The sequence below is a fragment of the Squalius cephalus genome, assembly GCF_949319135.1.
Source record: "Squalius cephalus genome assembly, chromosome: 1".
Lineage (NCBI taxonomy): Eukaryota > Metazoa > Chordata > Actinopteri > Cypriniformes > Leuciscidae > Squalius > Squalius cephalus.
In genome coordinates, this window is record NC_137122.1 from 8,698,305 (window position 1) to 8,770,393 (window position 72,089).

General features: G+C 39.2%; 2 protein-coding genes and 1 long non-coding RNA gene across 3 annotated transcripts in view; 2 read left to right on the top strand and 1 right to left on the bottom strand.

Moving 5' to 3' along the window:
* Positions 1 to 1,816, top strand: part of LOC307165889 (uncharacterized protein) — a gene marked incomplete at its 3' end in the record, with an annotated part of 14,613 nt that extends 12,797 nt beyond the window's left edge. The window contains exons 4-5 of the mRNA XM_079883952.1: positions 616 to 1,272; positions 1,787 to 1,816. Coding sequence (XP_079740078.1) covers positions 616 to 1,272; positions 1,787 to 1,816 — 687 coding nt within the window. The remainder of the gene's footprint in view (positions 1 to 615; positions 1,273 to 1,786) is intronic.
* Positions 1,817 to 18,017: 16,201 nt separating this feature from the next.
* LOC307155505 lies at positions 18,018 to 19,155 on the top strand. Its single transcript, XR_013820519.1, has 3 exons — positions 18,018 to 18,046; positions 18,878 to 19,040; positions 19,117 to 19,155. It is a non-coding gene; the product is annotated as an uncharacterized lncRNA (long non-coding RNA).
* A 21,999-nt stretch (positions 19,156 to 41,154) lies between these two features.
* LOC307165899 (uncharacterized protein) lies at positions 41,155 to 43,240 on the bottom strand (the record flags this gene model as incomplete). The annotated part of the gene is made up of 6 exons (XM_079883962.1): positions 41,155 to 41,398; positions 41,507 to 41,739; positions 41,836 to 42,124; positions 42,303 to 42,491; positions 42,800 to 42,908; positions 43,099 to 43,240. 6 exons carry the CDS (start codon positions 43,238 to 43,240, stop codon positions 41,233 to 41,235), a joined length of 1,128 nt encoding a protein of 375 aa, XP_079740088.1. The 3' UTR covers positions 41,155 to 41,232.
* Between the last annotated feature and the right edge of the window lie 28,849 nt (positions 43,241 to 72,089).

Below are 72,089 nucleotides of genomic sequence, written 5' to 3' on the forward strand. Positions count from 1 at the left end.
GTCTGTAAAAAGTCCCCATAAAATATAAAAACACAACATTGCTTGGTCTTGTTGAAATGAGAGGAATGTTTGATGAAGTTGAAACTCTTGTCATCCCAGTCTCATCAGCTGAAGCTGAAAGAAGTTTCAGTGCTCTTAGGACACTGAAAACATGACTCAGAACAATGGCACAAGTATTGCTGTGTGTCATGTCCAACAGGACAAACTGGACATTTGATGTGAAACAAATATGCCAACAGTTAATTTCTGTAAGTTCACCTTTAAATGAAAATTCTGTCATCATTTACTCTCCCCCAAGTTGTTTCAAACCTGTATGCATTTCTTTCTTCTGCTGAACACAAAAGAAGATATTTTGAAGAATGTTGGTAACCAGTATTGAGTTTTTTTTTTTCTACTATGGAAGTCAATGGGGTCCATCAACTGTCTGGTCACCGACATTCTTCAAAATATCTTCTTTTGTGTTCAGAAGAATAAAGAAATTTATACAGGTTTAAAACAACTTGAGGGAGAATAAATGATGACAGAATGTTCATTTTTGGGTGAAATGTCCCTTTAATGACAGATTCAGGGGATGTCCCTGTCCCCACCAATTTCAAAATCAAACCTACGCCCTTGTACACAACCAAACGTAATCATGAGATTCACATAAGAATCCACACTGGTGTGAAGCCATATACATGTGATCAATGCAGCAAAACATTTATTTGCGCATCAAACCTGAAGAGACACCTGAAAGTTCATACGAAGGAGAAGCCGCATTCATGTTCTGTGTGTGGAAAGAGTTTTTCACTGCAGCAAACTTTACAAACACATCAGAAAACACACACTGGTGTGAGAGAGTACATGTGCTTTGAGTGTGAGAAGACTTTTATTACAGCAAGCAATTTAAAACAGCACCAGAGAATTCACACTGGAGAAAAACCTTACAAGTGTTCACACTGTGACAAGAGATTCAGTCGATCAACACATCTGAAAACACATGAGAGGATCCACACTGGAGAAAATCCTCATACGTGTGATCAATGTGGAAAGAGTTTCACATACAAGCGCAGTCTGGAGATTCACGTGAGAGTTCACACGGGAGAAAAGCCATTTACATGTGATCAATGTGGAAAGGGTTTCACAACCAAACAAAATCATGAGCTTCACATGAGGATCCACACTGGAGAGAAGCCGTTCGCATGTGATCAGTGCAGCAAAACATTTATTTGCGCATCAAACCTGAAGAGACACCTGACAGTTCATACAAAGGAGAAGCTGCATTCATGTTCTGTGTGTGGAAAGAGTTTTTCACTGCTGCAATATTTACATAAACATCAGAAAACTCACACTGGTGTGAGAGAGTACATGTGCTTTGAGTGTGAGAAGACTTTTACTACAGCACCATGTTTAAAACTGCACGAGAGAATTCACACTGGAGAAAAACCTTACAAGTGTTCACACTGTGACAAGAGATTTAGTCAGACAGAACATCTGAAAACACATAAGAGGATCCACACTGGAGAAAAACCTTTCAAGTGTTCACACTGTGACAAGAGATTCGGTCGTTCATCATCTCTGAAAAAACATGAGAGGATCCACACTGGAGAGAAGCCGCAAACGTGTGATCAGTGCGGGAAGAGTTTCGCTATTAAAAGTCACCTCAAGATACACATGAAGATCCATGCAGTGGAGAAACCACATCACTACAGTCTGAGATCACAGTAAGAAGGTCATCTTTATGTGCTGAGCAATAAAATCTCTCCGGTTTAAGTTAGTCAGTCAAATCTCTCCTCTCCACCTATAGCTGGCGCTGTTTCACTGTGGCTGCTTTTGAGTCATCCAGGTTGTGAATGAGGCCGACACCTGATGTTATTGTAAAGCGATTGGTACAGTACTAGTAAATAGTAGTGCTATATAAATGGCTCATTCATTCATTAGTTTCTTAACAGCCACGATGAGCAACGGACATTTTGTTGTTTGATTGGTTTCTATTAACTCGTGTTCAACCCAACATGAATGTGTGATATAAAAAATCTGATTTTGACATGTGATTTGTCTGTTCAAAGCAATGCAAAATCACTCTCTGACAGTAGGTGGCGCTCATGTTAAAACAAGCAGAAATAAAGCAATATACATAGCAGCGCTCTGCAGCTTTCTCTTTCTGGTATTACTTATTATGGTGAAGATAAAACGTCAAACAGTATTTTCATGTTTTCTAACAGCAGTTCATGTTTTTATATTTGCTCTGGTACTTTTCAAGAATACAGAGATGAGAAGCTTCCAGATTCTTCCTCTGCTAATGTTAGAAAGGCGTTGGAAATTATGGGATTGCTTACAGATTACATGTCAAGCATGCGCCATCTAGAGTTTTATGACCAAACTAGTTATTTATAACACAAATCATCTTCATGATATTAAAATAGATCATAATCGTGCACAGCAGTGTTGACCAGATATGATGGAATATGAGGATTGAAATGACTATTGAACTCATCAGTGATCTTGACTTTGGGTTTCACTTTACATTTAAATCTCATTTGAAATCTCACTTGATTTAATGTTTCTTTTAGACCTGATGAATATGAACAAGAAAGGAAAAACAGAAGCCAAAAAAACTGTCTCCTGCCCTCAGTGTTAAAAACGCTTCACGTGTAAATCAAGTCTGAAGATTCATGTGAGAGTTCACACTGAGAAGAAGAAGAGGCTCAGGCTTTCATTCTGAAATCACATCTGCTTTTCAGTCTGAAGAAAGATTATTTAACTGTGATCAGTGCGGTAAACAGTTGCAATGGGCTTCAGTCCTGAAGAAACACCTGAAGATTCACACAAAGGAGAAAATTAATTTGTTATGCAGACACAATGACTGAAACAGAACTCAAACTGAATGAGTTAAAGAACATTTCTAAATCCCAGCATGATAATTGGATAATAATTGTAAAATTAAGTGATGATTGAGTATTAGTGATAAACACCTGCTGTTAACCAGTGTTGGGCAGTAACGCGTTACTGTAACTCAGTTACTTTTGACAGTAACTAATACTGTAACGCATTACTTTTTAAATAAATTAACTCCGTTACCGTTACCATATGGTGCGTTGTCCGTTACTTTTTAAAATGAATTATGTGCGGTAGACCGGCAGTCATGGCGAGTCAAGGCGAGAGCAAGGCGAACAAAAGCGAGGCGAACGCCGCGAGCGCCCTTGAAAGTGCGCGAGAGAGACCGTTGGAGAGCGCGCTCGGAAGTGCGCGAGAGAGACCGATGTGTTGGAGAGCGCGCTCGAAAGTGCGCGAGAGAGACCGATGTGTCCGAGAGAGACCGGTGTGTATGTTGGAGAGCGCGCTCGGAAGTGCGCGAGAGAGACCGAATGTGTTCGAGCATAATATAGTTTGTTTATAAATAAATTACACACTTCAGCATTTGAATAATATCTGTAGCATATTGGTATCATCTGCAATGTTTTAATTAGTTTACATATGAAACAAAACTCCAAAATAACCTGCAGAGAACGTTCCCAGAACACATCTGACCGGTTGTGAACACGTGCGGCAAACACGACTAGAATATGGCTTAAATAACCTCTGATGGTGAAGTTCTCTGTAGGTTATAGAAATACCCCCCCCCCCCCCCCCCCCAAAAAAAAATTATATTTTATTATTATTGTTTATTTTGGTACATTGTTCAGTATTATATTGAGAGCACATTTTGTTAAACTGCTTACTTTCGTGAGGAAGAAAATACTTCAAGTAGGCTAGTTGTAAAGGTGTGTGAGTTTTATCATTTTAATTTGCACTACAAAGAGTGTATGTGTATGTATATTTTTTATTACTGTTTATTTATTTTTGGTACATTTCTTAAGAAGCATCATTTATTTTTAGACTTATTTCTTGGCCAGTTGTTGACTGTGCAATAAATATTAAAAGTTCTAAACCTTCTATTGTTTTGTTGTTCCATAGTAAAGATTTAATATTTAAGGTAATAGGGGTGTCTCACAATGTCCCACACCAAATTAACATTAAAATAGTGTGAATTAGTGTACAATATTTTATAATAATAATAATTTATTCTATTTAGTGTCCATTTAATTCATTTAACTTTTTTTTTAAGTAACGCAATAGTTACTTTCCCTGGTAATTAGTTACTTTTGTAATGATGTAACTCAGTTACTAACTCAGTTACATTTTGTGAGAAGTAACTAGTAACTATAACTAATTACATTAGTAACTTGCCCAACACTGCTGTTAACAAGCAGAATACAACACAAGAACTACAACTGACTTCCAGCCACAGCCTTAGATAAAATCAACTGAAGATAAAAGACATTAAATATATGAAGATCTCAGCAGAGGATGATTAAACAACTCCACAAACAGCATTACCAGCTTCACTTATTACTAACCAGTTTGACTTAACTATTTCTCTCAGACATCTATTAAGTTCTTTAGAGAATCAACAGAGGTTTAGAAGTTGATGATTTATTGAGTTTCGTTTAAGATCGCCATGCTGGAGATCAGTGTTTGCTTTAGTTGGGCTCTTGACCCTTATCTCTGGCTGCGGTTACCTGTGTTCTTACAACGCACATTTGTTATGGCACAAAAATCAACAGAAAATGTGATCAGATGTTGATGGTTAAGTGTTTATGATGACAATCATCATTTCGTGACCCGACTCACTGAACTCATTCATAGTCTATTCTCTGAATAAACAGGCGACATGCTATTAGTTTTCTTCAAAACTGATTCTATAGCATAAGTCCCAGCAGTATTGTGACAATCAGATAAAATGAAGGATTTTACAACCAGTGTGTGCACAAACCGTTTTCATCTATGGCATTACTAAGACTAACACAGATATCAATAATCAGCATATGAATCTCAACAACGGTGACCATTAAAAAATGCATGCTGGTTACTAGTATAATACAAAATGTATCCATGGCTCCCAGCATGCAGTGCGACATGAATTACTTTTTAATGGTCACCATTGTTGAGATTCATATGCTGATTATTGATATCTGTGTAAGTCTTAGTAATGCTATAGATGCCACTCAAAGTGTATGTGTCGGCCATAGCGGCTTTCGTTACGCCAGCTTCTGGTCAGTCACTGGGGCAAAACGACTTAATAGTCCGCTTCCTACGAGGAGCACGGAGGCTAAATCCTCCTCGACCCCCCTCGGTTCCCATATGGGACCTTTCTACGGTCATATTGTGTCGAGGCTTCGAATCAATCCGACACCCGTCTCAACGGTGACACCTAGTGGTCACTTGCAGGTGCTGATCTGAAACAACCTTGAGAGCCATTAAACAAATGTTTTTTTTATTTTTATTATTGTATTTTTCTAATATGTGAAGCTTGTAGCCTATAGGCTCCTCACTGTGCATAATGTTGTTGTTTTTTACAGATAATTTCTCCAGCCTTTGAAAAAATCCTCTCACAAGGGACACTTGTTGCTGGCATGCAAAGCTATTTTCTAGCTAGGATGATGTATTGTTGCAGTAGGCTAGCTGCCGATCACAATACACACATCTCACTTTATTTGGGGTTTCTAAACGGAAATGCTCCCACACCACAGATGTACAGCATCTCTTCTGGGGAGCCTCCATTTTATCTATCTATCCAAATCTATATCTATGTATCTATCTATATGAATCTATGTATCTAGATATGTATCTATAATCTATCTATGTATTTATATCTATCTATTCATCTAGCTGTCTATATATATCTATGTATCTATTAATGTGTCACTGTATACTCTGTCTGTAGCCTATCAGTCAATGTGTTGTGTAAATTTAAATGTAAGCCTAAATTGCCTATAACTAATCAAATCGCACTGTCAATATATCACCAAAAATCCGCTATCTCAAAATCAAACTCCTCTCACAAAAACCCACGAGGTCAATATGCGTTGATTTCACTGTTATACAGATGTGCGATTGTGTGGTCTGTTCCCGACCGTGTCAATCAAACGCTGATTCGGCGGACCACACCTGATGAAACACTAGTGAAACACTTCGAGGCTTCGTTTGGCCATAGTCACGTGACATGGGTGTTTTGAATCACGCTTCGGATCAGTGTTTCGACACATCTGCGCTTCGGGATCTCGCAAAGCTTCGGAACGACTGTTTCGCGTCAGCCATCCCTAGCTGTGGTCCCGCCTCCTCCTTTGAGGAGTCACAGGAAATGGTGAGTAGACAGCATGGTGTAACTGTTTGCAATGGTGGGAATAAATACAAGTTTGAAATAATAAATGACAAAAATCCATAACTAAAACTTGTCTCTGTGTGGTCAATGAGAAAAAACAAAGGGAAACTATAATAGACATAATGTTGTGATGACCGCTGATATGTGCACCTATCTGCAATCAACTGAAACAGCATATCTTAAACTTATTATAAATGAATGTTATAGAATAATGAACCTAAGGGACTGCACAGTCAAAAGAAACACAAAATCATAAATGACAAATATAAAGAAACATAAGTCCATCATCATGACTTTGCGTAAACATACACGCCACTTTCAAGTCAAGTGGCGTGTTATCTATACGCATTTTGAGCTATCCGCGTGTACCCTGTGGTGGTAATCATCGCATGGTCCGGTAAATAACATTAGGCCTATGACAAATTTTATAGGACGTAATGGGTTACAGTGATGTGTGATTAACATTTCAGCACTTCAGCGCGCCTTTACTTGCGTGTCTATGTTAAGTGCATTTTTGAGAAACGCGGGGCTGAAGGCTGTGCATAATGCCGTTTACGTTCGGGTCCAGTCGGATTCTAAAGGAAATGGCGTCAGGTCGGACTCGGGTCTAATTTTATCGGGTCTGTGTCGGGTCGGGTTTTTCTTTAAAAAAAAATAATTATGCACGTCGGGTTCGGGTAAGTAGTTATTCGGGTCGATTCGGGTCGAGTACAGTTTTTAGGACCCGAGAAGACCTCTACTGTACAGTAAAGCATTCAAGAATAGCAGCATGTTATGTGTCTGTGGTTACAAAGTGTCATTTGGAGTCTCCAAGTGGCCTTTTTTTGGGAAGCGCTAGACATAAACTTAGATAAACGTGTAAATCAGTGGTTCTCAACTCCAGTCCTCGGGACCCGCTGCTCTGCACATTTTGTATGTCTCCCTTATTTAACACACCTGAATCAGATCATCAGCTCATTAGGAGAGACTCCATGAACTGAACTGAGTGTGTCAGATAAGAGAGACATACAAAATGTGCAGAGCAGCGGGTCCCGAGGACTGGAGTTGAGAACCGCTGGTGTAAAACACTCACTATCTAGTGAGCTTGATAAGGCTTCATGCTGTGATCCCACTGTCTCCCAGCTATAGATATCTGCAGGTAAAAGGTTAAGCTCTTGTTTAGCTAAAAAAAAGAAAAAAAAGGATATCTCTACTAATGATGCTTAAAGTTAGCATTAAATGAAAATTCGTGTTTCTAAATGAATGCTATTTATCTTATTGTGAATATTTCATACATCCGTAAAGAATAGAATATAATAGAATAGAATAGAGCAGAATAAAGTAGGATATAAAATAATAGAATAGAATAGAGTAGAATAAAGTAGGATAGAATAGAATAGAGCAGAATAAATTAGGATATAAAAGAATAGAATAGAATAGAGTAGAATAAAGTAGGATAGAATAGAATAGTCTTTATTGTCATTATACACAGGTGCAATAAAACTCTAATTTACCAGTGTTAAATGAACACTGCTCAGTGTTTCTATGAGTCCAGAAATAAAGTAAATCTGGTTAGTAATAAGTGTGTCACGGAGTCACCAGATCCGCTCGCTCCGCTCACTCGTTCCCTCTCCCCGGAAGTCTGATTCACCGCTCCTGCACGTCATCACCGACTCACACTATAAAGAGACACTTCCCTAGTGATGGCAAAATGAGGCTTCCTGAACCACTGAGACCTCGCAGCCCATTGCTTCACTCAAAGGGTCATTACTCGAAGCTTCATTCAGCATTGCTCACTAGTGACACCTAGCGACTGTGCAAAGAAACAGCAGACAAATAAATCAATACTGAACCAATGACCTGAACAGACATTTGTCCATTGCCTGGGGATAAAATAAAATATGTTTAAGTAAATAAAATTTACTTGTGCAGAGACAACTGTCACACACAGTTCATTAATTATTCATAAATTGTTTGGATAGTGACAGTAAGTGCATTGAACTGTTACTAGTTTTAGTGCAGTGTTGTGCTTATGTGACTGGGGATATAGAGGAGCAAACTGCAACACTGCAGGTTAGGGTGGGTGAAGGAAGGATTACAAATTATTTTTATTGAGGAACAGAATTGTTTCAAGTGTGTTGGGGTTTAGACGATTCCTCTTCTCAGACAAAACCTCTCCAGCCTTGGAAAAGATCCTTTCTCATGGAACAGAGGATGCAGGGGAACATAAAAACGCCAGTGCCAGCTGATATAAATGAGGAGACTGATGCTTATGTTGAGCCCAATATACTAGTGGATCCTCAGATCTTGTGAGATTCACTTCTGATAAATATCGGTCCACTTCTACAGTAGCATCTGCTGTTGCACTTGAGCTCCTTCTACTGTGATCAACCGTGCTGTCCAGCAGAGGCCAAAGGTCACCTAATAATAAAGGTACAAAGTTAAAAAATGTTAAATTTTTGATAATCAAATGATAAATGTTAAATCTGCATATTTGTTAAATATTTAGTTTCACCCGAAACATTTAGATTCAACATTTAGATTTAGATTTAACATTTAGATTTAGATTTAACATTTAGATTTAACATTTAGATTTAATATTTAGATTTAACATTAAGATTTAGATTTAGATTTAACATTTAGATTAAGATTTAATATTTAGATTCAACATTTAGATTTAGATTTAACATTTAGATTTAGATTTAACATTTAGATTTAACATTTAGATTTAATATTTAGATTTAACATTAAGATTTAGATTTAACATTTAGATTAAGATTTAATATTTAGATTCAACATTTAGATTTAATATTTAGATTTAACATTAAGATTTAGATTTAACATTTAGATTAAGATTTAATATTTAGATTCAACATTTAGATTTAACATTTAGATTTAGATTTAATATTTAGATTTAACATTAAGATTTAGATTTAACATAAAGATTTAGATTTAACATAAAGATTTAGATTTAATATTTAGATTCAACATTTAGATTTAGATTCAACATTTAGATTTAGATTTAATATTTAGATTCAACATTTAGATTTAGATTTAATATTTAGATTCAACATTTAGATTTAGATTTAACATTTAGATTTAACATTTAGATTTAATATTTAGATTTAACATTTAGATTAAGATTTAACATTTAGATTAAGATTTAATATTTAGATTAAACATTTAGATTTAGATTTAACATTTAGATTTAACATTTAGATTTTATATTTAGATTTAACATTAAGATTTAGATTTAACATTTAGATTAAGATTTAATATTTAGATTCAACATTTAGATTTAGATTTAACATTTAGATTTAATATTTAATATTTAGATTTAACATTTAGATTTAATATTTAGATTTAACATTTAGATTTAGATTTAATATTTAGATTTAACATTAAGATTTAGATTTAACATAAAGATTTAGATTTAATATTTAGATTCAACATTTAGATTTAGATTCAACATTTAGATTTAGATTTAATATTTAGATTCAACATTTACATTTAGATTTAACATTTAGATTTAATATTTAATATTTAGATTCAACATTTAGATTTAGATTCAACATTTAGATTTAGATTTAATATTTAGATTCAACATTTACATTTAGATTTAACATTTAGATTTAACATTTAGATTTAACATTTAGATTTAACATTTAGATTTAGCATTTAGATTTAACATTTAGATTTAGATTTAGCATTTAACATTTAGGTGTAACATTTAATATTTAGATTTAACTATTTAAAATATCTCTAAATTGACAAATATTGTTGTAAATGTTGCTAAAAAGTGACCGTCAAAAATTCATACCAGTTTTTTAAACATTGTTTGAAGCTAAATGTGACAAAATGTTGCTGTTATTTTCAGCGTGAGCCGCTTTACAAACGGCGCCCCATATCTAGCTGGCTCGTTACAGCATGATCAAGCATCTTCACTTTGGAGGCAGACACCCTTTTCTCTCCCGAAAGCTCTACTGTATCCTGGCGGAAAGGGGCAAGAACATCTAGAGCAGGTGTCACCAACCCTGCTCCTGGAGGGCTACAGTCCTGCAGATTTCAGCTCCAACCCCAATCAAACACACCTGGACCAGCTAATCAAGCTGTTCAGGGTTGCTTGATAATTACAGGCAGGTGTGTTGGAACAGGGTTGGACCTAAAGTCTGCAGGACAGTAGCCCTCCAGGAGCAGGGTTGGTGACACCTGATCTAGAGCGTCCTGGACTGCCTCCTACTCCAGGGCTGTAGGAGGGGTGACGTCAGTCTTTAGAGAGGTCAGGGCTGCCCCCACTGGCTCTCTCAGCTGACAGAGACGTTTCCACCTTTTGACCACAAGATGTTGTTAGTGGGCAATGTGTTGAAAGCTTCGAGTAATGAACTATTTTACTATACATTCAAGGGGGAAAGCCCCAGTGCTTCACAAAGCTTCATTTCACCATCACTACTTAGGGGCAACAATACAGAATGTGGAGTGAAAGTAGCAACAACGATTACCTTCTTTGAAGTCTCAAACGGAAAACAAAGCCAGTAGCCCACGCAAACAACTGCTCTTCCGGTCTTAAACAGCGCACGGAAATCCGCGTGCACAACTCCGCCCACAAAGAAACGCTCTTAAAGGGGCCATGTCACTTTTACCTTGCTACAGATAGATAGATAGATAGATAGATAGATAGATAGATAGATAGATAGATAGTGCAAATACTTTCTGTTTCACCAAACTGGAGCTGACGTTAATCATTTCAAAATACCTTAAACACTTTTTTAGAATTAATTTTCTACAAGTTAGTCAAGGATAGTGGAAACCCTTTCAGTAGCAAAACAATGTTTTCACTAATAATCGTATTTCTAGATTTTAACGTCATGCTGGAAACTGCTAAAATAAAGAAGTGAGACTAACAGTAATTCTCTCGTGTGCAAAAGTAGCCGATAAACTGTTCAGAGCAGATGTGTGTTGAGGTGAGTTCACAGTGTGGTTCACACATTTGATGAGATCATAGGAAGTTACCAACCACAGGAGGAGCTGATGATGTTTAAAGGAAGAGCTGTAACTAATTTTATTACTAATAATGTAATAATTGTATTTCTAGATTTTAACGTCATGTGGGAAACTGCTAAAATAAAGAAGAGAGACTAACAGTAATTCTCTCCTGTGCAAAAGTAGCCAATAAACTGTTCAGAGCAGATGTGTGTTGAGACAGTGTGGTTCACAGTATATGCACCTCTCACACGTTTCACACACACTTAAAGCAACACTTTAGTGTCACTAAAGCAACTCTAGCAGGATTTAAACACTCAGTATGTAAGATGAGAGGAAGTGAATAACCAGAGGAGGAGCTGATGATGTTTAAAGGAAGAGCTGTAACTATATATAATGAAGAGAAAGACTGACAGAAACACAAAATGGCTGATAAGTGTGATCTGTGTCTGCTGGGACTGATCATTCTCTCTTCACTTCTCACAGGTAAAGAAATCTGTATTTTCTCTAAAGACGTTTAGTGGAATTAGTCTGGAAAGAGTTCATTTGAACATGCTCAGATTATTCTTGCACACATTCACCTTGTGATCTCAGAGTTGTGTATTGATACACACAGATCATACTGTATTATTCCTGATACTGGACATAGTGTCACTCAAACATCTGATGATGAAGAATTATCTTCATATTAAGAGTGTGTCAGTGATCTGAACAGCTCTCTGATAAAGAATAATAGTTTATTCTGGAGAGTGTGTTGTTTGCTTCAAGTGAGGGTAATGCTGTTTGTGGAGTTGTTTAATCCTCCTCTCCTGAGATCCTCAGAGATGTAATGTCTTTTATCTTCAGTTGATTTAATCTAATGCTGAGTTCACAATTTTAGCCCCGATTTTATTACTGTCAAAATGTGGCAGTTTTTTTTACAGCAATGTTTTACAGTGTGCTCAGTAACAAATGGCCACATTTTGACAGTAACATGCTGTTTTCCATTAAAACAGCAATATAACGCAGAAACAAATGCATTCTGGGAGATATTTGTCTTTTTTAAAACACACCCTATACCCTCATTCACTATTCCCTACACTGTAAATGATTTCTGTTGTTTTTACAGTATTATTGCTGTATTTTCAGTGAAAGTTTACTGTAGAAACAGTTTACAGTAAGTTGCTGTCAATTTTATAGCTTTTACATTATTTTTGCTGTATTTCTAGCTTTGTCACCGTATAACTATTTACAGGAAAGTTGCTGTCAATTTATGCGTTTCTATGATGGGGGGAAGAAAATAATTACAGTAATTCTTATACTCCTGTTAAATTGATGACAGTATATTCCAACAGACAAGCCCGACAGAGGACATTTTTTGGTTTATTGAGGTTATTTCAGCTTAGGAATTTTATAATGCATCGTTTCATAAGGTAACCCATATATTAAGGCATTTATAATATAGTTAAAAAAAAGTTTAAATTTGCTTGGGTGTTTTTTTTTTTTCGGTTTTTTTTTTCTTTATGGTTGCCAGAGTTTGTCACAACCCAACTAATCTCAAAGGTTATAGCCTAAAATGTTTGGATGGGAGATGTAGTCCCATCCAATGATCAATAATAGGCCTATAGGCAATATAAAATAGATAAAAATCGATTTCCATGATGTATTATTATTATTGTTATTTTGCTTTAGATTTACACACTTAATTACATAAAGAGCGAATCGCACGGAATATACACCTGGCAACCAATCATCTAACCGTCAGCGTCACTCTCGAATTTTCCATTTCATCCTGACTGACTTCGAGGACGGAGCACGCAGAACCAGCAAGAACTATCCAGGTAAGATGTAAAATTGTATTCAAAATCTTAAAAAATTGTATTTCTAAATGTTCCACCACCACTACAAATGTGAAGATATTCGTTTTACCATTAACTGTTAACGTTAAGTATCCTAATTGTGGTGAGTTTGAAAGGTAAAGTTATAAGGTAATGTTAGCTTTTTAACGCGAACATTGAAGCCAGTTAGCCAAATACTAGTTATCACAAGGTTTGATGTTAATGTCAGTTATTATTTTCAAGTTAAGAACAAAGTAATCAAAATGTTCTTGTTTCTGAACACTTGTGTGTAACTTAACGTTAACGTTAACATTAAACCGTGTGTGTGTTGCCTGTCGCGATCGAGGCCTCATACAACAATATGTTAACAGCAGTTAGCGTTATAACTTATAACATAACTCTACCGGAAAGTTATGTTCTACACGAATTATTAGTCATATTATACATTTTATAACGTTAGCACGATGCACACTTAAAAAGTGAATACACAGCAGTGAAAGTCCCGCCGAATGAATTCCCGCGTCTCGGCATTTCAGTTATTGAATAAGGCACTACAATTCATAAAAGTAACTTAATCTCTCTGTGTACGTCTATGCAGTGTTGAATATGTTTTTCATTTCTTTCAGCGTGTATAGTTGTTCGAGATTGCAGTGTGCTGAGAATGAGTTTTGCTCCTTCATTAAAAACAGAGGTAAGTCATTTTCAGTTATTGAATAATGCACTAAAATTCATAAAAGTAATCTCTCTGTGTACGTCTATGCAGTGTTGAATATGTTCGAGATAGTGTATAGTTGTTCGAGATTGCAGTGTGCTGAGGATGAGTTTTGCTCTTTGCTTGGCCCTGCCAAGTCTGGAGTGTTTCTAGTTTAATGAATTAAATTTTAATAAAGAATTTTAAACTTACTTCTGTGTGTTGTCATAATTGACGTAACATCTAAAAATCAGTAATATAACTGTGAAATATTTTTTGCATACACAACTTTAGCTTTCATTCTTTTTTTAAGTGTGTAACAGATTGTAGTTGGTTATATGTTGTGTATATAAAAATACCATAATCAATTATACTGCATAGTAACTTTACAGTATTTTAAAATACAGTGCAAAAACAAACACTGTAATTAATTTTACAGTATAAAAATGCTGTAAGTTAATATACGGTATGCTGTGAAGTACTGTTGTCAGATTTACAGTAATTTTACCGTGGAATAAAATACTGAAGCTTGCTGGATATTTGTTGCCAGTAAGTTACTGTTGATTTTACGTTAAATTTTTTACAGTGTACATTAGTTCACTAATATAGTCCACTTGACAGAGTGAATAAAACCAAGTGAGTTAATTCAGACACTGATGAACACCTGCTATTAACAAGCAGAATCACTGAAGGAAAGAGGAACAAGAAGAACAGAAAAAATATGAAATCAACTGAAGATAAAGACATTAAATCTGTGAAGATCTCAGCAGAGGAGGATTAAACAACTCCACAAACAGCATTACCAGCTTCACTTATTACTAACCAGACTGACTTTATTTCTGTCAGACGTCTACAGGCGTTATTATTAAAAGGTGACAGAGGTTTAGATCATTTGATGTCACCATGATGGTGATCAGTGTTTGCTTTAGTTGGGCTCTGGACCCTTGACTTTTGAACATTAGTTTTTCTTTGGCTGCGATAGCTTTGTCTTTAAATACATTTCCTATTGCAAAAAAGCTGAAAGAAAACAGGATCAGATGACAATGGCTGTTTGTTAATGGTCACATTCATCATCTAGTGGCACTGATCTAATTTATTGTCTAATGTATTTTATCAGTGCAGTTTTTTTACAGTGTGTGTAGTATAATGTGTATATTTTATTTATTCTGTGCCTTTACAGTGTTTTACAGTTTTTCTTGATTGTTTACACACATTTTCTGAAAGCATGCCTCATATTCTCTAGCCTGACTTCGTCATACTCATATTCTAGTCAGAATGTGAGTCTGATACCGCTCCATAGAGATTTGATTATGGGGCGTGTCTCAACCGAACCAGGAAAAAAAAAAAACTCTGCACTCAATTGGATAGACCTACAACCAATCAGAGCAACGGAGTAAATGACGCATGTTCTTCATTCATATTTTCAACCAACAAAATGTCGCGGCTCTCTGTTCCTCTTTTAAAATGAATGCGCTGTGGATATCTTCTATAACAGACGCGATGGCAGAATCTACACATGATGTTTCATAAACAAAGTTCGGGAGGAGCACGTACAAATAATCAATCCAATATCAACTTGTCATCAAACAATACCATGTCTAACGTTACCCTATATCAGCATGAGGAAGCATATTCACTCTGTCAACTTACCTAACACTCCTTGACAGTTTTTCAGCATCCCTCCACCACCCCGAATCCTCACTCTTGTCTTGTTCTCTCACAACCAGGAACACGGGGGAGTATGGCTACCGAGCCCACAGCCCTCGGACAGCACGTCATATACGCATTTCATCTATCTGACTTATTTGTGTGAACTCGTGAAATCTTATATGCATTTATTCTATCTGACTTATTTGTAAATGTGAACTCGTGAAATCTCAATTCTCCAGCTGCACTCGTCTTTGTTGTAAACTAATTCAAATCAAGCACTCTTTTGTGACGTGGGTGATTACGTTACCGTTGCTCATCTGTCCATCATCGTATAAAGCCCGCCCTGACAATTTGATTGGTCCGAACAATTTTTGTTCGGGCATAATAGCTCCTCAACGGAGCGAGTCCAGACCGAACTTCCCGACCAAAAAATATTGTGGGCGGGGTTCGGGCTGGCACCCAGGCTACATATTCTCAGAACCCTACACACAAATCCAAAAACACACACACAATGGGCAAAACCCCTCAATTCTCCTGCAAAATGAAACTTTACATTCAAAACAATGTTATTTCTTCTCAAAATGGTATTTTGTTTTCAAATGACACACACAAACCATCATATGAATAGACATTTATAAGAACCAGTTGAACACTGATGTGCTCACTGCTCAATGTAAAACACTATGATGAATGCAACACACTTCTTCTCCATTCATCATAATGACTTAGGCCTTTTTTTTTTTTTTTGGCTTAGTGTTACACTTACAGTTTTTCTTGATTGCTTAAACACATTTCTTGAAACTATGCCTCGTATTCTCAAAACTATAAACACAAATCCATAACGTCTCACCTATTTCTCCAAACATCCTATTTTCAGGTCAAAATGAAGCTCTACACTCAAAACCATTCACTCTTGCTGAAAAACCAAACTTTGCCCTCAGACAGGACACACAAGCCCTCAAAATCACACACACTACAACACAGTCTAAGACACTGGTGCAATAAATTCAAAACAACATTTCCAAAACTGGTAAGTTATGTTGCTTGTGGTTCCCCCATCACAAACCTTTTCACATGATGAACACAAAAGACACAACCAGTGGATACATTGGCACATTGTTATTCATACACAGAAAACACATACACACAAATTATTATTATTTTTGTTTCCTGTTTTACTCTTTTTTTTTTTTACTCTTTTTTTTTTTTTTTTTTTTTTTACTCTCTCTAATTTTTTTTTATATATATTTACTTACAGTAAGATGTGTGTGACCATCATATGACAGTAAAAGAGCACACACAAACCATATTCTAATACGGAATTCGAATTGTATTGGAATGGTAAAGAGTGTTGGGATGTAACAGGAGGGTCTCCACTCAAGGATACAATATGATGGACACGTCTAAGAATGTTCCACATATGGTTGAAATACCATCATTGGCATAGAAAGATAACATTCTGGGAGTCAAGACAATAAAGGGGAAAGGATACCCCCCCTTCACTATCACACTCTGCAGCCACTCTGTGTGACTGTACGACTGTTGGCCTTTTCTTGCAAGAAAATAAACCTCATCAAAGACTATTGGAAATGTTTGTCTCTTATTCAGTGATAGAATTTTGTTTGCCACCACTCCTCCCTGAAGGTTCTCGAGGCGACGGTAAAGCGACTCAAATTTGGCCTTACTCGTAGCCGAGCCTCCACTGTAATGAATTGCTGTAAAAATTACAGCATTATTTTACAGCAGCTGGCTGTTTTCTAATAATACAGCATATTGCTGTAAACTGCAATGCATTATGGGGTCGCTAGGCGGTTTAATTCAAAATACAGAATATTGCTCAACGGTCGTGTCGTCGACTTTCGGGTGGCGCAAGAGGAGTGCTTCACAACTCTGTGGTAAGTGACTTATTATTTCAGTTTCTTATTTTCAATGTTTGGTAACTCGTAGACTATGAAGGTAACGTTATATTCGCGGTTCATATTGGTAACCCCGGATCACACATCCTCCGACCGCGGTGCGCGAAGGAGACTTGCGCCGGGCTTCATCAGCGCGGACGCGGTAGTATTTTACACATCTCACCCCGGCGCTACAGCGGCTATGGGCAGAAAATCTATGGGCTCCTGTGTTAAGAATTACATGCTTTAATGACAACTGTCGGTATTCACACGAGCTTCGTGTTGATTAGCACACTTCGTCGTGATTATTTTATGGTGTAAATCAAATCAAAATCAAGTCATCTGTTAAAATGGGCGCCGAAATGAAAACGCCGTTGCTAAAGCCTTGCGTCAGAGTCAGACTCACGGAGGATGTGTTAGATCAATTATAAATTATGCTGTAATAAGTTACCAGGTTTGTTGCACGTTTAATATGCCGGTGTAAAAATCCATAGTTGGCTTACATTTCAGTACGAAATGTGTTTTTTTAGCTGTAGCCTACTCTGTGTGTGAAATTTGCTTATTGTTTGTTTGTAATGCCGTTTTGAACTTTATTTAAAAGAAAGAGTTCCTGCACTCTGAATACTAAATTATAGTTTAAATGTAAAAAAACGAAAAATAAAAATGGTATAGTTAAAAATAACTATTGTCACATGTTGTATTGTTTTAGGAGACACAGACAAGTGGGCACTGGAAGGCCAAGTTGTGTGTGTGAGGAGGGCTTTCAGCACAGCTTCCTGTCTGGCCTTCCCATACTGTTCACAGCATATTACATATCAGGAGGAGGCAGTACCTTGGAGTTCATTCAAAGGTAATGATTGAATTCTTAACAACCTCAGTACCTTCATTTTACACATTTATTCAATATCAGAACTGGCCTTTTCTGTTGAGGCCTTTAAAGGGATAGTTCGGCCAAAAATGATATTAAACCCATGATTTACTCACCCTCAAGCCGTTTGAGATGCATATGTCAATCATTTTTCAGATGAACACATTTTCAGTTATTTTAGAAAATGTCTTAGATCTTTGAGTGGTTATAATGTGAAGTTATGGGGTCCACTCCTTCAAGCCAGTTATTTTCATTTATAAAGTTTTAAATATGTATATTTTTACGACAAAACCGCACGGATTACCCTCAGAAGGCCTTTGTTTATCCCCCTGGAGCCGGATGGGTTACTTTTGTGAAGGATGCATGCACATTTTTGGGACTTGAAGGAGGTGGACCCCATAACTTGACATTATAACCACTGAAAGATCTAAGACATTTTCTAAAATAACTGAAAATGTGTTAGTCTGAAAAATTATTGACATATGCATCTCGAACGGCTTGAGGGTGAGTAAATCATGGGTTTAATATCAATTTTGGCCGAACTATCCCTTTAACACAATGTTTCTCAACTCGAGAAGAGAGAATTTTTAGGGCGAATGATTTAGATGTCTCCATCTTTAACACTAGCAAGCTAATGAGTTAAATCAGGTGTTTTAATTAGTTGACATATAAAACTTCCTTCCTGGGAGGTCCTCATGACTGGAGTTGAGAAACACTGCTCTAATATATGGTCCAATTTTAAAAACATGATTACAAGCCTCAAAAACTTAAAACCAATCTTAATTACATATTGTCTGTTTCCTGACCCTTTAGGCGCTTTGTATGTATTAATCCGGAAAGAGGAACAAAGAAATCAAGAGAAAAATTGCCATCTAAAACAACAGGGCAAATGGTACAGAAGAAACAGGTTGCAGTGAACCCACATGTTGCCACTCTGCCCAGCAAAGTGATGGATTAACAGTGGAATTTCTGAAATGTAAGTAGTACACACACACACAGATCTATTTTCCCTTTAATTGTAACCTTTTAATATTCTCTATCTGTCTCTAAAGCCCTTTTCACACAGCGCGATGTTCCCGGGAAATTGCCAGAATGCCTTCTGTGTGAACACAAACACGACCTGGGACTGATGCCGGGATCGATGCCGGGTTGGGGACCTAGTAACATTGCCGTGTTCAGTCCCGGAACATGCGCTATGTGAACAAAAGCCGTAATAATGCCGTGTTGTAGTGATGACGCTGAAGCCGGGATTGTTCGCCAGCTGTGAAATGGTACGTAATGCGCAAGTTTATGATTGAATCAGAGAAAGAAATTCACAAGCGTGGTTTCTTGAGAGAGAGAGAGATCGCAGCTCATAAGCAAACTTAAGACGCTGCTGAGACATTACAAGTCACATCGATGTCACGTGTCTTTACGTGTTGTGTGTGAATGCACTCTCTGATTCCGGAAAATCACTGGCAGTGTAAATTAACCAAATCAAATGAACCTGGATCAAATCCCGGGTCACTTTTCCGGAATCTCTGTGTGAAAGGGGCTTAACTGTATCTGTCATCCCTGTATCTGTCTTTGACTGTATCATTATGTTTTGTAATATATCTAATATATATTGTCCTCTTTTTTCTTTTCAATGTTTCTAGCCACTCTTTGCATCCTGTGATGGAACAGCATTCTGGAGCTGAATTGTTCTCCATTTTTGATCAGAAGTTTGTTGGACTGACTTGGGGCCTTGTTGTTTGGACATGTTTGTCTGGTAATGAAGTGGTGAAAATTCACCCGTCTCTTTTTGTTTTATTATTATGATCATGTTGGTCAACTTGTGGTTTTAAATGTATGTTGTTTGCGTATTTCTTCTTTGTGTGAAGGGCCATGACGGCTAATTTGTTTCAAGTAATTTAAAAATATTTAATTTCATTTTTTTTAAAAATACAATTTTGTAAATAAAAATGAAATCAAAATAATACAAAATACACTGTTTATGACTTTTTTTCATGCAGATTTTAAAGTTATAAATTTTTACCTGTTTTTTAAGATAAGTATGTTGAATTATTTTTTTGTTTTGTGAAGTAATAGGGGAATTAAGTTGTGCATTATACAACACTTTATGTATTTAAAAACAATTGTTTAAAGCTCATGTTGTTGATAAATAATTTACATTTAAAATTCAGCTGCCAGTCATTAATACTCAAAAATCAGGAAAATATATTGTATACTCCATTTTACACACTGTTAAAAATTACCTGTAAATTTTACAGTAAAATACTGGCAGCAGGGTTGCCAGCCAATTACTGTATTTTTTACAGTAGCGTTTCTGTAATTTAATTTACAGAATTTTACTGTAATCAGAGAATACAGTAAAATTCTGTAAATTAAATTACAGAAACGCTACTGTAAAAAATACAGTAATTGGCTGGCAACCCTGCTGCCAGTATTTTACTGTAAAATTTACAGGTAATTTTTAACAGTGTCCCTCATAGTCATACCATTGATAAAGACATGGGCAACTAGAGTGGCTTGAATTTCATCTGAGACTGCTTGTCTTCTTGTCCATGCCCTTCGTCCTCCTCCTCCTCCTCCTCCTTATCCCTCCCCGATCTCTTCCTTCATGTCTTTCTGGATCCATTGTTCCAAAACGCAATAAACTGATTTGGGCCCTTTTATGTATCTATTGAAGGATCTGGTTGATGTGTGTTACATTTTGACTCTTAGTGTTTCCACTTGGGTAATTGTGTGCTAACTGAGCTGAAGCTGTGCTGACTTGAGTGAACAATATTGAATGCTAGTGCTTTCTAAATGACAACATGGTGTAGGCAATGAGAAATGAAGGGATTTGTGTGTAGAGTTTTGCAGTGACAGTTCAACAAATCTGACTCATGTGTCAAAACAGGGAATAGTGTTTATAGTTTAGTGAAATGGGTGTGCTTTTTGATAAATGGCGTTATGTTTTTGAAATTTTAGTTCAAAAGCCTGGTTATAGTGTTTCAGCAATCGAGAAAAACTGTACTACAGACAGTACATACATAAGTGTGTTGTAAAATATTTGAGAATATTGTTTTTATACTCAGAACACACAAATACACGGTAACAAATATATTTTATTTTTCCCACAAAAACAATGTACACAGTGTACATCCCAACCAACACAAAGTAGGACATACAGTGGTCTACAGTACATACAAAACAACAGAAGAATTGACTGTATACAGTAGAGGTCGACCGATTCATCGGTTTTGGTGGAACTATCGTTATCGGCAAAAATACAAACCGATAGTTTTTCCTGGTTGCGTCCGCTGCTGGAGCGGCTGAGGAGCGCGCACTGTCATTCATTACAGTAAGAAAGAGCTGAGAAGGGTCTGCTGGCATCATGCAGTACAAGAGCGGCCTCTAGAGGTGTAATAAAAACTATCGCTGATGCCTCGTGATGTTTCTTTCGACACGTGATTCTGCGTGCTGCACTTGAGAGCACAAAGCTGCGTGGAGAGCGCTGACATCAGATGCGTGTTTAAAGCACCGACAGCTAAAAGGTAGCCTATGTATACAGTATATTTTGTCATATCATTATAAAGTGATTAATTTGTTGACTAAATGCTGCATTAGTAGAGAAAGAACAGCACAACAGTATGTTCTGTTTGCCTTCAAGGCTGAGAGGACGCTAACATTAGTAAACGTAAGTCCGACCCGAATGTTTAAAGGGGGGGTGAATTGCTGTTTCATGCATACTGAGTTTTTTACACTGTTAAAGAGTTGGATTCCCATGCTAAACATGGACAAAGTTTCAAAAGTTAAGTTGTACGTTTGAAGGAGTATTTTTGTTCCAAAAATACTCCTTCCGGTTTGTCACAAGTTTCGGAAAGTTTTTTTCGAGTATGGCTCTGTCTTACGTAAGATAGAGCGGAATTTCCTTATATGGGTCCTAAGGGCACTTCTCCGCGGCCGCGCGCGCACTCGCAGACCAGAGAGAGAAGAGAGCGAAAGCAGTACGTTACCTCAAAGCGCTATGCTCGGCTTTTAGGGAAGTCAATGTCACCAAAGAAGTGGGTTTTTGGTTGGCAGGGCAAGACAACCCTGCACAGATTCCCAAAGAACCCAGCGTTAAGGGAATAGTGGATGGAGTTTGTTTTTTCGAAGCATCAACGGAGGTTGTGCACGACTCTTTGTTCCCTGCATTTCGACGATGATTATTTTATAAACAAAGCCCAGATCGACTTATTTGCAGATCGTCTAATGCTTAAGGATCGAGCAGTCACGGTGAGTAAACTACTTCAAATGTCTCTCTGTGTTGTTGTTAGATCAGTTAGCACAGCTATAGCACACCGCCCACACGGCCCGCCCCCAGCCGCTCGTTTTTTTCCGGAAAGACTCGGTACAGCCAATCTTTAACTTATAAATATAATAAAACTAAAGACGTTTTGGAGATATGAAGGATGCAATACTACTCTATAGGTACTCAAGATTAACAGGAGATTGAGTGAAAATGAGCATTTCACCCCCCCTTTAATGTCACAATTGTTACCATCTATTTGCATTAGTTTATATCCAGCTGGTTACTTTTATGCATTTAATATGCAGAGAAGTTGCATATTTAAAGCTAGAGACGTAAGATAGCAAACTGATATACAGCCGACAGAAACATATAAACAAATCAGAAAAGCATTCGATTTCGGTTATTTTTTTATCATCACTTTAATACCTATTTTGTTATTTTGATTAGATAATCATCAAGTGTTTATAAAATAGAAGCAAAAGTGTGAGACTATGCATGTAATATTTGTCATTTCAATGCTCTGGCGTTGTAGATATTTAAAGTTGGCCATCTTTAAGCATGACTGTTTGGATTTATATGAAATGATAACACTTACAATAAAATTCCATATGTAACATTAACTAAGGTTAATAACTGCTGTATAAGGATTGTTAATTTTTTGTTAATTAACATGTACTAATACATTTTTAAATTAAGGTTTTTATTTGTTAACCATAGTTAATGAACTATCAAACTAACATGAATGATCAAGGTGCAATTGTATTGCTCAAATATTATACCGATCAAATTTTGTTACTTTTTTACTCATTAAGTTGGCTTGAAAAAGAACAGTTAAACAGTTACATTTTGAATGTAACTGGTTTTATTTATTATTTAGAGTATTACTTTTTGTTTCAGTTTGAATGAATGTCTTTTATTGACATCAATATTTATTCATATTTATATATTTATTTCATTTAGCATGTTTTCATGGTTCAATACAGCTTTATTATTTTTATAATAAAGTTCAGCATTGTTTTACTTTGAGTGTTATGTTTGTTTTTATCCAGTATAAATTTTAAAAACTATCGGTTGATTAATCGGTTATCGGCAAGTATGGCCCAACCTAGCTATCGTTATCGGTAAAATCCACTATCGGTCGACCTCTAGTATACAGTTACAGTAAAAAAAAAAAAAAAATCCAATGTTGGCATCCATTGCTCCATTGAAGAGCTCACCTGTTGCTCTTTTATGCTAAAGCTCTGATTGTTAATTGTAAAACTGTGTGACGGGTGTTTGCCCATGTGAAGAGTCAGTGTGTGTATCTGAATGGCAGTGTGTTCCATTGGAGGTCGACGTCCGCACATGGCGGCCATCTTGCCACAGGGTGCTCGCTCACTCGTTTAATGGTGCATGTACTTTTAAATAACCATAACTTGCTCAATTTTCTACCGATTTTCAAACGGTTTGGTTTGTTATAAACGTCAGAGATGTAGTTATGACACTGCATACATATGAATAATTATAACATACATGTTCAAGCATTCGGAATTATAGCCACGTTAATAAGGTTTATAAGAAACCAAACCGTTTGTAAATCCGTCAAGATTCAGAGAGATAAGGGACCGTTCGGTATTTATGGAAGGGGCCACCGGAGGAAAATAGGGGAGGGTCATGTCTTTTTATTCTTTGTTGAGGGGAGGGTCATCCAACTTTTTATTAGTCTAGGGGGAGGGTCACCCAACTTTTATATTCATGAAAACAGCAACATTTCAAAGTGGCTTGTTTGGTGCTATTTTTTCCATTTAGCTCCATGTTGATCTCGCGTTATCAGCCCCCCTTCGATATCAGATGGGTCTGACCCAACAAAAATCCAGTTTGGCGCTGTTTGACAGTGTGCACTTCAGTTCGTGCTTAGAAAAAGTGCATCATGTCAGAACAGAATGCCAAAGAAATGTTTACCCGGCAAAGCTTTAAAGCACGAGCAAATAATGAACTTTTGTGATTGCGAATAAGTGCACAGTGTCCTGTGAGTGTAACTCTACCGCTGCATTAACATGTGATGTGAACGTAGCCTACGTCGAGTTTTACAGTATTGGGACTGAGGCGCCAGAACTGCAGCTGATAGAATGTGCGCTGTATAGCGCAATACTACCATATTTTAGTTTCCATTCTTATTTTGTTTCCACGATATGTAAGATGTAGGGCTACCACATCTTTAAATTACTATTAGTATTATTTAAGTTAACATAATAAAATACGTAGACCTACACCACAAAAACTAGTTGAGGATAAATTCGTTAAAATTGGGCGATTCCAGTGTTATGGACGTGACATTTGCAGTCAAAACTTGAAATATAAATTCTCAGAAAATGCATTTAATACCAATATTTTGAAACGTCAAGGAGTCAAGACATTAGAAAAATATCAGTCTACACATGCGTTTTATATTTAATATGAGGGAAATACACATGTGACGTGACACAAAAAAATCTTTAACTTTTAGGAGGCAGTTCTCCATTACGGACATGACTGCTCTGAAAGCGACTTTCAGAATTTCACAGAGACCTCAAACAGAAAGCACAAAGCCTTTCTTTAAAGTGAATTTCGTTTTTTATTAATTGTATCTTAATTTTAATCAATGTTTCATCTGGATTTAATAAATAAGAAGTAAATATAGTAGAAAATAGATAATCATGACACGGAGGCGCGGGCGAGTGAACTGGACTCTGTCTCATAAATGAACCGAAACTCAGCGTAAGGTAGGCTACTTGCCTCACAGACCTGAGAAATATATAGAAAACTTTTAAACAAAACAATCCTGTTTTCCTTCAAAACGAAGGAAAACAGACTGTTTCTCCTTATGAAATGTGCATTTCTCTCTGGCGCGTTCTGAGAAGATCGCGACGCATCGTCAACTTCATCTTTGCAGTCGACACAGAAAACACTTGTTTATTAATAAACAATAAAAATGTCTCCTTGCTATATTTGACATATTAATAATCATTACTTTTGCCGGTTCTTTGTGACAGCTTTTAGATGCTTTGTTGGCAGCGCCACCCACATGTTGAACGAGTCACACCGCATCAGCATCGAAAATATGATTTTTTTCAAATCTAAAATCAAAAATCGTGATACGAACCGAATCGTAGGTTTGGTCTATCGTTACAGCCCTAGTAAGATGAGAAAGCAAGAGTTTATGGTTTTTTAAAAAAAACAATGGCTATCTGAACATCTTTGCCAAGCGCAAACCAGTACTGAAGTAGGCTAATCAATAATCGGGGCTTATCGGGGAGGGTCATGCCTTTTTTCACAATCATTTTGGAGGGTCATAGAAAAATGTATTGCTGGCGAAGGGAGGGTCATGTCTTTTTTGACAGCAGATCTCAAAACTCCTCCGGTGGCCCCTTAAATAAAAAACGAACAGTCCCTAAGAGGATTTGTGTGCATGCTGATCACTCACCTTAATTCACAGCTTCACTGTGACAAAATGGCCAAACGGTGATGCCGGAAAGTGACTGCGGCATAAGACATCTAGCGTTTATATATGATATATGATATCTATGAGTGGGACGAGGAAAAAAACTGTGAAGGCTGAATTAGGATTATATTAGGATTTTCACACGATAATCCCGTATATACAGACTTAATCAGTCATTAGTATTGTTGCTTTGCTAATAAGAACTTTATTTAGCAATTTTTTGTGATATTCGTCCTGGATTTCACTCCATGTGCTCGTGAGGTGTTTCGCGCAAGCAACGAGCCGATCGCATTCGGGAGGTGAACCAGATAGCGCTCCAGGTGACCGGAAAAGCCCGGAGTTCCTCTGTTGTATCGCGGGACACATCGCGTACGGGAAAACATCAGGCCTGTATCGCAGAGTGTGTGTGTCAGGATCCGGGCTTTCTCTGTGTTTTTTCCTCTCCACTCACACTCTGTCTTCCTCAGTTACACATACATTTACACCCATCTTTTACATTTATTCATCTCCTCTCACACACACACACACACACACACACACACACACGTTCTCTTGTGATTCTCTCATCTCCTGCAGCCCATCTCAATCAGCGTCCCCACTACTTTGCGGTGACACCTGTCTCTAAATATGTCTGATTACCCTGTCTATTTCTTGTGTTTGTTCTCTCTGGTCTTTGTCGGATTATTATGTGTGAAGTGATCTCATGTTGACTGCTCACTTACCCAGTCTTGTCCTGTGCTACAGACCGCTTTCATTGCACCTCCAGTCTGCGAGCCTTCCTCTGTGGTGAGCCTTTAAGTGGACTCTGCTCTGTTGTCAAGGAACCCTGCACTTTTGAGGGATTGTTTTTTCGGTTCTCCTTTTATTTTTTTGTGCCCGAAGTGAGCCATCTCTCTGGAGAGAGTTTTTATGTTACTGTTGCGACCTAGAAGTATTATTTATAAGTATTATCTTAGAATTTCATAATTTCCTAGAATAGGGATATGTTTAGAATTATGTAAGGGGAATCACTATAATTTCATTGTAATTTAATTTGATAAATATTCTGGATATTATTCTGATTTATGTTACTGAGAGGTGAAAGTTCAGTTACGATGATGTCATAGGCCAGCGCGAGAGAAAAAAGAAAACAAAAAAAAACAACGTAGGCAGGCTGAGAAAAAGTGAACGTAGGTTGTGTTGCTTCGTGTAAAAAAGATCATTTCTACAGAACTGGCTAAATAAAGTTGCAAAAGAGAAGACGGAGTCTGTTTTAAGTGTGCAACATAAACTTGGAGTTTCCGCCCAGTTTGGATTTCATCACGAAGCAAGCAAGATGAGTAACGAGGGACTAGCCACGACACAGTGAGAGCTAGCTGCGAGCTACCTAGCTACCGAAGTCGTCAATACTGCAGTGCTCCAGACGAAGCAGTGAAGGTAAAAGTTTTCTATCATGTCAGAAGTGCAACAGATGTCGTCTGAGTGGGAAACGCTGGTAGCTGAGATAGAAGAAAAGTTACTGACGCTGACAGCACCAGAGTTAAATCATATATGCTGGGCACTCAGTCTAACGGTGGAAAAAAGTGACAAAGACTTACCTCGTAAACTGAGGAGGCATATTCTCCAATATCTAGAAGGGGAAGATGTTATTTCACAAGAGGATGAAGGGATGTCTCTTTTGCTGCAAGTAAATGACAAAATTGAGGAAATCAAACGGAAAATTGACGATAATGGCATAGCTCAGTTCCAACAAATAGCGCAAGAGCGCCACCCGGTGGTTGAAAATGATATTGCACCCAGTAATCCAAATGAACAAGGAGAAAATGTTTCTGTCCCGAATGCAACAGGAGTAGCTTCCCAAAATGTTTCATTTTTCCATCCACTGTACGGAAGAGAGTTAAAAATAATTGGACAAATCGGAGAAATTAGCGTACACCAGTTTGGAAAGACAAATCCAAAGAGCACTGAAAAAAGGATATAATGAGGGAGAAGTCGTAGAAGCTGTCATTCAAGCTATAGCTCCAGGAACAAAACTGAAGAGTTATCTTGAAAGTAGAGTTGATCTGTCATTGCAAGCTCTCAGACAGATATTACGGACTCATTACATTGAGAAGGATGGTACAGATTTGTACCACTCCCTCACGCGCGCTGTTCAAGATTCAAAAGAAACACCCATTCAGTTTCTAGTGCGAGCAATGGATCTGAGACAACAAATTGTTTTTGCTTCAGAAAGAGTTAAATCTGGTTTGAAGTACAGCGCAGAGCTTATCCAAAATCAATTCCTCCAAACAGTACTCACTGGCCTCCATGATGACGCCATTCGTGCAGACATAAAGCCATACTTACAGAATCCGAAAGTTGAAGATGAAGTCCTTTTGGAGAAAGTGACAGCTGCATACACCCTAGAAATGGAAAGAAAGAATAAGTTGTCAAATACATCAAAAGCAAAGATGATCAAAATTGCAGCGGTTAGTGAGGAAAGTGAGGAATGTGGAAAGGAAAGCTACGTGCACAAACCAAACAATAAGAATAAACACTGTGAGACGAACAAACGTGATACACTGATGGAAAAGGTTGACCAAGGTAATAAAGCTATATGTGAAGCTATTCAGGATCTCACCACTCAAATTGCTAGTCTCCACCAGACCTCTAAGCCCCAACCAATGAGAGTGGGTGAACAGCCGAACCGAAAATATCGACCACAGCCAAAGACTGTAAATAGGAAACAGTGTCAGCAGTGCCAATTGTCCAATCCGGATGGAAGGTGTAGTCACTGTTATAAGTGTGGCAGCGCAGAACACTGGGCATCAGGTTGTAGAATGAGAAATACCTCAGCCAGTACAAACAAAATTGAAATTCTGATTCATCCTGCCGAAAACACAGACAACGTGGATCTGTTCAGCTTAAGAGCACCACTCACTGGTAAACAACGACAAACAGCCAAGCTAGTAGGGAGGAGATGCCTAGTTCGAGTCTCCCTAGAGGGAGTTGACACTTCAATACTGTGGGACACCGGTTCACAGGTATCAATAGTGGGAACGAACTGGAAAAGAAAATACCTGCCAGATGTTAAGGTGAGACCAGTGGAGGAGCTGCTTGAGGAGGGAGCACTGGAGCTCTCAGCTGCAAACGGAACAGACATTCCATATGATGGATGGATGGAAATCAAATTCACCTTGTCTAATAATGCTGTGGCTGGGATGAGTGACAAACCTGTTGTGGTCCCAATCCTGGTTGCCAGCAGTGACATTGAACGCCCCATCATTGGTTTTAATGTGATTGAAGAGCTAGCATTGACGAACGACACCTGTGGAGACTGTACTCCTTCTGGTCACATGGTGGAAAAGCTGTGCTCAGCACTGGAGGTAGGGCGCAAAACGGCGAGAGCTGTCTTGTCTGTTTTAAAGGAACGAAAGTTTGAGGACCAACCCCACATAGTCAGAGTAGGCAGACAACCAGTGACCATCCCAAAAAACAAAGTGGTAGCAGTGCCATGCGGCCTGCTTAATAAGAGAGTGTTGAATTCGTCACATGTAGTGTTGGAGCCGAACCATGAGACACCATGGCCAACAGGCTTAGTCATCAGAGAGCAGTTAATTCAGCTCCCTTCTGAAGATAACGGTAAAATAGAGGTTACTGTTGAAAACCTGACTGACAATGACATCATGCTATGTAGTCGCACAACACTTGGATGGTTGCACAGTGTTGATGCCATCTACCCGTCGCAGACAAAGTCTACGTTTGATCAGAGACCTGAGGCGCGAGACAGCAGCAGTGTCACCTCACTTGCACAGCAATCCAGCCCTATGCCACAAGCTGAGCCCTGGGACCCACCTGTGGACCTGAGCCATCTGCCAGATGACCAACGGCAACAGGTACAACAAATGCTCAGAGAGGAATGTGATGTTTTTGCAAAGGATGAGTGGGACACGGGTTGTATCAAAGATTTGCAAATGGACATACAATTAAAAGACAATGTGCCTGTGCAAAGAACATACAATGCAATTCCTAGACACCTCTACCAAGAAGTGAAAACTCACATACAGGACTTACTCAGTCGAGGCTAGATCCAGAAGTCTTGTTCGTCATATTCTTCGCCTGTGGTATGCGTGAGAAAGAAAGATGGAGGTCTACGCTTGTGCATAGACTACAGACTGCTGAACGGGAAAACACAGCCGGATCGTCATCCAATCCCGAGAATACAGGAGATCCTGGAAAACCTTGGGGGAAACTCCTGGTTCACGGTGTTGGACCAGGGCAAGGCTTACCACCAGGGCTTCATGAGTGAGAAAAGTAGACCCTGCACCGCATTCATAACACCATGGGGACTGTATGAATGGGTGAGGATCCCGTTTGGGCTTACTAATGCACCTGCAGCTTTTCAGCGCTACATGGAGGGATGCCTGGGAGATCTGAGAGATGAGGTGTGTGTCCCATATTTAGATGATGTGTTAGTGTTTAGCTCCAGCTTTGAACAACATATCCAAAACGTGAGACAGGTACTGCGACGGCAAAGAGAGTGTGGTATAAAACTGAGTCCAAAAAAATGTGACTTTTTCAAAAGTGAGGTCTGTTATGTGGGTCGAGTAATCTCTGCAGAGGGATACAAGATGAATCCCAAAGAGGGGGAAGCAGTTCAAGCACTGAAGCATGAGACACCAACCACTGTGCGAGAGGTGAGGAAGCTGATGGGTTTCCTCAGTTACTATAGATCCTATATACCAGACTTCTCCAGGATAGCCAAACCTCTCTACGAACTGTTAGCAAAGCCCAAGTCTGAACAGACACAAAGCCAAAAGAGAAAGAATGTAAGCCGTAGGTCTGCTCAGTTGCCACCATCCCATCCTGTCCAGTGGACAATGATTCACCAGGAAATACTGACCAGGATGGTAGATCAGCTGACAAATCCACCAGTGATGGCATATCCGGACTTGGAGAAACCCTTTGTACTTCACGTGGATGCCTCAGAAGAGGGCTTAGGTGCAGTTTTGTACCAGCGTCAAGAGGGTGTTCTTAGGGTCATTGCCTATGGCTCACGGACATTGTCACCGGCAGAAAAGAATTACAAGCTACATTCTGGCAAATTAGAATTCTTGGCACTAAAATGGGCCATCACAGAACGTTTTCGTGACCACCTGTTCCATGCACCTGACTTTGTGGTATATAGTGACAATAATCCCTTGACCTATGTCACGAAGTCAGCAAAGCTCAATGCAGCGGGACACCGCTGGGTGGCAGAGCTGGCGGAGTATAGATTCACATTGAAGTACAGACCCGGAACAGCAAACAGAGATGCGGATTTCCTGTCACGAAGACAAAAACCCATTGAAGAGATCATGCGAGAGTGTACAGAAGAATGCCCTCAGGAAGCTATAGAATGCATCGGAAAAGCTCTGGAAAGAGATAAAACCCAAGATGTTGATTGGATCTCTGCTGTCACATGTAACATCGATGCACTGCCAGAGGAGTGTAACATCTCAGAGCCAATCCAGCCTCTTGCAGTGGAAGACATCAGAGTTGCCCAGAGTGCAGACTTAGCCATTAGTAGAGCTCTGGCTTTGAAAAAAACACATTCATTCTTGAAACATAAAGACAAGCTGGCAGAAAGTGGAGCAGTGAGACAACTTCTCCGAGAGTGGCCCCGTCTAAAGATTGATGGAGATGGCATCCTCAGAAGAGAGACTGCAGCGAGAAAGCAGTTAGTTGTTCCTGAGTCCCTGAAGCCTATTGTGTACAAGCATCTCCACAGGGAAATGGGACACTTAGGTGCCGAACGAATGGTGGCTCTCGCAAGAGAACGGTTCTTCTGGCCAAAGATGAGACAGGAAATGGAACACTATGTTACCCAGATGTATCGCTGCATAAAAAGGAAAAAACCTAACAGAATAATCAGGACACCTATCCAGACCATTGAGACCTCTGCACCGTTTGAGATGATATCCATCGACTACTTACACTTAGACAAGTGTAAAGGGGGTGAGGAGTATATACTTGTAGTGGTGGATCATTTTACCAAATACGCACAGGCCTATGCAACGAAAGACAAGTCTGGGCGTTTTGGTTTTCCATCTAAGATACATCATGATCAGGGAAAAGAGTTCGAAAATACTCTCTTTCGCAGGCTACAAGACTACTGCGGTATTCGCCATTCATGCACCTCCCCATACCACCCTCAAGCTAATCCTGCAGAGCAGTTCAACAGAACGCTGCTGGGTATGTTGCGCACGCTTGAAGAGTCTCAGAAGTCAAGGTGGAAAGAACACCTAAACAAAGTGGTCCATGCCTATAACTCAACTGTGCATGAGGCGACGGGATTCTCCCCATTCTTCCTTCTTTTTGGTCGTGAGCCAACTTTACCAGTCAATCTAATGTTCCCAAAGGAAGGAGGAGAAAGGAACCAGTCACAGACTGACTATGCAGGGAAATGGAGAGAAGTCATGCAAGAAGCCTATGCTATTGCGATGCAAAACATGAAGAAAAGTGCAAGGAGAGGACAGAAAAACTACAATCAGCGCACGTGGAGTTCTGTTCTGGAACCAGGTGATCATGTCCTGGTGAGAAATCTCACGCCCAGAGGCGGTACTGGAAAGCTGCGTAGCCACTGGGAAGACATGATTCATGTTGTCAAGGGAAGAAAAGGCCCTGATAGTCCAGGATACGTGATTGAACCATTGCAAGGAACAGGGAGGAGACGGGTGTTACATCGTAACCTACTTCTACCATGCCCTTATCTGGTTGAAGAGCCGGAAGGTCATGAATCCAACCTTGAAGAGAAAACAACAGAAAAAAAGCAAAACGGACAACAAGAAGGGATCATATAGCCAGACATGATACTTACCGAACAGATACAGACAGTTCCAGTGAGGAGGAGTATCGTCTCTGGACAGCAGTGGGACATGCTGAGACACGTCTGAATGCAGAAGCAGAAGAGTTCTGTCCTATAACAGAGACACCCCGAGGCAGGCCTGAGAGGGCGCTTGTACCGGAGTTACAGCCTGAAGAGGAGCCTATTGAGGAGAGACATAGCTCGGAAAGGGAGATTGATGTTCCGGCTGTTGAATCAGAGAATGAGCAAAGTGATACAGAGATGTGGAGAAACAGGCTAAGGAGAGCTAGGCAGCCCAGGCGTATCTATACCTATGACCAGCTAGGCCAGCCAACCTTTCAACAGCTGAAGACCTGCCATGTTGGTGTGAAGACGTCTGCAGGAACTGCCTGTGATTTCTCTACCAGATCATGGATTTATGGTTAATGTTTATCTATTACAAGTTACAGTTCATGGTAGTAGCTAACACATAATACAGAACAGGTAATCTGGACAGTTATTTAAGTAATAAGTACAGAACTAGGTTATTATCCTAGCATATTGAAATTAAAACAGTGGTGTAATATACAAGCAGTAGTTACAGGAACAGTAGTTCTGTGTACACTTACGGTATATATTACTAAATGCATGGCTTTGGAATATGTAGACACATAAGTTTGGGTGTATGTGGTATTTTCCTTGTCCTTTTGTGAAGATTGGCGGGCCCACCAATACTTCAATGGATTATTCACCCTTTGATACTAATGGACTATGGACACTTAGTCTAGTATTGTTGCCATGAGAGACTTGAAAAAAAAAAAAAAGAAAAGAATACTGAGAGATAATATGTTATAACCACCCTGTAATGTATGATGTGTGTGAAAATACTTACCTGTTTACTTACCTTCCACCATGTGTTCCATTGTGGAAACATTGTTGATTAATATTGTGAAGATAGGAAAGAAAATGTTTGGACACATTTTTGTTTTTTTAGTGGGGGAGGGTGTTGCGACCTAGAAGTATTATTTATAAGTATTATCTTAGCATTTCATAATTTCCTAGAATAGGGATATGTTTAGAATTATGTAAGGGGAATCACTATAATTTCATTGTAATTTAATTTGATAAATATTCTGGATATTATTCTGATTTATGTTACTGAGAGGTGAAAGTTCAGTTACGATGATGTCATAGGCCAGCGCGAGAGAAAAAAGGAAACAAAAAAAAAACAACGTAGGCAGGCTGAGAAAAAGTGAACGTAGGTTGTGTTGCTTCATGTAAAAAAGATCATTTCTACAGAACTGGCTAAATAAAGTTGCAAAAGAGAAGACGGAGTCTGTTTTAAGTGTGCAACATTACCATTTTTGAGCTGTTTGTCAGTCTGCTTTTGTTTCTCATTAAAAGACTTATTGCTGAATCCCCTCTGCTTTTGGATCTTATTACGACCCTTGACAGTGTGTGTGAATGAGAGCGTGAATGTGGGCCCATTTAAGTGAGTTTTGATTTAAATTACTGAGTAGTTCATTGATTATACCTATTTGAAGACTTTGTTATAGAGTTAAACAGTTATACATTTGAGGGTGTTTAACACTTGTGAGATAAGTGTTTGGTTTATTTTCTGAAATTGTAAATTCTTTAAACTTATCTAATTTGACATTTTATTTTATTCCAAAAGACTGTTTTGAATTTTCATATTTTATTTTATTACATTTCACATTCAAATACATAAAAAGACTCATAAGACAAGTATTTGATTCAATAGTCTTTATTGCTGCTGAAGGGAATGGAATACATGATGTGATTATTATAGGTAATCATAACTGTGACACGAATACTTACCCAGGCCCCAGCTTTAATATAGCAGGTATCATTACTGGGGTTACATGTGTATTTTAGTTTTCTGCTTTTAATGCTGGTATGTTTTATGATTTCATTTATTAATATATATCATAATGATCACTGAGATATTCTGTGTTTCAGGTATCAGTGGAGTTGATGATGATCATGAGTTCATCAGTTCTGGTGAAAATGTGCATCTGTCCTGTAATAATGCTCTTTCTGACTGCAAATCAACTATGTGGATCTACTCTAACAGTCATTCAGCAGCAGCAGTTGAACTGATTACTGGAGGGATAAAGAAGAAAGACACAGAGAGACATGAGAGACTGAGTCTGGAGTCTGACTGCTCTCTGAACATCAAGAACGTCACAGAAGAAGATTATGGATTATACATCTGCAGACAATATGTGAAAGACATACTACCTGATGCACGCGTTTATCTGCATGTTCTTCATAGTAAGTTTGATTATATGGTCAATTAAAAAAATCAGATGATGATTGTAGAGTCTGTGATTTGTGTCTTGTGTTCAGTTTCAGTGTCTCCATCATCATCATCATCATCTTCGTCATCCTCATCTTCATCATCATCATCAACATCACAGACTGAGATCAGTCCAGGCCGCTCTGTGACTCTCTCCTGTCAGTTGTATTCAGTCTCATGTGATGATTGTGATGATGAGCTGTTGTGGGTGAATCAGGCTGGTGTTGATCTGAAGACAGACTCCAGATATCAGATATTACCATCATCAGATCAATATCACTGTATCATCACTCTGAATACAACACTCCTGAATGAAGATAACAACAGAGAGTGGAGATGTCAGCTTACTCGCAAAAATCAACTCAAGATCTCAGTCAGATACACTGTCAAGTATGCAGGTGAGAAAACAGTGTTAGAAGAGCCTCATAATGTCAGTAACACTAAGGTCTATCAGTATCACTGAACCAGAACAAACTGAGGGAACAAAAGCTTCTTTGACTCTCACAGAAGAGTAACTCAAAGCATTGCTTCAAACTAATGAACTGCAGTGAAGTAACAGTCCAAAACATTCATTTGGCATTTGATTTAAAAATAGTATAAACCAGGTGAGTTTGCAACATAGATATATCCACTAGACGTCGCCTTGGCTACGGCAGTTCATTGGAACGAATGCGTCAATAGAGCCGCCATCTTGGAACAGGGGAGCCCCTCCTCTTTAATGCATCATCGTCAATGTAGGCAAAGGTCTAACGGAAATAAAATCACCATAAATCGTCATGAATGCGATTTTCTAGTTTTTTTGGTTCGTTCCAACGGTCAGACATGCTTATCATTGAGTCCAGAGAAAATGAAAGGTTTTGATATTAAGATAATCTACTTCTTTTTCAAAATATAATGCTAGTAGGCCTAAGTTTATTAGTCACATTCTTCCACTTGAGTAAACTTAGAATGAACTATCGCTACTTATAGTATATAAATATATATAATAAATATATATAAATGAGCAAAATTGGCCACTAAATATTTAATATTCAATTATTTTAATGATCACAATTAAAGTTTTAAGTTTATTAAATTGAACAAGCGCAACATTCAGCATTCAATCAAATATTCTAAAAGATGTATTACAGTTTTTCTCGATTGTTTACACACATTTTCTGAAAGCATGCCTCATATTCTAACTCTACACACAAATCAAAAAACACACACACACACACACACAATGGGCAAAACCCCTCAATTCTCCTGCAAAATGAAACTTCACATTCAAAACGATGTTATTTCTTCTCAAAATGGTATTTTGTTTTTTTAAATGACACACACAAACCATTATATGAATAGACATTCATAAGAGCTAGTCGAACACTGATGTGCTCAATGTAAAACACTATGTTGAATGCAAAACCTTCTTCTCCATTCATCACAATGACTTAGGCCTTTTTTTTGGCTCAGTGTTACACTTACTACAGACAGTACATACATAAGTGTGTTGTAAAATATTTGAGAATATTGTTTTTATACTCAGAACACACAAATACACGGTAACAAATACATTTTATTTTTCCCACAAAAACAATATACAAAACAACATAATAATTGACTGTATACAGTTACAGTAAAAAAATAATAAAAATAATTCCAATGTTGGCATCCATTGCTCCATTGAAGAGCTCACCTGTTGCTCTTTTATGCTAAAGCTCTGATTGCTAATTGTAAAACTGTGTGACGGGTGTTTGCCCATGTGAAGAGTCAGTGTGCATATTTGAATGGCAGTGTGTTCCTTGTGAAAACAAGAGATTTTCTGCATGAAAATTGTGCCAAAAGCAGAGAATTGTGTGTAGTGTTTTGAAAAAAGTGTGTTTTAAAACTGCAATTTGAGTGTAAAGCAGGAATTGTGCTTGTAGTTTAGCAGGATTGGTTCAGGGGGTTGGTGAATGAGTTACATGTTGTGGTCATTGTGTCTCAAGTACCAGCATTTGTGTGTAAACAATTGAGAAAACCTGTAATAATAATGTTATTTCAACATAATATCTCGTTATAATATGTGTGCGTGCAACAAGCAAGATGTGCATTTGTAAATCTGGTGACGCATGGATTGATTTTTATTAATAAACTAGTGTTTTCTGACAGTGTCAACTCGGCTGCAAAGATGAAGTTGACGATTGCCATATTCGTAGTGAACGCGCGCCTAGAGAGAAATGCATATAATGGATTACATAATCAGAGAGTAGCCTTTTTCTTTTCGTTTTGAATTATTTTGTTTAAAGACATTTCAAGCTTTGTGTATGTGATGTATTTCTCATGTCTGTGTGAGGCATACACTGAGTTTCGTTAAGTTAGGATGAGATGCGCTCCAGTTATCGTGCAATGCAAGTGACCGCGCGGGCACCTCCATGATTATATTGTCTGTTATATTTGCTTCTTATTTATTAAATCCAGGCAATTGGTTGATGAAAAATTTATTACAATTAAGATAGCCTACAATTTATACAAAACGAAATTCACTTTAAAGAAAGGCTTTAATTTTCACAAATTCCAGTGTCCTTCCACACCTCCATCCCCAGTTTGCAAGGAAGAAACAAGCCCTTGAGCCCACTGTATCCTTGTGCAAAACGCACACATACATAGGATTTGTGGAATTATATGTATAAGAATGGATGTACTGTTTGAAGATTGACAGGGAGAGGACAAGCATACTATTAGGACTGTACTTACAGGTTACAAGCGCCACACTGTTTTTTTTTTTTTCATTAAAAGGTTTGAGTACAATCAGTAAAAAATCTAAAGTTAGGAACAACACAGCACAACACAGCCAAAAGTGGGTATTGAGGATCAACTCCTGCATATTGTACATTTTAAACACAAGGGTTATTTCAAATAAAATCTAAAGAGTAACGTTACAGCACATTCACAGTTCATTTTCTGTGCGAGAATTACAGTTAATGTTCTTCCTCCAAGCAGAGAAATGTACACTTAAAGGGATAGTTCACTTTGAAATTAAATTTTGGTATGTTTTAGCTTACCTCAAGGGCATCCAAGATGTAGGTGTCTTTTTTCAGTAGTTTCAATTTTGATATTTTTAGGTCAAACCGTTCTTGTCTGTCAGTCATTTCATGCAGGTCTATGGATACTGTCTCAAAGAGCATGCACAAAGTTCAAATTAAAACAATTCCCCATCGTCCAAATTAAACAATTCCCCATCGTAAGTACACATTGATGGCCTAAGACACGAAACGAGCGGTTTGTGTGAGAAAACGAACAGTATTTATATCGTTTTTAGCTCTTATAACACAGCCGCGTCCAAATGATCTGAGGGCTCGGGCGGGTATAGATATATACACTAGATGTCGCCTTGGCTACGGTTTCGTTCCAATGAACTGCAGTAGCGAAGGCGACATCTAGTGTATATATCTATACCCGCCCGCGGACGGGTATAGATATATACACTAGATTTCGCTTGGCTACGGTTTCGTTCCAATGAACTGCAGTAGCCAAGGCGACGTCTAGTGTATACATCTATACCCGTATTAAAATGTATTAATATGTATTAAAAATGTTCCTGGCCCCTTTAAGAAATCTCTCTGTTCTCGCGATATTATTCACTGGTTTTGGATGCATGCGCGCGACCAGAGACGGCAGACACATTTTCACTGTAGGCCTACAGAAGAGTTCCATGTTGTTGTGCGTGCATCGATCTGATTCACTGCTTTACACTATCATCTTTCTTGATGTATTTGGATCACACGTGTGACGAGTGAACCTCGTGGTGATTGGTAAAGGTATTCCAATTAGTTTTACCATATTTTGGTTTGTTATGGAGTAACGTTAGGCTAATAGATTTAAATCTGACATATTGCGGTGCATTCCACTGTATTTAGTGTGAATTGAGTTATTTTAATTATGTAATGTAATATTTTAATTGAGGCAAAAATAACAAACATGTAAAAGTCCAAAAAAACACTCTAAGGCTTTTTAAACCAACCCTGTTCTGGGCCGCCTTAGTTCTAAAAATGGGCTGTCATTATAGTACAGCCACTTCCCTTATAAGGTCAAACTTTGAACTTATCCTAGTCATCTCCATCCAAAGTTGAAAAGGAGGGGGCGCGGGGAGCAGTGCAGAGAGCTCTGGGTCAGCAGCTGCTTGGAGCAAGGTTCACAGCGTAAATTTAAACTATATCGATATATGCGATATGGTCTAATTCGATATCGCATTTAAAAATATATCGATATATTTTTGATATCGATATATCGCCCAGCCCTAGTTGTCACGGTACCAAAATTTCAGTATTCGGTACCAGTACCAGTGAAAATCCACGGTTCTCTGTACCAATTTCGGTACCAAAGATTAATTTAGATTAAATTTACATATATTAAAGTGTATATCGTGTTTTATTTGACTTGACTGTACTTTTCTTTAATCCAAAACTGCGTTCATATTTAATTTTAAAAGGTCTTTTTAAACCTGCTAAGAGTTATCCATGGGATGGGGTCATATTATAAAATCACACACACAAACGTAAAGAAGAATATAATTCATTTATTTGACAAATTCAATTCCTTAAAGGGACACTTCACCCATTTGCATTAAGCTTTGCATTGTTAGAAATCCAGTCATACTATTGAATGGTCATGCAACATTTTTTCATTTTCCCCCGAGACGAGAGAAATCTGTATTTACCTCTTTACACTTCCTCCTACAATGACGCAAAAATCGTCATTTTGCGTCATTGTAGGAGGAAGTGTAAGAGGGGGGGATTTCTGTTAAGACTACAAGCACTAGATCCACCCTTTCAAACCCGCCCATAGGGGGTTGGACCTAATGCGCTAACAGACCTATCACAGATCAGTGCGAGTGCGTTTGATTTCAACGGCAGAAACCTGCAGAAAACAGGGACGAAGAAAGCTGAGTAGTAGGGGTTACCATACTCTATTTCCCGGACATGTCCGGCCATCGAGATCGACAAAAATGTCCGGGATTCAGCTTTTGCTTTCTGCGGTCGCCATTCATTGTTTACATGCTCACCTTTTGTTTCAATCTAACTGAATTCACCCCGATTGGTGAATCTGAATGTAATGTTTACATGAATGCTAAACAAGTGATCGGTTGATTTGCGTTTTAACATTGCTAAGAAAATACCCGCACCTCCGTGAGAGATAGCCCATGAGACCGGTGCATCTCACAGGCGCGCTCATCAGTAATCACAGTAATACAGGGAGCAGGACGAGGCTAGCGCCGCGGGAGAAAGACGCGAGGCCGGTGGCGTGATCGGTTGAAAGACGCGAGGCCGGTGGCGTGATCGGTTGATGTGTGTTTTACCATTACTAAGAAAATACCTGCTCCTCCGTGCGAGATACGAGAACAGTGCCTCACAGGTGTCGGTCGTCAGTAATCACGCCACCGGCCTCGCGCCGTTCTCCCGCGCCCCTCAGCCTCGTCCTGCTCGCCACAGTAAACATGATGAATGGCGACTGTAGAACGCAAAAGCCAAATCCCGGACATTTTGGGCAAACTCGTCACGGAGACTCACTCGTAGCCTAGCCTTGCCTTGATGGTTTTGTTTTCAACTGCGTGCGCTGTCTTACCGGTAGGCGTGGCTTGGGAGTGGCCTTGTAGGGCAGCGAAGCAAGTGCATTCTGGGAGTTGTTGTCTTTCATCCACATAAGCCAAAAATACATTTTCTGGCTTTTCTCAGTCTAGAAAGCTCCAAATTCAAAAATAATTTCACATTTCTTCTACATAAATGACCCACTTTCAATACACATTCATGTCTCCACGGGTGAAATGACCCTTTAAGGCCTTCTCCTCAGGAGGTTAGACCCTAATTTGTACAATAACAACACTCCTCTACTGATGGTTGTATTTGAAGGTGCAATGCTTCGCAGCCAGTAGCACAGCACTTGAAGGAGCGTAGCTATGAGCAGCACCTGTGAAATTCAATTTGCAGGAAAGTAGTGAGTTAAGTGTTGAATTGACAATCCTTGTTCTATTCTCTGTCACTATCTTTCTAACCATGCTGAACACCCTCTCTGATGATGCATTGCTGTGTGGCACACACAAAAGTGCCTTCATTAATTGCACCAGATTCTGGAATCTTCCATCTCTCCCTAGCATAGCCCAAAACCTGTCGATCCTTGCTTCCTGAGGAAGATCTTCCCTGCCAAGCACCTGGTACTCCACTACTTCTTCCCTAAGGCTATCCAGGTCCAACCGCAGCTGCGGTAGACTTCTCCCTAGCTCAATAACTGCAAATGAAAATGTGCAAATTAAGCACAAGTGAGCTGGGGATATAATTTCTTTCTCTGTTCTCTCTCTCTATTATCATCTGTAACGTCTGATTGATTATTAAACAACTACCACGTCATTTAAAAAAGGAGATGCACCTGAATTTGGGGAAAATTTATGTCGTGACTCTGGGTCCAACACGGTCAGGTTTTGGAGGATGATGTTGTCGAGGGGGAATGCAGTCATCATCTTTGTGGTCACAGCTACAAAGAAGTCTCTCACTGCTCTAACACATGATCACATAAAAAAGTACAGGCATTGTATGATGGGATGTCAGTTTGTTAGCTCTTAGGATGTAAGCTGATTTGGATAACACAATAATCATAATATTTACTTTATCATCATTGGCACAGAAGAGGAAAGTTCATCCATGTTGTCCTCCAAGAAGGTTTGTGCAGCTGCTCCAAGAAAGAGTTCTTTGTCTGGAAACTGTAGGCTGGCCTCCTTGAACTTGATGTCCTTCAGTGGGACGTCAGCAATAAGGCTGGCAGGGAGAAATCTTCCCATGAATCTTCTCACCAAGCTGGTCATCTCCTGGTGCAGCCTATGGATCATGACTCCTTCAGCCTAGAAACACATGATGGATGATCAGTTATGAAAAATGATGATATCAGCATTATTTATTATAATTATTTAAGTTTATCTTTTGATAGGCTGGCTGACCTGAAACATAACATTGAACTCTGCCAGTGGTTTCAGAACCTGGGAGAGGAAGAGGAAGAAGAACTTTGTCTTCTTGCTGGTTAAATGCTCTGCCAGCATCTTCACTTTGCCAGGCTTCTCCACATCCTCATGACTAGCAAAATATGCCTGCAGTGCATCCCACTGGTTGAGCACCCGTTTTATGCAAGTCAGCAAGCTGAGCCACCTGGTTGCACAATATCGGAGTATCTTCAGAGTCTCTGAGTCTGTGAACTCCACAAACTCTTTGAAGATTTCACAACGTTTGGCACTAAAGTTGAGAAAGGTAAAAAAAAAAAAAAAAAAAAAAAACAACAGGAAAGAAATAGTTAAATAATGAAAAGCCAGGGAACCAAAATGACATCCAATAAATATCAAATTGTGGCACAGAGACTCTCTTTTAACTTATGTGCAAGTGTAACGGCCGGGCGGAATATCAATATGCGTACCTTATGTCAAAGTGAGCATATATGCTGCTGAGGATTTCTTCAATAGGCTGGTGTAGAGCCCTAATGCCACATCCTGTGGCCAGCTGGACCAGATGACAGATGCATCCCATGTCAATTAGGGATGGCTGCATGTCTTTAATTCTGCTGACAACAGAATTGTGCTTCCCCTTCATGACACTGGCATTATCACTATTAAATGCCACAACATTTTTCCAGTCAATTTTTCTGTCACTAGGAACAAACAAAGTACAACATTACTTATTAGTTGTCTGTCTCCAAGCATATTATAATGTATTCACATGGACATTAGTGACTTTAATTTTACCTTAGCACTGTGTTCAGTGACTGAAAGAGGTTCTCTGCTGTGCCAATGTTGCACACTGGCATGTGCAGAAACCTCGTCACCACCTCCTGAGTTTTCGGATTGCAAACCCTGGCCAATATTACAAACTCCTTTAAAAAATAATATATATATTTAGAGAGCAATTTTCACTGACAGCCATACTTTATCCGTGTTTCTGCTTGTGCTTTCATCACACATCAGACCAAAGGGTTGGTCTTGGCACAGTTTGATCACTTCCCTGTCCAATTCCGGGGCAATGGCACCTATAAAAGTACACAGTAATTAAAACACAGTTTTTCTACTAACTGTGCTGTACTTGCTGCTTACTTAAGAAAAAAAAAGAATTAATAATCTTTAACAATTCAATCTTAAAATACGGGACAAATCCGTATTATGAAGGGACAAGTCTCAACCCTAACTCATAGAAAACAGTATTATTTTATATACACTCACCTTTCACTATTTGAGTAGCCTTTGTTCTTCCGTTTGCGTACTGGTGAGCAATATCTGAATCCGGGAACATATTCTTCACGGATTTGTTGAAAACATCCGCAAATGTGAACGGGATGTTGCTTGTAGCTAACAGCATAGCCATCTTTGTCTCGGCATAAATAACACCATCGGGTCTACCTTTGGAAAGATGGCCCAAAATACTGGGCTGTGACCGGTGCTGCATTGCCACAGCCTTGTGCTTTTCTGACCCTATGTGTGTAATTAAATCCGTTCGGCCACCGTGTTCAATGGAGAAGTCTGATCTACAAAATTTGCAGGCAGCATATCCCTTCCCCTTCGAGCTGTCCTGGATGAACGTGAATTCTTTTTTCCATTCAGTTAGGAATTTGCAGGCATATTTTCTCTTTTTATTCGCCATGGTCTCTTCTTTCTTCCTTTTCCCCTTCTTCTTCTGCTTCTTTTTCCGTTCTGAATTTGCCACGCTTGACTTCGAGGTGTAACCTTTATTATTGTTCGGTCTGAAACGGCGCCCAGTGATGGATGGTGTAGCAATATTGTTGTCCGGGTGGAAATCGGGAGAAATTCGGGAGAAAGGTCAGTCCGGGAGATTTTCGGGAGGGGCTTTGAAATTCGGGAGTCTCCCGGAAAAATCGGGAGGGTTGGCATGTATGCCACAAGCCCCCTTTCTACCCCTTTTCTGATGTGCGTCTGAGAGCAACTCGTTTTGGTGCGGTCTCTTTAAATACAATTGAGACACTTCATACCCCGCCCCCTCTCCAGGATGCAGAGGTTCAACTCCACCCCGTTCGGCCATTGTGTTACTGTATTTACACATGAAACTTTGGTCTTACAACCTTTTACCACCGTGTCGATTTATTTTGATTAATATGTGCGAGGGAGAGAGAGCAAGACAGCGTCTAGTTTGGAGACAGTGAAGTCTTGTTTACACTTTCGCCTGGCTCTGAGAGAGAGAGAGTGCGTGCGCGCGACCGGGTCTCTTTCTCTCTGCTCGTTCTTTCAGTTAAACATGCGCCCTGTCCACAGTCTATGGCCCTGTCACAAGCGTGGCAGTTCATCTACATTAGACGGTGTAATGAAGCGTGTGGGTTACTACATCCAACAACCGAACATTTTAACTTACCCTCTCGTAACTTCTGCATCCTTTAGCTTGGACTACAAAATTGCAGCGAGAAATAATAATGGCGGATTGCTCGAAGTGTTGGGCCGGAAGTCAATGTCCTTATTTGGCAGTTCCGCTGCAAATACTGTGACGTTATAGTTCAAAAAACGTCATAGAGAACAGAAAAATCGGAACAGGTTGAAAAATAAGGCCAAAACAGAATATAAAGATATCAACAAAGCACCTGAAGAGAATAATTTCATCTTTTCTGTACTTCTAAACACTCCAAATATACAACAAAATGCATGTAAGGGCTAAAAAAGTGCATTTAGCATGATATGTCCCCTTTAAGTAAAGCTGGTACCATAACGGTTTAATTTTTTTAGTACCAACTTGGTACCGAAGTACCGGGTCATTTGACAACACTACATACACTCATTGGGAGCTGAGCCCCGCTAAAATGAAAATCCTGTGTGAAGCTCGAGTATTATGTGATGATGATGTTGTGTATATGAGGCATTATGTGTTGAACTGAACTAACAGATGTGATCCACAGAAGTCAGTGTGACTGCTGGACCATTATACAGAGGTACGACACGTTCATTTATACTGACAGCTTTATAACATTAAACTATCAGTCAGTCTGTAAAAGCTTCATCAATAACTGTTGATAGTTGAATACCCTTGACTTCAGTCATGTACAGTTTCTCTTCTTCCTCTCATGTTTCCTGCAGTGATTGTGACTATTGTTGAGATGGCAGTGTTTGCTGCTCCTACTGTGATTCTTCTTCAGATCATCTGTGCAAGAAGAGCTGGTGAGTTTTGAGCCGCACACAATCTGATGATTCACACTCATCTGATCTGGAACAATCTGCAATCATGATAAAAACACATACGAGAGGTCAGTCAATGCTTTTATTTTGCAGGGAGGAAGGACTCGAAGCACCCAGAGGAAATAGAGATGCCGACAATATTACAATAAAATACTGATGAGTTTAGAGCCAATCTGCAGCAATATTTACAATAGCAAAAACTTACAGAGGATTGTTCATTGTTTTATTTTCTTCTTCTCAGAAAACAGGGAAATCACTCTGATCACAATGAAGAAATAGTGACACCAAGTTTAGATTAAATTTTCTTGTGCTTCGTATGTAAACTGCTTTAAATATAATATTAATACAGTAATGGACAGACTCAGACTGTATAATCTCTCTCTGTTCTGTGTGATGGAGCTGATTTGGTGATTCTTGGATCTTGTCTGTTCATTCCTGTTTTTAGCATCTTTTTTTTCTTAATAAAACCTCTGCAATTGTGTTTAATATGTCTCCTTTCCTGAGATGTTTGTTTCATATATGGTGATTCCCCCTAATGAGCTCGTAATGTATTGTAATATAGAATAGTAAGTGTGAGTATTAATGGGTCAAGTGTTGATGTAAAAGAAGCGTTTCAGTCGTTTCTTGAAAGTGTCTTAAGTCTCTGCAGTTTGAGAAAATGGGTTTGTTACTGAAATGCTACTCCTGAAATGCATATATCTTCAACAGTCGGACACTAGAAGACTGAAACCAGAGTCCTCTTGACCTGCTAGATACACTGTTCACAGCAAAGTCTTTGTCTGTCATCCCGAGTCCTCCAGTCGGGAATGTGGAAAATAGGCATTCTTCATGTTTAACAGCTGTTTGCAAAAACACAGTCTGTGTCAAATCAGAATCATCTGTTTTTCATAGTGCCTGGTTTGTTAAAGGACAATTCTGGTGAAAAACTAACCTAGGGGTAATTAACACATGGTTACCGAGTCGATCGTTCTCTGGGATGTGTTTTCATGATAATCGAATTGTAAAGAGTTTTATCTCTAAAAACAGATTAGCTTATAACACTAGTTTATGGGGCATAGAATAAGTAAAAAGAAATCGCTAGTTAATACCACTAACAAGGCTCAAAATAGCCTCACACTAACACGGTAGCATAATGAGGGTCCCTACATGCAAACCGAAGCATTGAGAACTTTGTAAGTGAAAGTGTAAGTGTAACTTTAAACAGACAGTTTAATAAGAAGATACTTTATAAAGACAGTACATTACGCGTTTACAGTCGAGACTGTTTTCCAAGATGGCTCCTGCCTGTAAACGCGTAATGTACTGTCTTAAAAATAAAAATAAAATAAAAATAACATAAATACATGAGTGTCTTTGTTGCACCCTTGAAACAGACTCCGTCTTCTCTTTTGCAACTTTATTTTGCCAGTTCTGTTGGAATTATTTTTTTACACAAAGCAACACAAAATCTTCATGCATCAGTGATATTTTAGACGATCACTTCACTCGTCTCTGTTTCTCCCTCTTCTGCGCGTGCGCTGGCTGATGACATCATCGTAACTGAACTTTCACCTCTCAGTAACATATACCCGAATAATATCCAGAATATTTATCAAATGAAATTACAATGAAATTATAATGCTTTCCCTTACAGAATTCTAAACATATACCCATTATGAAATGATAAAATTATAAAACAATACTTCTATACTTCTAGGTCGCAACACCCTCCCCCACTAACAAAAAAAAATGTCTCCAAACATTTTCTTTCCTATCTTCACATTATTAATCAACAATGTCTCTATAACAGAACACATAGTGGAAGGTAAGTAAACAGTTAAGTATTTCTGCACGCATCATACATTACAGGCTGATCAACATATTATCTCTCAGTATTCTTTTTTTTTTTTTTTTCTCAAGTCTCTCATGGCAGCAATACTAGACTAAGTATCCATAGTCCATTAGTATGAAAGGGTGAATAATCCATTGAAGTATTGGTGGGCCCCCCAATCTTCACAAAAGGGACAAGGAAAATACCATGTACACCCAGACTTATGTGTCTACATATTCAAAAGCTATGCATTTAGTAATCTATACCGTAAGTGTACACACAACTACTGTTCCTGTAACTACTGTTTTAATTCCAATATACTAGGATAATAACTCATTTCTGTACTTATTACTTAAATAACTATCCAGATTTCCTGTTCTGTATTATGTGTTAGCTATTACCATGAACTGTAACTTGTGATTGATAAACATTAACTATAAACTAACATACTAAGATTATCTCTGAGTGTTTTATATCTTTGCATGATAGAAAGGATACACAAATGATGATCTGGCAGAGGAGTCACAGGCAGTTCCTGCAGATGTCTTCACACCAACATGGTAAGTCTTCAGCTGTTGAAAGGTTGGCTGGCCTAGCTGGTCATAGGTGTAGATACGCCTGGGCTGCCTAGCTCTCCTTGGCCTGTTCCTCCACATCTCAGTATCACTTTGCTCATCCTCTGATTCAACAGCTGGCACATCAATCTCTCTCTCAGAGCTATGTCTCTCCTCAATAGGCTCTTTTTCAGGCTGTAACTCTGGTACAAGCACCCTCTCAGGCCTGTCTCTGAGTATCTCTGTTCCTGGACAGAACTCTTCTGCTTCAGCATTCAGAGGTGTCTTAGCATGTCTCTCTGCTGTCCAGAGACAATACTCCTCCTCACTGGAACTGTCGGTGTCTGTTCGGTAAGTATCATGTCTGGCTGTATGATCCTTTCTTGTTGTCTGTTTTGCTTTTCTTCTTTTGCTTTTCTCTCCAAGGTCGGGTTCATGACTTTCTGGCTCGTCAACCAGATAAGGGCATGGTAGAAGTAAGTTACGATGTAACACTCGTCTTCTCCCTGTTCCTTGGGATGGTTCAATCACGTATACTGGACTATCAGGGCCTTTTCTTCCCTTGACAACATGAATCATATCTTCCCAGTGGCTACGTAGCTTTCCAGTACCGCCTCTGGGTGTGAGATTTCTCACCAGAACATGATCACCTGGCTCCAGAACAGAACTCCATGTGCGCTGATTGTAATTTTTGTGTCCTCTCCTTGCACTTTTCTTCATGTTTTGCCTCGCAATAGCATAGGCTTCATGCATGACCTCTCTCCACTTCTCTGCATAGTCAGTCTGTGACTGGTTCCTTTCTCCTCCTTTCTTGGGGAACATTAGATCGACTGGTAAAGTTGGCTCACGACCAAAGAGATGGAAGAATGGAGAGAATCCCGTCGCTTCATGAACAGTTGAGTTATAAGCATGGACCACTTTGTTTAGGTGTTCTTTCCACCTTGACTTCTGAGACTCTTCAAGCGTGCGCAACATACCCAGCAACGTTCTGTTGAAGCGCTCTGCAGGATTAGCTTGAGGGTGATATGGTGAAGTGCGTGAATGGCGGATACCAGAGTAGTCTTGTAGCTTACGAAAGAGAGTATTTTCAAACTCTTTTCCCTGATCATGATGTATCTTGGATGGGAAACCAAAACGCATAATAAAATCATCAAAGAGTTTTCTGGCTGCGGTCTTCCCAGACTTGTCCTTTGTTGCGTAGGCCTGTGCGTATTTGGTAAAATGATCCACAACTACAAGTATACACTCCTCACCCCCTTTACACTTGTCCAAGTGTACGTAGTCAATGGATATCATTTCAAACGGTGCAGAAGTCTCAATGCTTTGGATAGGTGTCCTGATTATTCTGTTTGGTTTTTTCCTTTTTATGCAGCGACACATCTGGGTAACATAGTGTTCCATTGCCTGTCTCATTTTTGGCCAGAAGAACCGTTCTCTTGCGAGTGCCATCATTCGATCAGCACCCAAGTGTCCCATTTCCACGTGGAGATGTTTGTACACAATAGGCTTCAGGGACTCAGGAACAACTAACTGCTTTCTTGCCGCAGTCTCTCTTTTGAGGATGCCATCTCCATCAATCCTTAGACGGGGCCACTCTCGGAGAAGTTGTCTCACTGCGTCACTTTCTGCCAGCTTGTCTTTATGTTTCAAGGATGCATGTGTTTTTTTCAAAGCCAGAACTCTGCTAATGGCTAAGTCTGCATTTTGAGCAACTCTTATGTCTTCCACTGCAAGGGGCTGGATTGGCTCTAAGATGTTACACCCATCTGGCAGTGCATCAATGTTACATGTGACAGCAGAGATCCAATCAACATCCTCGGTTTTATCTTTTTCTACAGCGTTTCCGATGCATTTGATAGCTTCCTGAGGGCATTCCTCTGTGCACTCTCGCATGATCTCTTCAATGGGCTTTTGTCTTCGTGACAGGAAATCTGCATCCCTGTTTGCTGTTCCGGGTCTGTACTTTAATGTGAATCTATAATCCGCCAGCTCTGCCACCCAGCGATGTCCTGCTGCGTTGAGTTTAGCTGACCTTGTGACATAAGTCAAGGGATTATTGTCACTGTATACAACAAAGTCAGGTGCATGGAACAGATAGTCACGAAAACGTTCCGTGATGGCCCATTTTAGTGCCAAGAATTCTAATTTGCCAGAATGTAGCTTGTAATTCTTTTCTGCCGGTGACAGTGTCCGTGAGCCATAGGCAATGACCCTAAGAACACCCTCTTGACGCTGGTACAAAACTGCACCTAAGCCCTCTTCTGAGGCATCCACGTGAAGAACAAAGGGTTTCTCCAGGTCTGGATATGCCATCACTGGTGGGTTTGTCAGCTGGTCCACCATTCTGTTCAGTATGTCTTGGTGAATTATTGTCCACTGGACAGGATAGGACGGTGGCAACTGAGCAGACTTACGGCTTACATTCCTTCTCTTTTGGCTTTGTGTCTGTTCAGACTTGGGCTTTGCTAACAGTTCGTAAAGAGGCTTGGCTATCCTGGAGAAGTCTGGTATATAGGATCTATAGTAACTGAGGAAACCCATCAGCTTTCTCACCTCTCGCACAGTGGTTGGTGTCTCCTGTTTCAGTGCTTGAACTGCTTCCCCCTCTTTGGGATTCATCTTGTATCCCTCTGCAGAGATTACTCGACCCACATAACAGACCTCACTTTTGAAAAAGTCACATTTCTTTGGCCTCAGTTTTATACCACTCTCTCTTTGCCGCTGAAGTACCTGTCTCACGTTTTGGATGTGTTGTTCAAAGATGGAGCTAAACACTAACACATCATCTAAATAAGGGACACACACCTCATCTCTCAGATCTCCCAGGCATCCCTCCATGTAGCGCTGAAAAGCTGCAGGCGCATTAGTGAGTCCAAACGGGATCCTCACCCATTCATACAGTCCCCATGGTGTTATGAATGCGGTGCAGGGTCTGCTTTTCTCACTCATGAAGCCCTGGTGGTAAGCCTTGCCCTGGTCCAACACTGTGAACCAGGAGTTGCCCCCCAGGTTTTCCAGGATCTCCTGTATTCTCGGGATTGGATGACGATCCGGCTGTGTTTTCCCATTCAGCAGTCTGTAGTCTATGCACAGGCGTAGACCTCCGTCTTTCTTCCTGACACATACCACTGGTGAAGAATATGACGAACAAGACTTCTGGATCCAGCCTCGACTGAGTAAGTCCTGTATGTGAGTTTTCACTTCTTGGTAGAGGTGTCTAGGAATTGCATTGTATGTTCTCTGCACAGGCACATTATCTTTTAATTGTATGTCCATTTGCAAATCTTTGATACACCCTGTGTCCCAATCATCCTTTGCAAAAACATCACATTCCTCTCTGAGCATTTGTTGTACCTGTTGCCGTCGGTCATCTGACAGATGGCTCAGGTCTACAGGTGGATCCCAGGGCTCAGCTTGTGGTATCTGGCTGGGTTGCTGTGCAAATGAGGTGACACTACTGCTATCTCGTGCCTCAGGTCTCTGATCAATCGTAGACATCGTCTGTGACGGGTAAATGGCACCAACACTGTGCAGCCATCCAAGTGTTGGCCGACTACTCAGTATAATGTCATTGTCAGTCAGGTTTTCAACAGTAACATCTATTTTACTGTTATCTTCTGAAGGGAGCTGGATTAACTGCTCTCTAATGACTAAACCTGTTGGCCATGGTGTCTCATGGTTCGGCTCCAACACTACATGTGACGAACTAAACACTCTCTTATTTAGCCGGCCACATGGCACTGCTACCACTTTGTTTTTTGGGATTGTCACTGGTTGTCGGCCTACTCTGGCTATGTGGGGTTGGTTCTCAAGCTTTTGTTTTTTTAAAACAGACAAGACAGCTCTCGCCGTTTTGCGCCCTACCTCCAGAGCTGAGCACAGCTTTTCCACCATGTGACCAGAAGGAGTACAGTCTCCACAGGTGTCGTTTGTCAATGCTAGTTCTTCAATCACATTAAAGCCAATGATGGGGCGTTCAATGTCACTGCTGGCAACCAGGATTGGGACTACAACAGGTTTGTCACTCATCCCAGCCACAGCATTCTTAGACAAGGTGAATTCAACTTCCATCCATCCATCATAAGGAATGTCCGCTGAAAGCTCCAATGCTCCCTCCTCAAGCAGCTCCTCCACTGGTCTCACCTTGACATCTGGTAGGTATTTTCTTTTCCAGTTAGTTCCCACTATTGACACTTGTGAACCAGTGTCCCACAGTATTGAAGTGTCAACTCCCCCTAGGGAGGCTCGAACCAGGCATCTTTTCCCTACTAGTTTGGCTGTTTGTCGTTGTTTGCCAGTGAGTGGTGCTCTTAAGCTGAACAGCTCCACGTTTTCAGCGTTTTCGGCAGGCTGAGAGTGAATTTCAATTTTGCTTGTATTGGCTGAGGTATTTCTCATTCTACAACCTGATGCCCAGTGTTCTGCACTGCCACACTTATAACAGTGATTACATCTTCCATCCGGATTGGACAATTGACACTGCTGGCACTGTTTCCTATTTACAGTCTTTGGCTGTGGTCGATATTTTCGGTTTGGTTGTTCACTCACTCTCATTGGTTGGGGCTTAGAGGCCTGGTGAAGACTAGCAATTTGAGTGGTGAGGTCCTGAATAGCTTCACATATAGCTTTATTACCTTGGTCAACCTTTTCCATCAGTGTATCACGTTTGTTTGTCTCACAGTGTTTATTCTTATTGTTTGGTTTGTGAATGTAGCTTTCCTTTCCACATTCCTCGCTTTCCTCACCAACCGCTGCTATTTTTATTGTCTTTGTTTTTGATGTAGTTGACAACTTATTCTTTCTTTCCATTTCCAGAGTGTATGCAGCTGTCATTTTCTCCAAAAGAACTTCATCTTTAACTTTTGAATCCTGTAAGTATGGCTTTATGTCTGCACGGATGGCATCATCATGGAGGCCAGTGAGTACTGTTTGGAGAAACTGATTTTGGATTAGCTCTGTACTGTACTTCAAACCAGATTTAGCTCTTTCTGAAGCAAAGACAATTTGTTGTCTCAGATCCATTGCTCGCACTAGAAACTGAATGGGTGTTTCTTTTGAATCTTGAACAGCGCGCGTGAGGGAGTGGTACAAGTCTGTAGCATCCCTCTCAATGTAATGAGTCCGTAATACAGATCTGGCCTTTAAAAACGCGCGTTTTCTCCCGCGGCATTCGGCAATTCGTCTCGTAGAGTCTCGCAGAATTCTGCAAGTGCTTTCGGGGGGCGCTACTTACAAATTCCCTCAATGTGTTTCGCTTCACAGAATATCCACCAGGTGGCGCATAAAAAACAACTTTACGTTAGATTTTTTCTTTTACTTCATTACGTCACGATTGTGAGAAAACATCCACAATAAAATATAAATTATAAATAGTAATAGACACAAACATTTACAGTAGGCTACTGTATTATACAGACATTTGAAAATATTTGTAAATGCAAAAGGTTCATTAAGACAAGAAGGGGTATTGGACAACGTTTACGAATTTTTATATGCTTTGTCATTGCTGTGGTTTCCAGGAGATGAGTGCATGCAGAATATTTAACATTGCTTTTATTAAAACAGCAAAGTGACGTTCTTGCCAGTAGCGCATAACTTTTTTGTACAACTATTAAGATGATTGTGCATGCAATGCGCATTTATATAAGTGCAACAGAGAATTTAGTGTGAGCATAATACACGTGACTCTGCCTGTAAAAACCCAGCAGTATTTTTTAGATATATACACAAAATCATCCTAACATAATGCAATTAAATAATGCGACTTACCCAGATTCTTAATTCGTGAAAATATTTCTTGTGTGATTGTTCTTGTGCAGATATTTCTTGTGAGGTAATGTTGCAGCTCAACGCGTAGCATTTATATTTTGGGCGCATCTGATTTGCCATTACATTATTAATAAATATTTTAATTGAACTGTCTTAATGCATTAAGCATAAAGATTTTTCCACGTTAGTCTCAGAATGTCCGGGGTTGGTTTGAGGTCTTGCCGACAGTTTGTAAATCTTCTAAATATTCATATTCACAAATTCCATACAAAGGGTGATCAACAGTTATGACTTCTAAAATAAAATAAAAATGACCAGATAAGAGGTATCTGATTGACAGTTTGACAGATGTTGTTTTAAAAAAATAATTACAACATTATGGGGAAGTGGTATTAAATATTCGGTAACACATAGCCTAATACAATTATTTTAAGTATGCATTTTGTTCAGTTTTGCTTTTACAAAATGTTCCCTGTTTTTTATATAATTAATTTAATCTGAGATGTGCGTTATATCGCTTTTTGATCATTATTTGTGTTGTCGAATTTTGACACAGTTTCATTACTTGTTCATAATAATTTGATTCATAATTATGTCGTTTTTTTCTAAAAGTAAAAGTAAAAAACTAAAAGTTTTTCTAAAAGCAATATTCTAAAGAGATACAAAGACAGTGTACGTGTACCCACCAGATTTCGCCATGAGTCATTTTGTACCCACCACTTTTAACTTCCGTTGACCGTTTTCAGTGGTTATGAGGAGCAATATGAGAGAAAATTTTTGTAATCATTGTCTGACACAAAAAAAAAATATATATAATATTCATTTTATTTTAATTTTCGTGTTCGCATTTATGAGGGAAAAAACAACGTGTCAGTTTACGGTTATGGACGTGAGCGCTCTAAAAGCGGCACTAAAAGACTGCTTTAAAACTTTCACAGAGACCTTAAACAGAACAGCTGCCTTTCTTTAAATCGAATTTCGTTTTGTATTAATTATGTCTTAATTTTAATCAATGTTTCGTGAACCAATTGCCTGGATTTAAGAAGTAAATATAGCAGACAATCACGACACCGGCGCCGGCGATATCTCATAAATGAACCGAAACTCAGCGTGTAATGCACATTCACATTTACAGTGTATTTAGACACATTTAGACGCATTCATAATCATTACTTTTACCGGTTCTTTGTGGCAAGCTTTATGCGTGCGGTCGTGCGCTTGAGTGCGGCTATATTATAGTAAATGCTCATTACTTAAAACAAAGCATAAGCCTCTTCCTGGCATGCAATGGAATCTACAATGTCAGTTGGTTATATCAACATATGTCAAATTAAGTTACGCGATATCAACAAATTAAGCTATAAACATTAATTTGAAATAACTTAAAGCGTATGTATAGTATATTTGCTTAAATAGCATTTAAACAAAGGAACTGCAAGGGATTAAAACCCCGCCCACACGCTGGTGAAAACTGGAAAAACCGGTTTTCTTTTGATTCCCTGAGAGGAGATCGATTAGCATTGGGGGTTGAATCGGCAGACCTGGGGGGTGGGTGGTTGTAATTTCTTGACTCTTTGCAATTGGTAGCAGCTAAAACAAGCAGCTAAAACAAAGACTGTGCAATTAATTACATTTTGGAAATAACTTTCTTCATGTCGTTTTATTTATACACTGTAAAACATTTTTTTTTTTTGAATTTGTAAATATTAAATATGTTTTACAAACAATTGGTTTACAAACTCTTGGAGGTTTGTGGTTACCATCATTCAGAAGAGTGGTGCTTGTGTTTAGACTTGTGTTTTACGTGATTAAATCAGGAAGATTACATTGGTTTCTGTCCACACGGAGACGCATTTAAGACGATTTAATCAGGAAATGGAGGCACCGGCGCGATATAACTTGCATTGCTCGTGAACTGAGCTCGTCTCATAAATGAACCGAAACTCAGAAATGTATCTAGAAAGCTTGAAATGTCCACTTTTAAACAAAACAATTCAAAACGAAAAGAAACAGACAACTCTCTTTTGTAAGTGTGCATTTCTCTCTATAGGCACGTTCACAATATCTGCGAAGATGACGAGTCAGCATTGTCAACATCTTTGACTGACACATAAAACACTAGTTGATTAGTAAACAATTAAAATGTCTCCTTGCTATATTTGACACATGATTACTTTTGCCAGTTCTTTGTGGCAAGCTTTATGCATCCGTTAACTATCGAATATCGTGACTCATATTTTGTACCAGACCATTTATGGTTGTTCATATTGTTCAACAAAGTTCTTGATAAAAAAAGAAAAGAAAAAAAAGAAGCTACTGTGCCTAATATTATTGTTGTATAGCGCGCAAGGTTTATGCGCATGCTTTAAGTCTTCTCCGTTTTTAGTGTATGTCTGTGGCAGAATTACAGTGCCTGGTCTGGTATGTATACTAGGCTACATCGTTTTGAGTCGGTTTCAGTGGTTTAGTGTGTACGCAGATATTTCTTGAGACGACGCCATGTTTTTATGTTTTTATGCACTTTTACTCTTTTAGTTTTGTTGCAATTTCACCAAAAGCTTATAATTAGGAAATACACACAACACGCTAAACTTGTATTCTCTATATGTTAAAAATGTTGTAAAAAATACGTATTATTCTTATATAATAAGAATAACAATATGATACATTTATATTGCACTCGAAATGATTTAGATATGGAAAGAGGAATTCTTCTCAACTACCACCAATAAAGTTTTAAAATTCTTCTTTAGAAAATATTATATTTTGATGATTCTGCAAGTTCAGCAGACAGTGAGGTTCGGGTTTGTTCCGATCAGAGCTCGTGAGTGGAGAGCGCATTTCTGAATATTCCGCTCCGCTCGTTCATTCCGCTCAGGGTCCACGGCCTCGCTCAACACAGATGTCCTGTTGCCTGGTTCGAAAATATGTGGAATACGGGCTGCTTTCGACTAAAAGTTTTTTTTTTTGTAGTCGACTAGTATACTAGGCTAGTTGTTCATTTAAGTAATTCGTGGACAAATCGCCCCTTTATATTAATTTAATTAGCCTACTTATGGATCATGAGCGTTTACGTAATATAGCCGCACTCAAGCGCACGACCGCACGCATAAAGCTTGCCACAAAGAACCGGTAAAAGTAATGATTATGAATGCGTCTAAATGTGTCTAAATACACTGTAAATGTGAATGTGCATTACACGCTGAGTTTCGGTTCATTTATGAGATATCGCCCGGCGCCTCCAATGTCGTGATTGTCTGCTATATTTACTTCTTAAATCCAGGCAATTGGTTCACGAAACATTGATTAAAATTAAGATATAATTAATACAAAACGAAATTCGATTTAAAGAAAGGCAGCTGTTCTGTTTGAGGTCTCTGTGAAAGTTTTAAAGCAGACTTTTATTGCCGCTTTTAGAGCGCTCACGTCCATAACCGTTAACTGACACGTTGTTTTTTCCCTCATAAATGCGAACACGAAAATTAAAATAAAATGAATATTATATATTTTTTTGTTGTGTCAGACAATGATTACAAAATTTTCTCTCATATTGCTCCTCATAACCACTGAAAACGGTCAACGGAAGTTAAAAGTGGTGGGTACAAAATGACTCATGACGAAATCTGGTGGGTACACGTACACTGTCTTTGTATCTCTTTAGAATATTGCTTTTAGAAAAACTTTTAGTTTTTTTACTTTTACTTTTAGAAAAAAACGACATAATTATGAATCAAATTATTATGAACAAGTAATGAAACTGTGTCAAAATTCGACAACACAAAGAATGATCAAAAAGCGATATAACGCACATCTCAGGTTAAATTAATTAAGCTCCTCATAACCACTGAAAACGGTAAAAAAAAAAATCGAACCAAAAGTCAAATTAATATGGACTGAAGTTAAAAGTGGTGGGTACAAAATGACTCATGACGAAATCTGGTGGGTGCGTACCCACCGTCCCCACCGAAATCGACGCATAAGGGAAACATGATAGTATAAAAAGTACTGTGTGTAATGCAGAAAAGCGCATTACAACCATGTTAAAACTATTTAAAACGTTAAGATGCAAAAATGAACTAAATGTAAAATTAGATAATGATATTGCGCAAATGATCTCGGTCTCTTTAAAGGTCTTCGCAAATTATTGTGTTATAAGACTCAGTTATCATAGCCTACATCACGTCTCTTCTACTGTAAGTACACAGGGAAAAAAAAAATAAGACAAATGATGCGCGTTTGAGTCGGATTTTTATGAAGAATATGTGACTGTTTATGTAACTGGCAAAAGAAAACATTGTATTCGTCATACTTCGTCAACTCAGTATGGCCACATGAAACACGACTGCCATCTACAGGTTTTAGTATTTCCTGCGTCCAACACCTAATCCCCCATCTGCACGATCCCGCAGAATTTCGGAAGTGCTTGTGGCATTCTTTTCTCTGAGACGCGCATTTTTAAAGGCCACATCTGTATCTGTCTGAGCGCTTGCAATGACAGATCAACTCTACTTTCAAGATAACTTTTCAGTTTTGTTCCTGGAGCTATAGCTTGAATGACAGCTTCTACGACTTCTCCCTCATCATATCCTTTTTTTAGTGCTCTTTGGATTTGTCTTTCTAAACTAGTGTATGCTAATTTATCCTTTTGATTTGGTTCTCCAATTTGTCCAATTATTTTTAATTCTCTTCTGTACAGTGGATGGACAAAGGAAACATTTTGAGAAGCTGCTCCTGTTGCATTTGGGCCAGAAACATTTTCTCCTTGTTCATTTGGACTGTCGGGTGCAATAACATTTTCGACCACCGGGCGGCGCTCTTCCGCGATTTGTTGCGGCTGGAATACTGTATTAGCGTCACTTTTCCCTTTGATTTCCTCGATTTTGTCATTTACTTGCAGCAATAGAGACATTCCTTCATCCTCTTGTGAAATAACATCTTCCCCTTCCAAATACTGGAGGATATTTCTCCGTAGCTTACGAGGTAGGTCTTTTTCACTTGTTTCCACTGTTAGACTGAGTGCCCAGCATATATCGTTCAAATTTGATGCTGTCAGTGTCAGTAACTTTTCTTCTATCTCAGCTACAAGCGTTTCCCACTCAGACGACATCTGTTGCACTTTTGACATGATAGAAAACTTTTACCTTCACTGTTTCGTCTGGAGCACTGCAGTTTTTGACGATGTTGAATCACTCGTGGCTCATCTTGCTTGCTTCGTGATTAACTCCAACCGGGCGGGAACACCAAGTTCATGTTGCACCCTTGAAACAGACTCCGTCTTCTCTTTTGCAACTTTATTTTGCCAGTTCTGTTGGAATTATTTTTTTACACAAAGCAACACAAAATCTTCATGCATCAGTGATATTTTAGACGATCACTTCACTCGTCTCTGTTTCTCCCTCTTCTGCGCGTGCGCTGGCTGATGACATCATCGTAACTGAACTTTCACCTCTCAGTAACATATACCCGAATAATATCCAGAATATTTATCAAATGAAATTACAATGAAATTATAATGCTTTCCCTTACAGAATTCTAAACATATACCCATTATGAAATGATAAAATTATAAAACAATACTTCTATACTTCTAGGTCGCAACACCTTCACCCGAATTGCAGACCCGAAAAAAACCTTTACAAGGCTTTTTATACTAACTCTTTTTTTGGGCCGCATTCAATCTATGGGCTGTCATCTTGGTACAGTTAATCCCCTTATAAGGTAATGCTTGGGACTTATCCTAGTCCCTTCATTAACGTGAGCTTGTGAAAGCACATATTCAGATTATCTACAGATCTTATCACCCTTATCTTATGCAGCACACACACCAAAAGCTCTATATGGAAAGTTTATGACCTTTGACCTCTCTTCGGGTTCACGCCTTTTCTATCTGTGAAGCAAGAGATGCTCCAAGTTCTCTTCAAAAACACATGTGGTTTTAACACCCTTAAACATGTCATGTACCTATAGCTACACACATACACTCCCTTCCTATGACCCTAAAGTTCACAGGCCAAGCTCAGACTAGGCTTTAGTTTGAGCTCGCCCTGCAAATTCAACACATCCTCATTTGAATATTTAATTTCATTTTCCACCATAAAACTGTATGCAATGTGTCTTATTTTCTTATTTAAACTTTCAACTTGTCTGATCATTTTTATTAACTGCTGTGCACGATGAATCAGTTCGTCTCGAGGGGGTTGAGTCTTAGTGGAAGACCTTCGCCAGCGTCTTTCTCTCCTTCTCCTCCGTCTTGCGAGCTCTCTTTGCGTGGTTCCTCTGGAGGTGTTCAACTACAAGATCGTCCATAAAAATCTCAACTTTGTCTGTCACATTAACATTTCTGTTTTCTGTTTCATCATCATTCGTTACACTCAATGCATTCAACCAGTCTTCAACATGTTCAATTTCTGGGGAGTTTTCAGGAGAAGCATTTTCAGAAGAAGAAAAAATTCATAATCAATTATTCTCCAACATTTATTACAGTCCTTAAGTTTCAGTTTTATTATATGCATTATACTATATTAAAATAGACAGATAATATAGTGTCTCTTCTTCAATTGGACATTCATTCAGTCATGGCAACTTGACAAATCGTCCCCTTGGAATTATAAGGTTCTATCTGCGTTCTGAGCAGTTTTGAGATATTGAGCTTTTTTTTTTTCTAAATAAAAAGTTCCAAAATGTACACAACTTAAAAAACAACATCACACAATGTAAAGAAGTGGTCACAGAATAAGAATATGTGAATAACAACATTTTGACAAAAAATGTCAGATAGAACCTTATAATGGGGACAAAATATGTTGTCAATATCATTACAATTAAGATAAATTAATGGTCTGCAAGTATTTTGGAAATCACAGTTTTTGCAAACTTATTATATTGGGCGTTATTAAACTTTATGAAACGACAATGAACTTGTGTGCAAAATTTTACTACAAGTCAATTTATTGAGCAATTTAAAGGGATAGTTCACCCAAAAATGAAAATTCTGTCATCATTTACTCTCCCTCAAGTTGTTCCAAACCTGTATGACTTTCTCTCTTCTCCCGAACACAAAAGAATATATTTTGAAGAAAGTCGGTAACCAAACAACTGATGGACCCCATTGACTTTCATAGTAGGAAAAAAAAAATACTATGGAAGTCAATGGAGACCAGCAACTGTTTAATTACCAACCTTCTTTAAAATATCTTCTTTTGTGTTCAGCAGAAGAAAGGAAATCATACCAGTTTGGAACAACTTGAGGGAGAGTAAATGATCACAGAATTTTCATTTTTGGGTGAACTATCCCTTTAAAATCAATTTTAAATCAGTCTTTAAAGGGACTATGTGTAGATTTTTAGGTATTTTATTATCTAAAATCAATATTTTTATTAATAAATATGCCCTCAATGGTGTACAAATACCTATGCCAATGATCAGACTAATCCTCGTAAACAAAGAATTTATTATCTTTATATACATGGGACGGGTAAGTCCACGGAGGCTTCCATGTAGTTCCGCCATCTTGAAAAACTATAATAGCAGAGAGGGACAAAAAGTACTAGGCCAACGCGTTTCCACAACGCGTTTCGTTCAGAGCCAGGCGTCACGTGACTGAAGCCAGCAGAAGTGGAGGAGCAGTGAGAGGCGCTTGTCACTGCCGCGGCAAGTTTAAAAGGCTGCACTGCACGGTTATTTATACACCGTTCATTCATACATATGCTGAGTCACAGGATAAGGAGTCCTCGTCGTCGAAAAAGTCCAAAATAAGACCGTAAAAGGAAACGTGACCGGAGATTACAAAAACAAGGGTTAATGTCGGGATAGCTAATGCAGGAGAAAGCTTTCAAAAGAGACCCTGAACTTGCCTGCTTTCTTCTCGACAGGTAAGTCAATGTTACGGTCTTAATTACAAGCTTTTTTTTTCATTGCTTGGTTGTGTACTTTATTATATAGACAGTAGAACATTTATAGTTAAAAGTTAAACAGGCTCTTTGATGAATAGCAGCTATTGAGTAAAGTAGAGAATGCTCTGATGATGATGATATCTAACAATGCACGTACTTAAAAAAATATAACGAGTAAAGAAGGCATTACTACTAACTACCATAGTTAATGTTTTTCACAGTCAGTAATTCATACTGTAACATTCTTTTTTTCGTTGTTTCAAGTTTCAGTTTGATTTAAATAACAAACCTGTTGTGTTCACCCGAAGAAAAACTTGAAGTGCTATTATAAGACATCCTGTCATCGCTTTTTGGTACATAACGGCTACCGTAGATGCAACGCGCATTTGAAAAAGTGAGGCGCTGGAGAGCACTATTCGTTTGAATGCAAAATACAATTTCACCACTAGATGGGAGAAATTCCTACACACAGTCCCTTTAAACTGAGATCTTAAAGGATGTTTTATCCTGTGTCTCTCTCTATTGGACAGCATTAGTATTATGGCCTTCATCTCTGAATCGCATTGATTTAAATGGCTGATTTTTTACATTTTTTAATGATTATTTTATTACTGATAATATACCCACATAATATACCATAAATGTATCATTACATTCTGTCCTGTTTGTGAACTGAGCATTGTGAACAGTATTAGACAGAAGCCTGTATGGTTATACTTTATGTGGTGTATTTTGAATGGTTACTTTTGCACAAACATCTTTTGTAAATAATGTAATCATGAATACTCATTTATCAGTAAGAAAACACTTCTGAATTGATCTGATCTCTGCAGAATTCATGTGAATGGCATTAGTTTCACGTGTTTCCTCTTCTTTCATCATTTTCAGGAGCACAAGAGTCCTTGTCATCCAATAGAGAGAATCACATATTTGCTCTAGGAATTACAGAAGAAGAATTGCACATGTGGAAAGATACAGACAATAGTTTTAAAGGCTTAAATATCTCACTGGCAGATTTCTGTCGGGCGCGAAACGGTTTTCTGCATGTTTTTCCCCCTCACATTATGTGAAATATTTACAAAATGAAACTGTTCCTATTTCTCATGCATGGAAATGTAATATATGTACATATATTACATGAGCGTATGGGTATATGAGGATGTTTCATCACTCAAGATCAGGTGTGGTGATCTCTGTCCATTTCTGCTCATAGTCCCTTCTGTGAGTTTCTGCATCTGACTCTCCATTCACTTCAAGTTTAAAGTTTTATTAATTCCCTTGGGGCAACTAGGTTCGGCTACATTGGTGGTTTACATACATAGACAACTCAATACATTTAAATACTAAAATAAAAGAGGGTAAAAAACCCACTCATATTTCTTACATAAACAAATAGCTTCAGGCACAAAGGTACATAGTGCAAAGGATGTGTGCCGCCCCCTATTATTCATTTTGTATTTTTTTTTTTTTTTTTTAACTTATACCTTGCAGACGATATTATTCTTCATGGAGAGTGAAAAAGAAGAAAAGGACAAAATGATTACCAACATCACATAAACACTGTAATTAATGTTTCCTACATTAATTCATTTGCCAGACATTGAAGGAATGTTTATTGTGTTGTTCTGCTATGTTGCTTCATTTTACCTTGTGTTTCTTTTTAGTCAGGAAAATATAGCAAACTAACTATAGCAAATGATTTCTAAAATATTCTCAGTGTGTCACAATTAAAGGGCTCACACATGGATTATGTTGATTTATTGTGTATGTTCCTTAGTGCGTTTGCGCCTGATACCGAGGCTTTGAAGCTTGTGTCAAGAACGTCAGGTTCTTCCAGTCGGATCTCCGTATCCAGGCTTGTGTTGTTTTAGTGAAGGGACATTCAAAGCCTTGTTTGATTGCAGTGCCTCGAGAAGGGTTTGAACTCGGCCTGACGACACTGGAAGAAATATTGTTTTTAAACTTCCTCTTCCACTTCTCTCTGTCCAGTCCATATTAATCACTTTCACCCTCTTTTATCCATCATTCCCCTCTGTTCAACAAAAGCACTGCCCAGTTACAAAATTATGAAACAACAAAACTTCAGAGAACTCATTTGTTTATTTATTTATGTGTTTATGCTTGTTGTATATGTTAATATATCATGACCCATGTAACACATCTTGGTGCTGTCAAGACTCCTGAGGATTTTTGTTCTGCACAATATTAGCGTTGACCAGCAGGTGTCGCTGTGTGCATTCAAAACCTTGAGAAATCAACCACTTTTACACACATCAGGCTGAAGCTTAATCTCACCATAACTACCTTCAGGTTCACTTAGCTCAACAGTTATACGGTATATTCGCAAACATATATATATATATATATATATATATATATATATATATATATATGTGTGTGTGTATTTACAGTAGTTAATCACTTGCAAGATTTTTTGAACAATGTCCAAAAATGTATAAAAAAAAAGTTTTGGTATTTTGCCACTGTCACATTTGGCTTGCTCAGTTAATTGGAGGGTCTCATTAGGGCAGGTGGAGTGATGGAGGGTCTCATAAGGGCAGGTGGAGTGATGGAGGTTATCATGAGGGCAGGAGGAGTGATGGAGGGTCTCATAAGGGCAGGTGGAGTGATGGAGGGTCTCATGAGGGCAGGTGGAGTGATGGAGGTTATCATGAGGACAGGAGGAGTGATGGAGGTTATCATGAGGGCAGGAGGAGTGATGGAGGGTCTCATAAGGGCAGGAGGAGTGATGGAGGTTATCATGAGGGCAGGAGGAGTGATGGAGGGTCTCATGAGGGCAGGTGGAGTGATGGAGGGTCTCATGAGGGCAGGTGGAGTGATGGAGGTTATCATGAGGACAGGAGGAGTGATGGAGGGTCTCATAAGGGCAGGAGGAGTGATGGAGGTTATCATGAGGGCAGGAGGAGTGATGGAGGGTCTCATAAGGGCAGGAGGAGTGATGGAGGGTCTCATAAGGGCAGGAGGAGTGATGGAGGTTATCATAAGGGCAGGTGGAGTGATGGAGGGTCTCATGAGGGCAGGTGGAGTGATGGAGGTTATCATGAGGGCAGGTGGAGTGATGGAGGTTATCATGAGGGCAGGTGGAGTGATGGAGGACTCATAAGGGCAGGTGGAGTGATGGAGGTTATCATGAGGGCAGGAGGAGTGATGGAGGGTCTCATAAGGGCAGGTGGAGTGATGGAGGGTCTCATGAGGGCAGGTGGAGTGATGGAGGTTATCATGAGGACAGGAGGAGTGATGGAGGGTCTCATAAGGGCAGGAGGAGTGATGGAGGTTATCATGAGGGCAGGAGGAGTGATGGAGGGTCTCATAAGGGCAGGAGGAGTGATGGAGGTTATCATGAGGGCAGGAGGAGTGATGGAGGGTCTCATGAGGGCAGGTGGAGTGATGGAGGGTCTCATGAGGGCAGGTGGAGTGATGGAGGTTATCATGAGGACAGGAGGAGTGATGGAGGGTCTCATAAGGGCAGGAGGAGTGATGGAGGGTCTCATAAGGGCAGGTGGAGTGATGGAGGGTCTCATGAGGGCAGGTGGAGTGATGGAGGTTATCATGAGGGCAGGTGGAGTGATGGAGGTTATCATGAGGGCAGGTGGAGTGATGGAGGACTCATAAGGGCAGGTGGAGTGATGGAGGACTCATAAGGGCAGGTGGAGTGATGGAGGGTCTCATAAGGGCAGGTGGAGTGATGGAGGGTCTCATAAGGGCAGGAGGAGTGATAGAGGGTCTCATGAGGGCAGGTGAAGTGATGGAGGGTCTCATAAGGGCAGGTGGAGTGATGGAGGTTATCATGAGGGCAGGAGGAGTGATGGAGGGTCTCATAAGGGCAGGAGGAGTGATAGAGGGTCTCATGAGGGCAGGTGGAGTGATGGAGGGTCTCATAAGGGCAGGAGGAGTGATGGAGGGTCTCATAAGGGCAGGAGGAGTGATAGAGGGTCTCATAAGGGCAGGAGGAGTGATGGAGGGTCTCATAAGGGCAGGAGGAGTGATGAAGGGTCTCATGAGGGCAGGTGGAGTGATGGAGGTTATCATGAGGACAGGAGGAGTGATGGAGGGTCTCATAAGGGCAGGAGGAGTGATGGAGGTTATCATGAGGGCAGGAGGAGTGATGGAGGGTCTCATAAGGGCAGGAGGAGTGATGGAGGTTATCATGAGGGCAGGTGGAGTGATGGAGGGTCTCATGAGGGCAGGTGGAGTGATGGAGGACTCATAAGGGCAGGTGGAGTGATGGAGGGTCTCATAAGGGCAGGAGGAGTGATGGAGGGACTCGTAATGACAGGTGGAGTGATGGAGGGTCTCATAAGGGCAGGAGGAGTGATGGAGGGTCTCATAAGGGCAGGAGGAGTGATGGAGGGTCTCATAAGGGAAGGTGGAGTGATGGAGGGACTCGTAATAACAGGTGGAGTGATGGAGGGTCTCATAAGGGCAGGAGGAGTGATGGAGGACTCATAAGGGCAGGCGGAGTGATGAAGGGTCTCATAAGGGCAGGAGGAGTGATGGAGGACTCATAAGGGCAGGAGGAGTGATGGAGGTTATCATGAGGGCAGGTGGAGTGATGGAGGGTCTCATGAGGGCAGGTGGAGTGATGGAGGACTCATAAGGGCAGGTGGAGTGATGGAGGACTCATAAGGGCATGTGGAGTGATGGAGGACTCATAAGGGCAGGAGGAGTGATGGAGGTTATCATGAGGGCAGGTGGAGTGATGGAGGGTCTCATGAGGGCAGGTGGAGTGATGGAGGTTATCATGAGGGCAGGTGGAGTGATGGAGGTTATCATGAGGGCAGGTGGAGTGATGGAGGACTCATAAGGGCAGGTGGAGTGATGGAGGACTCATAAGGGCAGGTGGAGTGATGGAGGGTCTCATAAGGGCAGGAGGAGTGATGGAGGGACTCGTAATGACAGGTGGAGTGATGGAGGGTCTCATAAGGGCAGGAGGAGTGATGGAGGGTCTCATAAGGGCAGGAGGAGTGATGGCGGGTCTCATAAGGGAAGGTGGAGTGATGGAGGGACTCGTAATGACAGGTGGAGTGATGGAGGGTCTCATAAGGGCAGGAGGAGTGATGGAGGACTCATAAGGGCAGGAGGAGTGATGGAGGACTCATAAGGGCAGGTGGAGTGATGGAGGACTCATAAGGGCAGGCGGAGTGATGAAGGGTCTCATAAGGGCAGGAGGAGTGATGGAGGACTCATAAGGGCATAATTGTGACTCAAGAAATCTGTCAAGACCCGTTTCATTACAAAAGGAAAAAATAAAAGATATTATCTTATTATATTATATAATGATATTATCATTATATTTTTACAAGGAAAAGGGTTAGTTTTAAACTTAGTTAGTTTAAAGTTAGTTTTCTCAAGTTAGTCATGGATAGTGGAAACTGTCACAGGGTAAGCCTGTGACTATGCACGGACAGAACACTCACTCACACACACACACACACACACACACACTTTTCGCACAAACACCGGCGTCATGTTAACACAGACTGTTTGCCGGCACTGACAATCATGTATACACGGACTTGTGTAGCATTTGATGGTATTGTGTGTTTAAAGGTGTGTTGTGGTGTATTATGTCCTGTATGTTGGTATTACCTGGTTTACGCAAGTTATATGGGGAATCAGTGGCTGTAACATCAGCGCATATGATAACATAATAGGATTGTTGTATTATGTACAGAAATAAATCACCCACCATTATTATTTTGTTTATATGGTTTATTAAGTACAGTGTTAAGAGTGATACAAATATACTTACCACATTTGACGAGTCATTTGCCAAACCTGTTCAGTTAAAAATACGGTCTATTTATACATGGTGTTTGCGCCATCTTGGTAGCGCGGCCGTGTGTGTGACGTCACCGGAGGTTCCATCCATCATAGCTGTACAAAAGAAATGTTTTGAGTTATTTGTTTTATTATTTATGTGTGCATTTATGCTGTGATGTGTATCTGCAGATATGAGTTGTTGTATTTATTATTGTTATTATTATTTATATATGTGATTTATGTGAAACACATATACCTTTTCAAGTGGTACGTCCCGGGGGGAGGGAGGAGTCAGGCCTATAAACGGCTCCAGAAATTTAGTATGAGGATGGGAAGTGCTGTTTGTGTCGTGCGGCTGCACGTACAGGTCAGATTGTTTTGCCTTTTCAGTAGCAAATTAATATTTATTACTAATAATGTAATTATTTTATTTCTGGATTTTAATGTCATGTGGGAAACTGCTAAAATAAAGAAGTGAATCTAACAGTAATTCTCTCATGTGCAAAAGTAGCCAATAAACTGTTCAGATCAGATGTGTGTTGAGACAGTGTGTTCACAGTATATGCACTTCTCACACGTTTCACACACACTTAAAGCAACACTTCACTGTGACATCGTGTCACTAAACAGCAACTCTAGCAGAATTTAAACACTCATTTGATGAGAACAGAGGAAGTGAATAACCAGAGGAGGAGCTGATGATGTTTAAAGGAAGAGCTGTAACTATATATAATGAAGAGAAAGACTGACAGAAACACAAAATGGCTGATAAGTGTGATCTGTGTCTGCTGGGACTGATCATTCTCTCTTCACTTCTCACAGGTAAAGAAATCTGTATTTTCTCTAAAGACATTGTAGGACTGAAAATAATCCTAGATATTTGAAATGAACAAAGACGTTTGCTTTACTGTTTTCCATCCCCTCTTTCTACCACAATGACCATTTGTAGTTCCTAAAGGCACAGAGGGGCTGATAGTGATCACTGTAGGCCAAGATGTGTGTACTTCAGGGGTCGGCGAATTGTCACACATATAGTACCGTGGGGGAAGTTATAATTATCTGATTGATCAGTTTGAACGTCTCACATTTGGGTTTTAAATAAAAAAATATGAAATCAACTGAAGATAAAGACATTTAAATCTGTGAAGATCTCAGCAGAGGAGGATTAAACAACTCCACAAACAGCATTACCAGCTTCACTTATTACTAACCAGACTGACTTTATTTCTGTCAGACGTCTACAGAAGTTCTTATTAAAAGGTGACAGAGGTTTAGATGTCATTGTATTTTCATTTGATGTTACCATGATGGTGATCAGTGTTTGCTTTAGTTGGGCTCTGGACCCTTGACTTTTGGGGAATAACCCCTGAAATGATGACTTCTGGTGAATATTGTGGAAACTAATTGATACATTTAGATACATATATTTCATATATTATAGGATATCATAATACAACTTATTATGCCTATATTTATAGAATAGCAAAGTAGGCCTAATCAATATACAAGACTGAACCACTTAGATGTGAAATACACTCACCTAAAGGATTATTAGGAACACCATACTAATACTGTGTTTGACCCCCTTTCGCCTTCAGAACTGCCTTAATTCTACGTGGCATTGATTCAACAAGGTGCTGAAAGCATTCTTTAGAAATGTTGGCCCATATTGATAGGATAGCATCTTGCAGTTGATGGAGATTTGTGGGATGCACATCCAGGGCACGAAGCTCCCGTTCCACCACATCCCAAAGATGCTCTATTGGGTTGAGATCTGGTGACTGTGGGGGCCATTTTAGTACAGTGAACTCATTGTCATGTTCAAGAAACCAATTTGAAATGATTTGAGCTTTGTGACATGGTGCATTATCCTGCTGGAAGTAGCCATCAGAGGATGGGTACATGGTGGTCATAAAGGGATGGACATGGTCAGAAACAATGCTCAGGTAGGCCGTGGCATTTAAACGATGCCCAATTGGCACTAAGGGGCCTAAAGTGTGTCAAGAAAACATCCCCCACACCATTACACCACCACCACCAGCCTGCACAGTGGTAACAAGGCATGATGGATCCATGTTCTCATTCTGTTTACGCCAAATTCTGACTCTACCATCTGAATGTCTCAACAGAAATCGAGACTCATCAGACCAGGCAACATTTTTCCAGTCTTCAACTGTCCAATTTTGGTGAGCTCGTGCAAATTGTAGCCTCTTTTTCCTATTTGTAGTGGAGATGAGTGGTACCCGGTGGGGTCTTCTGCTGTTGTAGCCCATCCGCCTCAAGGTTGTGCGTGTTGTGGCTTCACAAATGCTTTGCTGCATACCTCGGTTGTAACGAGTGGTTATTTCAGTCAAAGTTGCTCTTCTATCAGCTTGAATCAGTCGGCCCATTCTCCTCTGACCTCTAGCATCAACACGGCATTTTCGCCCACAGGACTGCTGCATACTGGATGTTTTTACCTTTTCACACCATTCTTTGTAAACCCTAGAAATGGTTGAGGCTGAAAATCCCAGTAACTGAGCAGATTGTGAAATACTCAGACCGGCCGTCTGGCACCAACAACCATGCCACGCTCAAAATTGCTCAAATCACCTTTCTTTCCCATTCTGACATTCAGTTTGGAGTTCAGGAGATTGTCTTGACCAGGACCACACCCCTAAATGCATTGAAGCAACTGACATGTGATTGGTTGATTAGATAATTGCATTAATGAGAAATTGAACAGGTGTTCCTAATAATCCTTTAGGTGAGTGTATAAAGGCTATCATGATCATTTTGCCAACAATGAACCATGGATTTGTTTAGTTTATAATACGTTTTATTTTTAACTTAAACAAATACAACATATAACATTCAAAACTCATCAGCTTAGACAGCATTTGAAGAAAAATAAACACAACAGTTTTCTGTAGCCTTGTGTGAACTTATTCAATAGAATTAGACTTCTAGAATGTTCTTTCCAGTGCAAAAAAATTGTATTTTTAATTTAAATAGACAACATTTTAAGGACGTGTAGTGCAAATATCTTTATATAAGTATACTTCCATTACAGTTAACTTGCTTTCCAGTGCAAAACAATAATACATAAAAAAAAAACAGCTAATAAAGAAAATATAAAATATTGCACTCAAATACTGCATTCAAGCAATTCAAGTCATTTTTACATTTCCCGCTGTTGTCACTTGTCGTCATCGTTGCTACGATACGTGACTCACAATGACTGAAACGAACAATTAAAAGGGCATTCTCTGATGATGTTCCAAGATGTTAAAAACGCTACGCTGATCATAGACAAACAGGGGAAAAATTAGTATCTACCGCACCGTCGGGTTTCTTTTCTTATCATAGCCTACAAATGTCTTCGTTCATAGTCTGACATATATTAGAAGCTATGTGTCTGTCATGGATTTGCACTGATTCTCAAAAAAACGGAACAAAGTGCGTTCCGTATCAGTTCAATACGGAACAAGACTTTTATGTGTCAAATACGGGACGATTCCGTATTATACAGAACGGTTGGCAACCCTACTGTAACCTACAGTACAGTACAGTACCTTGCCCTTGTTCTCTTCTCCACAGTAACCTCAAGTGAATCAGGATTAAGGCCAATAACCGATCCAGCCTTTCTAATCAATTCATTAATCCTATTTTTATCATCTACAGTGATACTACATCCCCAACAGAGCACTGCATAAAACAAAACACTAGCCATGATTCCCTGATAAAAAAAAACAAACATAAAGAAGCTTCCTACTTACACCAATAGAACTCAACTTCCTCAAAAAGAATAGTCTTGATTGCGCCTTCTTAAAAACAGCCTCACTATTCTTCTTCCAGTTCAGTTTACTGTCCAAATGGACACCAAGATATTTATAAGACTGAACAATCTCTACTTTCTGACCTTTAATTATCACTGGTACTATGACTACTTTTTTTCTTCTAAAATCAATTATCAATTCCTTAGTCTTCTCCACATTCAAATTTAGGAAATTTTCATCACACCATCTAACAAATAACTCAACCTCTCTTCTATAGTCCACTTCATTGCCTTGATTAATTAAACCCGCAAGGGCAGTATCGTCTGAAAACTTTTGTATGCAACATGAAGTCTGAGTGTGCCTGTAGTCAGCTGTATACAATGAAAAAAGCAAAGGTGATAAAACTGTGCCTTGAGGGGCTCCTGTTTTAGTTCAAATAATGTCAGACATTTTATCACCCAGCCTAACAAACTGGGGTCGACGTATAGGATAATTCAATACCCACATAATAGTTTTACTGTGTAGGTTACAACGCAGCAATTTATCAGCAAAAACATGTGGTTGAATTGAGTTAAAAGCACTAGAAAAATCAAAAAACATAATCCTAACAGAGCTGGATGTTCCAAAATGATTATAAATATTATGCAACATAAAGAGTATGACATCATCTACTCCCACACCTTTTCGATATGCAAACTGTAACGGATCTTGAAAATCTGACAACTGACTACCCAAATAACCAAGGATAATCCTCTCAAAACATTTCATTATTTGTGATGTCAAAGCAATGGGTCTCAAATTGTTTAAACTACAACCCACATTACCATGTTTTGGAATTGGGACAAGACACGATGTTTTCCACATAGCAGGTATTTTCGATGAAAACAAGGACAAAGAAAACATTGAGTGAAAAACTGAGCACAACTGATCAGCACAGACTTTCAAAGTGCGTGGGTGAATACCATCAGGGCCTGCAGCTTTGTTGGTCTTAAGACACTTTAACTGCCGACGAACATCATTTTCATTAATAACAATTACTACAGTCCACATTATCACTCTGTACAAGAGATTCTAAAATCATATCATGAGAGGCAGAGAAATCAAAGTCATCAAACCTTACAAAAAACATATTTACCCCATTTACGTTCAGTCCTGACCAGCAAGCACTGTTATTTTTGGTTCCATAACCAGCAAGAGATTTCAAACCATTCCAAAGGCCCCATGTGTTACAATTAGACATTTGTTCTTCAACTCTTTCCTTATATTTAACTTTACTCTGTTTAATAACTCTCTTCAGTTCCTTTTGCGCAGTTTTAATCTGATCTCTATCACCACTAAAAAACCCTGCTTTTTCTTATTAATAGCTGCTTTAACCTCCCTAGTAACCCATGGTTTATTATTAGGAAACATTTTAATTTGTTTACGTGGAATGACAGACTCGACACAGTAATTTATATAACAGGTGACTTTG